Source organism: Pecten maximus, chromosome 5, assembly GCF_902652985.1.
Source record: "Pecten maximus chromosome 5, xPecMax1.1, whole genome shotgun sequence".
NCBI lineage: Eukaryota > Metazoa > Mollusca > Bivalvia > Pectinida > Pectinidae > Pecten > Pecten maximus.
Window position 1 is genome coordinate 8,491,522 of NC_047019.1, and position 72,089 is coordinate 8,563,610.

At 34.9% G+C, this 72,089-nt stretch overlaps 3 protein-coding genes and 1 long non-coding RNA gene across 4 annotated transcripts in view; 2 read left to right on the forward strand and 2 right to left on the reverse strand.

Moving 5' to 3' along the window:
- Positions 1-17,202: 17,202 nt before the first annotated feature.
- On the forward strand, positions 17,203-35,243 carry LOC117326743 (sialate O-acetylesterase-like). The gene is made up of 9 exons (XM_033883465.1): positions 17,203-17,293; positions 17,980-18,314; positions 19,013-19,148; positions 21,280-21,439; positions 22,019-22,101; positions 22,739-22,869; positions 32,893-33,047; positions 33,762-33,975; positions 34,539-35,243. Exons 1-9 carry the CDS (start codon positions 17,239-17,241, stop codon positions 34,767-34,769), a joined length of 1,500 nt encoding a protein of 499 aa, XP_033739356.1. The 5' UTR covers positions 17,203-17,238; the 3' UTR covers positions 34,770-35,243.
- Positions 23,012-24,312, forward strand: LOC117327045. The gene is made up of 2 exons (XR_004532565.1): positions 23,012-23,175; positions 23,744-24,312. It is a non-coding gene; the product is annotated as an uncharacterized LOC117327045 (long non-coding RNA).
- A 474-nt stretch (positions 35,244-35,717) lies between the features above and the next one.
- On the reverse strand, positions 35,718-57,744 carry LOC117327046 (aminopeptidase Ey-like). Its single transcript, XM_033883870.1, has 21 exons — positions 57,386-57,744; positions 52,155-52,671; positions 51,749-51,904; positions 51,216-51,333; positions 50,487-50,607; positions 50,174-50,328; positions 49,392-49,505; positions 48,428-48,562; positions 47,138-47,203; positions 45,970-46,035; positions 44,999-45,165; positions 44,110-44,207; positions 43,048-43,184; positions 42,339-42,394; positions 40,592-40,739; positions 39,697-39,770; positions 38,761-38,865; positions 38,072-38,236; positions 37,766-37,906; positions 37,525-37,606; positions 35,718-37,096 (listed from the first exon to the last, which is right to left on the reverse strand). Exons 1-21 carry the CDS (start codon positions 57,678-57,680, stop codon positions 36,938-36,940), a joined length of 3,075 nt encoding a protein of 1,024 aa, XP_033739761.1. The 5' UTR covers positions 57,681-57,744; the 3' UTR covers positions 35,718-36,937.
- Positions 57,745-68,451: 10,707 nt separating this feature from the next.
- Positions 68,452-72,089, reverse strand: part of LOC117326744 (aminopeptidase Ey-like) — a 24,566-nt gene continuing 20,928 nt past the window's right edge. The window contains exons 18-21 of the mRNA XM_033883466.1: positions 71,334-71,498; positions 70,913-71,053; positions 70,690-70,771; positions 68,452-70,223 (exon numbers count right to left, since the gene is read on the reverse strand). Of these exons, the coding sequence (XP_033739357.1) occupies positions 70,062-70,223; positions 70,690-70,771; positions 70,913-71,053; positions 71,334-71,498 (550 nt within the window). The 3' untranslated portion in view covers positions 68,452-70,061. The remainder of the gene's footprint in view (positions 70,224-70,689; positions 70,772-70,912; positions 71,054-71,333; positions 71,499-72,089) is intronic.

Here is a 72,089-nt window from a genome sequence, read left to right on the forward strand (position 1 = left end):
GATGGCGATATCGTCGAGGGTAATATATAGGGATTCGGGACGTTTGTATTGTTATGAACGTGGCGGATGGCGGTATGCGTGGGTGGCGAACTTAACGAGGGAATTATATAGAAGGGAAATCCGTTCTAGGGGTGTAGTGGGCGGTATGCGAGGGTAGATTTGGGTGGCGAAAGGTCGAGGGTACACTGTACATGTATCTGCTAAAGTACAGATGATGTTTCCGACACCTTGGGAATCCCACGTTTCCTCGTACCATAAGTACGGCAATGTGATGAAATGCTCATTATTTACTAGATAGATACAATACAAACTGGAGTACAGGAGTTAGCCACGATTATATCACTTGCAAAGTGCTTCAAAAATACACATTTTACAGAAAGTTATATAACGTTCACACCATCTTTGATTTAAGTATTCCCCCGGCAGCCAAGGTCATACAAAGACAAATATCTTATTCGGGGCACAAATATTGGTTGTTATTTTATATTGTTCTATCAGTAAGAAAACGCCATTCAAAAACAGCGTTAACATAAATTGGTCACTTTATAGTGCTGTCTTACCAAAATGTCAAGATGTGGGCACTTTTGCACAAAAACAACTCCATAAACCTAACATCAAAACGAGTCGGTTGGTTATGTTTTCTGGACTATTCCTTTTCATTACTGGGTTTTAAGCAATGAACAGCAAGTGTCAATTTTAAGTACTTTGTTGTGCTGCAACGGGGAGAATTTCAGAAGAAGGATTTAGGGAGAAGAAAAAAGACGAGGATTCACATGTTATGTCCCTATTTTGAATCAAGCAATGGACACAGCATGTGTATCTGCCTCAAGAGATGGGGACACCGATAGAGAAAATAAAGAAGGAATCGAAAGTGATAAAGAAAATTAAGATTCTCGTGTTACTCAAATGGAAAGCATATCAACGCTGGTCCCTTCCTCAAAGTCCCTCTAAAAGCGATTTCAATTTATGAAAATATCACGTCAGAATTAAATGCAGCCTATACTATTGTTGTGCATTTATTTGAAACAAAATTTCTTGTGACAAAAACACTGTATGGTCGTTTCCATTTCAATCTCGACTTAGATGCTACAGCTGTTCATGATTCAAATCTTTGTATCAATCTTTATTTGATCATTTCTCGTTTTGTCTAGTTATATTTTTATTTGTTTATTTAGTTTAGTTTAAACAATATTTTATTCATTAATCAAAATAATCAATACATATACAAATATTTTTTATGGGATGGGAAAACAAGCTTAAAACTTATATTAATTCCTTTCCCATTTACATACAAAGGCAAATATAAATCTTCGAACTGGAACACCTTACATCAATATGAAATGAAATAATGATATCTATTGGTTACAATTAAAACCAATATATATATATACGTACATGTGGTGACTAGAATTAATAGTAGAAATTAACAACAGTGACACCTGTAAATAAAATTACCTTATATAGCTACGTTTAAATGTATGTCATTATACATTCGATAGATGACATAATGGGTTCAAAAATATCAGCTAAAACGTTTACTAAGCTTAATATAAGTTTGTACTGTCAAGAATATTTGATCATTTTTCTGTATTGAATAAGTATCATTTCCCCATAGCAAAGTTTTTTCAGTTAATATTATATCTAACTGAAATAAAGTATTTTGTCTGATAATGTTGTACTTGTCACACGATAGTAAAAAATGGTAAGTACTTTCTACTAACCCACAAGAACATAATGGACTTTCCTCTAAATTTCTTATGTATAAATGTTGTTTAAGATTACTACATTTGAGCCTTAATCTTGTATGTAAGATTTTAAAATTTCTATTTCCAATGTTAAAATTACTGGGGATTATTAGTTTGTCCTTTTGTAAAAAGCCTTTGATTATACTGACAGACGGATTTTCTCGAATATCAACTGGTAATGAATTCCATAACTGTATTGAGGCATTTAAGAATGAGGTTTTGTAAAACTGAGTTCTGCAATTAATTGAGAGTAAATTATTTGAATTTCGTGTATTATGCCTATGACTATCTGATACTTTACCTGGAATAAGATCTGATAGATAAAATGGAGTTTTCTTGTGATACATTTTATGAAACTGTACAATTTTGTGATTTTCCCGTCTTTCAGATAATTTTTCCCAGCCCACATCTGTATACAATAGATTTACACTAGACAATTTTGTAGCACCTGTAAACTATTCTTGCTGCTTCTATTTGAATGTTTTCTAAATTTTGATACAAGTAATTTGGTAAATTATCCCAGACAATATCAGAATATTCCAAAATAGGTCTAATAAAAGCAAAATATATTGTTTGGAGATAATTCCTATCAAGGGTGTTTTTTTAAATTTCTTAATACTGCTAGTCTTGGTGACTTTTTTTCAATATATAGTCAACATGTTTATGCCATGTACCATCGTCAGATATCAATACTCCTAAGCGTTTATGAGATTTTACACTAGTTACATTTATATTGTTCATAGTGATAGGATCATATATCCCTGGTATAGTTTTCCTGCTAATTAATAACGATTCTGTCTTATCGGGATTGAATTTTACTAACCACTTATTTGCCCATATATGTATTTTCGAAAGATCATTATTGATAGTATTGATAGCGAGAGTGCGATTTTTAACTATTATATACAAGGCTGTATCATCAGCAAATAATTTTATTTTACAATTTATGTCATTCACAATATCATTTATGTATACGAGGAAGAAAAGAGGTCCTAAGATTGAACCTTGAGGTACATCTGCTTTGATATTTTGAGTTTCCGAAGAAATACCTTTTATTACAACCCTTTGACTTCTGCCAGATAAATAATTTTCACACCAAGCTAGTAATTTCCCAGATATGCCCGATTCTTTCAATTTATGGATAAGACCCCTGTGCCAAACACGATCAAAGGCTTTACTTATATCACAAAATACAACTATTATTTCTTTACCCGCGTCTAAAGCCCTCCCAATATCATTTGTAATGTCTAGCAATTGGTTTGTTGCAGAATTCCCAGGTGATTGACAATTTTTTAAAATAATTGTATCTCTAAAAAAACGTGTTTGAAAATACACCTTTCCATTAATTTGCCAACAATACTTATCAAAGATATGGGTCTATAATTTGAAACAGTAGTTTTATCGCCTTTCTTAAAAACTGGTGTAACATTCGCTATCTTCCATAAAGAGGGATACATACTACAATCGATGGACTTGTTAAATAATTTGGCCAGAATTGAAATAACAGACTGTGTCTTTGCTGCCTTGATTATTCTTGGACTCATTTTATCTGGACCAGAAGCTTTGGAAATATCTAACATATTGATTGCATCTTCAACATCTTGTTCAGTAATATTAATATTTTTAAGTTTTTATCGGGGGTATTTACATTACAGGGTAGTGTTATATTAGAGTCATCAATGGTTGATTGACTAATAAAGTAGTTATTAAAAATATCTGCTTTTTGTTTATTATCTCCATAGTATATATTATTATGCGTCAGCGTTGGTATATGAGATGTTTTGGCTGAAAAATTTGTAAAAGTGTTAATCAATTTCCACCAGTCTCGTGTCGATGTAGACATACATTTTATCTTACCGGTTAACTTTAAAATATGTTAATTTTTTGCTCTCCTAACAGCATCAATACATTTATTTCTTGCCTGTCTAAATTGTAGCCAATGATATGGATTTTGTGTACTTTTAGCTTTCCGATGTAATCGTTTCCGAACCCTTATTAATTTTCTAACTTCATTATGCATCATATTTTGCCTTATTGTTACAGTTTTATTAGGAATACATCCTTTTGCAATGTTCAAAATTGTGGAATTAAAAAACCCAGCGAATTCATCAATTGTTAAATTTTCAAGTGGACTAATCCAGTCTATATCATTCAATCTATCACAAAACATTTTATAATCACCATTCTTATATAACCAAATATACCTTTCGATACTCAAATTAAAAGTATTAAGACCAATATCTAAAAAAGTGTAAATAGGACAGTGATATCTTGTTTCAGCAGGTAAAAAGGATTCGCCCACAACAACTTCCTTTATAACATTTATATCATTTGTCATAAATATATCTTAAAGAGAGGAAGAGTGTTCTGTAAAATGAGTAGGTTCGTCAACAAATTGAATGAAATTATATCGATACATTATGTCACTGATATGATGCGAATTAGTAGCTAACTGATTTTCATTAAAATCTCCTGTAATTAAAATATTGTCAGATTTATAATTAGCTACCATATCAATAGAATAATCTATTAAATTCCAAATTTCATTTCCAGAGTTTGGAGGTCTATAAAAAGTTCCCAGCATAATTATTCTAATGTTAAACTGTAGTTCTATCCAAATGCTTTCAAGATTATTTACTTCAAATTCCGAACGACGGATCGCAGTAATACTTTTATCAACATATACGGCAATACCTCCGCCCACCCTATCTGACCGAGATTTTACAAATCGGTCATGAGATTTAGAATGGGAAAGATCGTGTGATTTTTCTGTATTTGGTGATAACCAAGTTTCAGTAAATGATAAAATATCATATTGATATAGTTCACTAAAAATTATGTCTGTTTTTAGTAATAAACTCTGGGCGTTATAGTGCACTATCGATAAGTAGTTTTGGTTTAGAATGGATAAATCAGAAAGGGATGGACGTTCGGGACCCGAGTTACTTTCAATATCGCCACATTGAAGGAGTAATTTTAGAAAACATATCAGAAAAAATATACCAGTCACAGTAAGAAAACTTTTAATAACACATGCAAAGACAAGGTCAGGGTACGATCCATAACGTAAAAGGGGGAAATAAAGACATGAAAATAATACCAGTATATAGGATACAATATACTTCAAAATAGGAAGTGTATGTACAAGGTGTATAATATCAGAATATTTATCCAACTTCTTAACAGTACACATGTTTAAGGAATGTTTATCATCAATAAGCACATAAAGAATAACTATTATAGGAAGCGCATTGATTTTGTAAACAAAAAATAAATTGGTCGCTAATACAAAAAGTAGGTCTATTTGTTTGCTCAAAGGTAACCGACTTGACCTCGCATGATACAAACCGATACTGACACGGTAGGAAAAATAATCAACAGGCATTATGTAATATGATAGGCATAGTAAGGATATCTCCGTGTCCAAATATATTCAGTTTGCAAAAGACAAGGTTCACGTGATAAAACATAGTGCCACTGAGTAATAACGTAAATAGAGTTTAGTAGTATAAATTACTTCTCAATAGGAATATGAAAGTAGGTTTCATAAGTCACCACACCACAGTACAATAACATAAGTAACAAAACATTAAAATTGAAATGGAAATTGTTATATTACCTCGGGTAGGCATCTAGTATTGAGGGGGGGGGGGGGGGGGGGGGGAGGGGGGGGGGGGGGGTGATTGTAATTTGGCCTGCTGTTTACTTAACAAACAGCCATATGTGTACATTATATCACATTTGGCGGGTGCAAAATAGTAAATGGTAATTCACCATATAAATATACACCAGCACGCACCTTATTGAGTACACACATATATAGCCGCTAAAACGCTTATGCACATGTACCATGCCACTTACACGGCGACGCATGTAGAGGTAACATGCTAGCCATATAGACACACATTCACTCACCTACAATAATCATATACAGACTTCGGCATACATATACACACATGCATTCATTAGCTAACATATACACACATGCATTCTTTAGCTCACATATACACTCATGCATTCATCAGCACACTTATACACTCATGCATCCATCAGAACACTTATATACACATGCATTCATCAGAACACCTATACACATTTGTTTATTTATCGAATCTTAGAATATTTGTTTAATAGTTTACATTACGTATGTTATAACATTGATACATTTTTTAATTTCTGTATAATCGGTAGAAAAAATGCACCTCTATCTTCACTGAAATCCGCACAATTTTCTTTGTGATAGTATCTTCAGTGATAGCGTCTTCCTTACCATCTGTCGGAGATATTTTTTTCATTATCTGCTGTAAAAGAAAGTCAATTCACTGAGAAAATATTGATTAAAAATGCCATGATATCACTGAAGTAATTAAGTTTCAATGTAAGATGTATCTTCAATTTTTTTTTACTGCATCGTGTTTCTAAACCTTCCTTAAAATCTTCAAAGATATATTAACGTTAAAGATTTTATGAGCCAATCGATCATGTCTCTTATAAATGTGTTATTGTATGGACACACTAGATACCGATGACATAACGTTGATGTTTCTTATAACCACCTGTGTATAACTAAACTTCTGCGTAAACAGTTTTGGCTAAATGCTGTGCTTTGAGAATTTGCAATCGATGCAGGCTCTTTTATGGTTCGAATTATGCTTAGATATAATACCTTTTGATACCGGGGAGGTTTTTTATAGGAGAGTAATGGCAGCTTTTCCAGTTCTGAGTAACCGGTGTAACCTACTATCTTCGGTCTGTGAAAATCTGGTGTCCGTTACAAAGTAACTTAGTTGAAAGTTTTCTTCTCTTTTCGCTTCGATACCATGTAGTGCCGCCGTGGAGTCACTGTCCAGTTTTATAAATTCATACCTTGTAAAATACTACAAAATTACATTTTTATCTGGTGCAATGGCAACCGGAAGTTTACAAGCAAACCCGGTGACGAAAAACAAAACCGAAACCGGATTTTTTTTACCACTGTGTAAATCGGCATACAAATATATAAGAATATATTAAAAGAATATATGTTTTCTAAGTTTAAATATCACGAGTGATGGGCGTGACTGGAATTCTGGTAATATTTGTAACTCCATTCATACAAACAACTGCTGATTGGCTAATTTAGTAGAGCATGTCTTTGAAGAATAAGCTTCCAAGTTGAGCATTGAGGTACTGTGACCTTTAATGGTGATGTTGTACCGGAAACATCCAATGTCCCCGCGCCTAATATGAAGAGATGACGAACGGTTATTCCTAGTATACAGAACCAGATGCATACCGGATACATCACGGTCAATGTCGTAGCAGTGTAACGGGGGCTTAATTTGACTTCAGAATTAATTAGTTACTAACAATATTTGAGACTCATATAAAATGCGTTCCCTTTGTCTATGGAAATACAATTTTCCACAAATGGGAGACTCAAAGCATATAAGAATTCTAATGCATTAAATACACGTTATTATATTATTTGCTGTTTAATCAGATATAAATTGATAAATGAATTATTGAGATTGAAAAAAATACATTGAAGGTCGGAACACGTGACGAACACGTGAGTAACACGAGCGATAGTCATGGCAGGAATGCTGGTAATTTTTGTTGTCTTTGTTGTCATTGATTGATCTTGAGGAACACTCAGCGCATCGCTACATGACCCTGGACTATTTTTATTAAATTGATTTTTGCATTATCGTCTGATCCGACATCCTGTTTGGTCCGTGTCCTGTATCGTTTTAGTTAACAAGTTGGTCATAATAAACTGACGTCAGCATATTATAATTATGCCAGAGAAAATGTGTTATATATAATATACAAAAGCCGACGGTAATCACAAGTAGTTTAAATCTTGATAAACATTTTCTTTGAAAACTTTTTTTCTTTTTCTTTTGTAGAACAGCAAACATAAAATTAAAAGAGAACAACACAATGACGTCATGTCGACAATTTAATCACGTCACAAAATAATTCCTTGCATTGTTGTAATGTCCATATTAGATACATAAGAGGGTTGGAAGAGTAAGAGAACAATAATCATTTATCAGGGAAATCTCAGCTCTCGGTTCAGAAGGCCTTTTCAGACCACGGCTAAATGACATGTTATGTTAAAAACTTATCTTACATAATGTTACTTGCCAACTGTGGCAACGTTTATCTACAAAAAAGGAGTGTAGAGATACTTTCTGGTAGATGTTTTTTTAAGCTTGATAGTTTGAATTCATCAATTGAAAAATATATTTTGGTTTAACAGAAATATAGCTGTAGGTCAGAAATCAGTACTTTTTAAGAACTGATATGATAGAATTGTCATAACTTTAAATCACTTGAGTATTTGCTTCTTTGTGGGTCTATCGCCCTATAAACAGCCTAGGTGACTACCTACTTGAGCAACTGACGGGTGACCCGTTGCATGCCATGCATAGCAATAAGGACCAAATGTTTTACCCAAGGGCACAGCCGCGACAGCACAGACCGCCCGTTACTCCGCTTCCTTGGAAACACAAACCAACATGTGTACGGAACGTCGAACCACGCACCGCGTATCTTCACCTGAGATAACATGGCCGACGCCCTAACCGTCTGAGCTATTACGGCCCAAGAAATTACTTTCTAAAAGATAAGAATACAAAAATGGTTCACCGTATCCAGGAAATTACTCGCAAAGATCACAGGTAAAAATAAATTTCCTCCAGTATCATAGCATTTGTCAGCGATGAGAAAATTTTTATCTTCATATGAAATCCCTAATCAAAAGATTACATACCTCTTTTACAAATGAACATTGAACTATTTCTGAAAAATGTCGTTGAATTATTTCATAACATTTTTTTTTATAAAACATAATACTATACTAAAAATATAACTATTGTACACATCCTGTTGAATTGTCAAGAAGTCAAGAATTTACTAGATAGTCTAAGTGTTTTACTAGATGCTCTTTTATTTTCTTTGAATGCATATCTCAAAATGTCTAACTGCAAAGTTGATAATGAAATTCTCCTTGTTATAAACTTGTATAAAATGCGATGCTTTCACAACTGCCATAACATCAATGGTGCATTCAAACTTTTTTGATGATTCATTTTTTTTTTACAAATATCAATGGGGAAGCTGACACATTTAGAATTGAAAAAAGTTTGAGGTAAAAATATTAAAATGTTAAAATCTAGATCCTCTCATGCATATTTCTGTCAAAATTAATCAACCGTTATTTTTTAATGTACGATTCTTGTTATTGAATTGAATTTTTGATATAAAATAGTACCATCTCAAAAATGTACAGAAGAGAGAGAGAGATAATGGTTTAAGGAAACATAGTTATCAATGATATTTAAGCTAATAGAGTGTTATTTGCTATTTAACTAAGCGTGAGCGTTCAGGCATAATTCTGCAATGCCTACCACTCAGAATTGTACTATCTGTTCCCTGCCTGTACATCTTAGGCAGGCGTAATCTTATACTGCTCTGCGCTTTCAGGTGTCGAAGATTTATACATGAGGTACGATATATATGTTATCTCTACATACTAGAAAATAACGCATGTACATATATGCATAATATCATCGTTAGATTAATATAATGGATATGCCATGCAAACAAAGGTTCAAAAGACATTACCAGCAAGAAGCTTCATTTGCGCAGATATAAAATACTGAACAAAACATGCACAATTTTTTCTTTCCAAAATGTCCCTTGTAGCCAAAGAGCATGTCTGAATTACAACAATGTGATATTGCAAATAAATTATCCCATTTGAGTCAACTTGGTAGACCATCTAGATATTTCAGAAGTTCATGTAAAAATTTGACTTCTTCTTCGTCCAACCCAGCACTTCGGCGTTGGGTTTGATTGTCAAACTTGTCATGTTTTTCACTTACTTTAGCAGTTGAAAGCTCCAGGTTGATATCTGTATTCTCCTTAGATCGGAACATTGCCATGCATAATCTGATATGGAGGTCTGCTTCATGAAGCTCCTCGATATTGTCAATGTTTGAACCAATGTTTGATTCTGCATAATTGCCCATATTCTCTTTAGAATAAGTGTCTGATGAGCCAAAATCTGACATGTTGTAGTGTACATTTGTACTTTGATCCCAACTTGAGTATGAAACTGGAACGGTTCCTTCATATTTAGGTAGATTTAGGTCCGGGGTAAAACTGGCATGTTGTAATGAGGAATCCGTAATTTCCTCTGTCTTTAAAACCTTCGGATAATTTGTGCTTCTAAGATCACATGAATAAATGTCCTTCTGTTCATCAATCATATTGTTATTTGAAGAACCGACATCAGCTTGAAGGCGCATCTCTTTTGGAGACTGTGGAAAATCTCTATTTGATTGTTTTCTAATTCTATCGACATCCATTACTTCATCTCGTTCATCACTAACCGAAATAATTTTTTTACGGTATGCTCTTACGGCACTAGAAGCATGTTCCATCGATCTTGAGGGTCTAGTTACTTCCGGTATAATCCTTGCCATGGACAGGTTCTTCTTCACTTCAGCATAGTCAGGGCCATGAAGACTATGTTCGGTCTCCTTCACGACAATATACTCCAGCGTAATAATGCGTCCCCCACAAAGCCTATTGGTGCATTTCCAATACATTCTTTCCTTGTATTCTCTGTCTTTGCAATAGTCATAACCACGAAACGTTGCCTTTCGGGTTCCTCGTCGATTTAGATAAAAAGTTATGTTGTCGTTCATGATCCAATTCGGATAGTCTACTGCGTCATCGGGGGCATACACTTTAAAATGGATATCTGAAAGAAATTAACAATAGTTAATGGCGAGAATTTATAGATTTATGAACAATGGTAATATAATCACACGGATTGTCATAGTATTTCCTAATCCGTGTATTCGTGTTCAATCTACTTTGTTGTACGCGAAACAGTTTGAACTCGTCGATGATCTCAAAAATGCCTGATGACTCCCTCATTCTTTATACCCTTTTACAAGTATATCGAACCAAATTTACATTAAAAGTTTTCGCTGATTTTTATAAAGTCGTGAAGAGAAAAAACAGCTGTATGACGCCCAAAATTCATTTCGCCTCTACTTCATTTTCATTTAACTCCTATTTTGAACGGTGCTAAAATCGTGTCTATCCACTGCACATTCCTTAGAATTTTGGTTTGTTTTGCTCATTGATGACTTTTTGATATCAATACGTTGAAAACATTTTTATATTTAAACGTTTGCCTTCCAACATCGTTTGATGTACCTTTATATTTCATAATGAAAAAAAATGTAGTGTAAAGGGTCATATCCGGTTATATTTTAGATTGCAGAATTTTGCTACTCTAGCAAAATTTTACAGAAAAGAAATATATCTGTCTTTGGTTAGCATCCTGTCTAATCGCACACCTTGTTTTTGTCATGAAATTTTCTAAAATGCATGTTTCGGGAGAGCACAATTAACTTATGTGGATCACATGTTGCACAAAACAACCGTGCTGTTATGCCAACAAATATCTAAACAAGTATCCTAAACACGAATAGAAACTAGTATTATAAACAAGTATATAAATAAGTTTGTAAATAAGAATCTAAGCAAGTATTCCAAACAAGTATATTAACAATTATTTAAACAAGTATTCCAATCAAGAATCTAAGCAAGTATTCCAAACAAGTATCTAAACATGTATCTTAACATTTATTTAAACAAATATTCCGAACGAGTATCTAAAGAAGTATCTAAAACAATATACATGTGTACAAATTTGACGCGATCATGAATGTTAGGCATGTTTGAATTATATTAATAAAATTTCAAAAGCAACTTAAATATTTTTTAAATTCCTATTTATCTATACAGAGCAGAGAACATGGAAGATCTTTCATCATAAAAATAAGGTAATAATAATATAGTATCATATAATCGTTAATAGCAAAACAACACGACAGGGTATTAAATATGATAAAGAAAGCCATATTTAACATCGCATAAATTCACATAATATTTCCTAGTGAGAGCATAATGCTTGTTTAAAGTTTTCACAAATTTTGCTTTTCTCAAAAATATCACTCCTATCAATCGTAATAGCGGAGGCATGCTTTTTTGTTTTTGAAAGCAAGCACGACATGTCGGTAAGGCCGACGGAATGGATAATTCAAGAAGATTTCACATACATCAACCCGCCTATCATAACGGTTCTCATCGCATGTTTTATTGCTACAAATATTTACAGGAATATTTTAAATTTGTTAGAGCAGAATGCAGATAAAGGGAAATTTATTCACTTTAGACCTTTATGTTTTCAATAATATGTGTATGAAGTGATTGTTATTATGAAATATCACAAAAGTTATGATAGTACGAATCAGAATATGGAGAGCACTGTAAAACATAAATCTATTAAAGTGGAATGCAGTAGAAAATAGCCAGTTATGAAATGTAATACGATTATATCTTTATAAGCAGTGATACAGAAAGCAATATTTTGTTGCTGAAAAAAACCCTTTGCAAATCGCATTTATTTATTGGCACAAGTATCAGTTAAAATATGCTTTCTAATAAGACAATGTATGCAACAAAAGATCATTAATGAAACTAATGATAATGGTTAAACTCACCGGATAATGTACATAAGTCCCTGTAATTGTTTGCATCGTGCGCGAATGACAGGTAAAAGTTAAACTGATCAGGGAATAATCCATGGCATTTTTTCGAGTGTATTTTATATATAAATATATATATATATATAATAGATATAACACACACGCACACATTTATATGTATACACAAGGTGACAAGATAATTTGCTACACTGATAACGCATCATCACTTCTATAATTACGTCAACTCCGCTCGTCGACATGATAATGAGGTAAGATGTATTTCTTAATATTATTTTTATTTAAAACAGCTTTTTCATCGTTGTTATTTTTAAACACACACAGCAATAAAAATTTTGTATGAAGTATATTAAAGCCAGGAAATCAACATATCACTATGGCCTATTAAGATGCGCTTTATTTGATTCGCTCAATGTATTGTGTTACCATCATTTGTATCGTCAGAATGAATCTCTCCTCGAAGAACCATACGTTCAAACCTCCAGGATGTGGTCGTGATAACATCTTTAACAAAACTAAAGTTCAAATGTTTGAATGTTGACAACATTTTTAATCTGTGAAGGATTAATGACATGCAAAATTCATCTGACATTGTAATTAGTCACTAATTGAATTATTCTCAAATTATCTGATCTACATCAACAGATATAGCTCGCACTACCTTTAATATCTATGTAATTGAGACTGATAGAAGAGATATATTTCACCTCACGATCGCGCTTATATCAAAGTTAAGAGGATAATTCAGCATAATATGTAGAAATTAGCATTTAATTTCTAACAAAAATATCATTCCTGACATAAAGGGATTGTTAGATTGAGGAGGGGACAAATCACAACACAATTTATTAGTATACTCGCTTGGAAACATCACAGTTATTTATGCAGATAGTATGTGCTTTCCTTATTACAATTTTGTAAATAGGATTTTACTTGTTTTACGTCAACAATCATGGTAATTCAAGGACGCTCTCTTCTCCGGCGAGATGCATGCGTGTAGTATTTGTGGATGTGCTTTGGGAGGCTGCGGTATTTTCATGTTTGTCTCCTTCTGATAGCGCGACGATCATGTCGACTTTCTAGTGTTACCTCACTGAAGCACACTGCGATATACATCCAGTAGAGCACCTCTCCTGGTCACATTATACTGAAAACGGGCAAATCAGTCTTCCTACTCTCTAAAATGTTGAGCAGCAATCAATAGCAGCAAATACATTCTTTATATATTCTGGTAGTAACACTCAGAGAATGTTTCACAGGGGCTAACGCTCAACTGAAGGCAAAAGACGAGGCAATGTCAAGAAAGACCACAGAAGAAGAGAATTGGTTAAAAAAGAAAACGAAAAATTCCGAAATAGTCGCTTCTACTGAGGCTCTCATTTCGGTGCTCTAAGGAACCATTACGTAAGAGCCACAACAGAGCCTCAGCATTATTACTGAATGAAAGACGGGTTCTGCAGGTGGTATGGTTGGTGTGAGCATCAAGTCTAGGAGCCAAGAAGAACCTAACGTGGAAAGCAGAGCATTTGTGTCAAATCTCGTGCTGTTTACAAACTAATATTTCAGTTAAAGTTTCTTAAACTTTCCCCTTAAAGTATCGTTCTTGGTTTGTTCATTGTTTCTGATAAATAACATATTAACCGTGTTAAACTGCATTGAAATGACAATTTCATTGTAATAATTTAACACTCTTATGCTATTTCGTTATCATTATTTCAATTTTATTTAAATGTGTATAATGTCCCTTTAATTCGTCCTTTTGTGCGTGAAGTTTTAGAAAATTCGATTACGAAAGGGACAAATAATGTTTTTCCTTCAGTGTTATAAATTCTGCTTTGACGTCTTTATTTTTTCCTGGATTAGATTACTCCTAAATGTTAGTAATATTTAACCGAACAATTGATGTCGGTGACGGAAGATTCTAATTTTAATCTTTTCGCAGAATTACTGATCAACTGTGACGCTCAATATTTAGACATCATTCTACATACAAATAAGCTGCAGTATCCAAAGAAGCTTTGTCATTATTTCAGGTTACTTGCACTCAATTATACGATTTCTAATTTTATGTTTTAATATACATTCCAGTGGGTCACTATCGTGCTACTTGCCGTTGATATTCCTTTCTCAAACTTATCTGTAAAAGATAGCAAAATATGTTATTATTTTGTTGAACCTGAAATATATTATTCATATTTTGTTTGTGGAAAGGGGAAAACAATACATATAAATATTTCCACTGTAATCGTGTCAGGAGGATCTCGGACCGTCAATCACTGCGCCATTGAAAAACGTAATTTTAAGAACGCCGATGTGGCGCAGCGGTATAAGCTGCGGATATTTCTGGCTAGGCGATTGAGTGCCGTCGATCGTGAGTTGGAGGCCCGTCCTGGCACGAATAATTAAGTTGTCTTCCTTTGTCAGTTGTGTTTGATTTTCTTGTCGTAGTTGCACTGTGATGAATATTGATAATTTGTGCAAAATTCGTATCCATGTATGTAAATACATTGCGATCCAAGTATTCATATAATCTAATAGACGACTTCCACTATACTCCTATCAGGATATCGGACCGTCCATTACTTCGCCATTGAAACGTAATTTTAAGAACGCTGATTTGGCGCAGCGGTATAAGCTGCGGGTATTTCTGACTAAGCGGTTGGGTGCTGTAGATCGTGAGTTCGAGGCCCGGTCAGCGCACGAGTCAAAAAATGTCTTCCTTCGTCCGTTGTGTTTCTATGTGTTAAATATATATACTTTTATTAGAGATGGGCAGAGGAGGATAACATTCCATAGCAGCTGAAATCGAAATAATAAGGTTTTATATGTGCGGAGTTTATAGGATCATATGTAGGATTTTTTTTCATCCTGAATTGGGAGACATCAGAACTTGTGTCATCTATAATTTAGAGAACGCTGTCTATTGCGGAACACTCGGGTTCACGAGATATGCAACTATTTCATTCCTATCTGTTTATACCTTGAGCTATGTTTGTTTGCTTTTTGTGTTGGTGATGATGTGTATACTGGAATACAATTACATACAAAACACTACTGAACAGAAAAGATGTTAATAATAATAACAAGATATATCTCAGAAACTGAACTTTACTATTGTGTCATTTGAGAAAAATACATCTTATTTAGCTTGCATTCAATCTTAACTTTGTTTCGTTTTACCGCTCCATTGACCAATCACATTCTTCATCTTGACCAGTAACGACACATGTCGCGTCATATCCGGGGTCAAACGAATAGTATACAAGATGACGCTAGAAGCCTTAATGATTTAATAGCACGCAGCCATCTTTCTTTCTTTCAGTGGTGCACATAGTCATGTCATTGAAAATGCTGCTGTAGGATAAATGATTATGCACTATGTATACTACATATTATTTTGGTCCCAAATATTTTACTGGATATTATACTCAGTCACATTTACTTCAATACATACATGGAGTAACATATTCCTTACATTGAAAACATGTTGGCACTCGGTGCATATAGGTGAATATTGTTCCCCGCTTTTTGCATGAAAACGTTCTGTTATAAAATTATTCTTAAGTAGGATTTGAAAGCAGGCCCACCCAAATGACATTTATTACACAATGATCTTCATTTCATGATTAAAGTTGCAGTTAATGTACATAACGTTGCAGGTATCAGATTTCTTCAGAAGGCTATGTGTTGCTATGAAAGGCGTTAAACAAGCAAACGACGAATAACTTAGCATAACAGCAAATCACGGTGTTTTTTTAAAGTGATAATGCGCTGAAGCGCAAACGAATTTTTACAGAGAACATTACAATAGCAAAGCAGTTGGTAGTGATGTTTTGTGTAAATTTTCACCTGGCACGCTTTTGCATTGATAGCTTCTGTAAAATAAATAAGTGAATGTTTAAGATGTTAAAGCGTTATTTGAGTTTTGCAGAAACAGCAATACCTCTGCTCCGTGATATCTTTGATAATGCAGTTAGAAAAAATATATTTTAATGTTAAAAGTGCTTTTTTCCATTAAATGTGGATTAAACATTTAGATAAATATGAGATTCAGGGGGGGGGGGGGGGGGGGGGGGTTGTAGGTCACTAACCAATAGCTGACTTTCTTTCTAACACTGACCTCCGCGTTCTAAGAGGACACTACTAATTAAGCAGTCGTATGTTTTTATGGGGGAAGTTGGTGGTGTTGGAGGTCACTAAGCAGTATTAAATTTTCTCTGTGACACTGGTCCGCCATGCGAGGGGATGTTGGTGGTGTCGGTGGACACAAATTAGTCGTAGTTTTTCTCCGCTACACTGGCCCCCGTGTTGGCGGTGTTCATTGTTAGAGTGGTCTACATGTTTGGAGATGTTGACGGACTTGGAGGATACTAAGCAAACGTATATTTTTTCTGATGCATTGGTCCTCTTGGGTTTGTGGGTGGCACAGTTTTGGAATGAGCAATCGTGACTTCTCTCCAGTATACTGGCACCCTGTGTCTAGATATGTTGGCTATATGGGAGATAACTGAATAATGGTGGTTTTTCTTCAGTATACATACTTATTACCTGATTGTATGAGGGGTAGGGAAGGGGGGGGGGGGGGGGGGGGGGGGGTAGGTGCGGAGGGACGATTGGTCACGGCGCGCAGCAATCAATTGTGAATTTGAGGTACACTGCAAACTACCCAAACTCCTCGACATTATATTAATGCGTTTTTGCTATATATTATACTCAACAGTTTACAGTTATAAATCAATGATATAGACTGTCACTAAACCACTCAAAGGCTTTCACATTTCAATTTTCTGATATAAACATATCGCTTGTTGTATAGATAAAAGATTGTCAACGTCTGGATTTGTCTGACCTCGTTTGGTCTCTGAGATAAGCTTATACCAAACATTACACACCATTATTTCCTGACAAACTGCTCGATGGCCGCTATGGCTGTACTTCTGTGTTCCATCATTCTTCTCTCGCTCGGTCATGGTAGGGTTTGTATAATGCTCCCAAGACGTATACCGTCTTTCCTGAACACTCATTGTCGTAAAACATGTGTTCTAAGTGAGAGAGGGTACTATCAAAGAGAATGCAACTGTGCCTTAGAAATATTGTCATTGCAAAATATGGATGGTGACGTTTAGCGTTACTTCGGATTATATATATGACTGATCAGTAAGTTATACAACCTGGTTATATCGAGTTAGATAAAGACATGACTAACGGAGGAGACATTGTGATTATTTAAGATGATGGATAGCATTGATTTCTTGATTTAATACGGTAACATCCTCTAACATGAAAACTTCCGAATGGAATCTTTCTCTGTTCCAATTTTGATCTGTGTTCTTGAAACAATAGTTGTGATATGTGACGCTTTTTGTTCTATATACTGTTAAGTTTTTAATATTCGTGGAGTTTTAATTAAGCTATGTTAGCGGTCATTACATATAACGCGAAAATAAAACCCAGAAAATATCTATAAAGTAATATATACGCTCAAAAGTATAGATGTGTTTAGTTGTTTACTATACTGCTTTTAAAATGATATATATAAGGATGCTATAAGCCCTACAAAATCATAATAAAGTATTTTATTGCACATTTATTTTGCTATTATTGCCTGATAATGAATAACACGTATAATACTAATATCGGCCAGTATCTCTTTCCAGTCTGTGAGTCGACATTTACTTTTGCAACGAGCTACACAGACCACATGGTCCTTCAAAAGGGCCCACGTGGTGCTCTTATTTGGGGAAAATCTTCCAAACTAGGGGACACAGTTCATGTGGCATTGAATGGCGAGGAAGTGGCCCACACTAATGTAACCCATGACAGTTATGGAGGATTCATGTGGATGGCGAAGGTGGTCATGAACACAGACAAGTACGGTCCCTACAATCTCACGGCGTGGTCAAGTCTAGGGTCGCTGACTCTACAAGACGTAATGTTTGGTGACGTGTGGGTGTGCTCTGGTCAGAGTAATATGCAGTTTCCATTAAAGTGGGTACGTTCTATATCGTTTAACAATGAGTAAATACGTAATGTAATTACACATGGTATATGTGTTTGTGTGTATTTTGCGTTAAAAAGATGTACTTAAGATATATTTAATATGACGTTGAAAATTATCTAATATATATACATCTACTTCAGAAATAGTTTCTTAGTAATTGATAATTGACTAGCATACATACTTACGAAACATTTACTATGAAATTGAAAACAGACTAATAAACACACTTAAAAAATGATTACCATAATTACCATGAAATTGAAAATTGACTAATATACATGCATAGTTGGAAATTGATTCATATGCATACTTAGGAAATATTTACTTCGAAATTGAAATTGACTCATATATTTTTATTTAAGAAATATTTTCTTTAAAATTTAGAATTGAATAATATTCCTTCTTAAGTACATGGATTTCACTTGATAAACATAATAATCTATAAAGTTAGACGGGCCACCAGCTCCTAAGGTTTTTTTTTATTACAATCGCTCAACTAAATTATAATACTTGAATATTTCCCCTTGTTTGAAACTTAGAATCAGACATATCCTAGCTAGCTACCAAAATCATAAAGCTCAATTTTATGTATGATTTTCATATTCTAGAGACAGGGAGCTAGTCTATCTATACACTTTACAAATATTAAATGTCTCATCTGATTTTTAAAATGTTGCTCTCCCTTCCAGTTGATCAATGCCACACAGGAATACGCTGACGCATCAAATTACGTCAACGTACGCGTGTTCAGGGAACGTTTGCAAAAATCTAACGTTTCACTGGAGGACTACAGGCCTTATCTCCCTTGGTCTAAGCCAAGTCAAAGTAATTTTTTGATTCATATCTATATTTGTGGAGGTGTATACTTCGGCATTAAAGCGATGGATGGTGATTAATATTTTAAGTAGGTTTGACAGTACAGGGTGGTCGGGTCGGGTCGGGTGGTTGTGCTGCACGGTTGTAATTCAATATCCTTTTAGTTATGCGGCAGGGGTCCGATTCATTCGATCGGACGTGAAAAGTTATGGTGTCGTCTGCCCAAACAAGTGAGTTTCCCCGGGATAGTTCTGTTGCCTTCCACAGTAAGACCCCTCGTGTGCTTCCATCGGGGTCAAGAAGAGTGTTTAATTTAAGTTTATATATCTTGTTTCGCAATTGATGTAAAATGAATAAAATGTACTTTTAGATTTTACAGGAAATAAACATAATGAAAGATATGAATACCCATGGGATTGTAGCTAAATATCATTTAAACAAGCTGGTTACAATTCTTTATCTGCGATACATTGAGCACGCTCCATTTGCATTGATGTCTACAATAGATATCATGTACCCAAATGTATGATCCCCTTTGCCTGGAAAAGACCTATCTTAACAACAATAGCTTATCATATCAATTCATATGTAGATTTTTTTTTAATTGTGACTATCTTTTGAGATCGCTGCGTCGCAAGGTGTATCCATGTTTGTCATTGCCATAGACTTCCTGTAGCCCTACAAAACGACGGTTTATACTTATATATGTTCCTCATTTTTCTTTCCTTAAAAATTACGTCATAATACGCTTATTAGGCAACGACCGCGTTTTTGGTCTGGTTTTTCGTTTCACCTTTGCTTATACTTATGAAATCAAAATGGTTGCGCCAATAATCTAACGTCTAACAAATAGCTCCATTGTCCGGTTGTTTGTTTTTTTAATTGAAAATGCCATTAAAATACAACTATCCTGCATTAAAGCAGGAACATACACATGCACAGACATCTTAGAACATTTACACGATAATGTATGCATAGGTTATACAAAGAGTGATTCGTTGTGTACGGTATTTCTTTCACTCGAGTGAGTTATTTTTATCCAAAATTACAAAAGCACGAGCTTGAGTGAGTTTTTTTTTCTAATTTTGGAAAAATAAATAACAAGAGTTAAAGAAATAATATATACAATAACTACGAGTCTATGTGACCCGTTTCTACCACAATAGAAAAGCTGAGGATGAATTGACCTGTTTTTGTCAACGTGTGTTCTTTTCACAATATCAGGATGTGGTGTAAGGATATGAAAAAAATGAAATGCCGTTAATTAATATACAGAAGTAGCAATTTCTGAATGTATGGAATATCACAATCAGTTAAAGGTTATAACAATTAATAAGTTCATTCTTTTCAAAATATTTAATTGTTATAAATCTATATATGTTTACAATAATAAGACAAAAACAGCCGCGAACTACTTCTTGTGCGTTATCATTTCCGGTACATCGTGATGCAACCTTCAAGTGTTAGCCAACCAAATCGTATGGAACCACGCGTCAAAGGTCAGCGTGTAAACCAATCACAACTGATGTAGAGTTTATTCCACGTTTCGTATAAACTGAATGTATTCAACAGTTGTAATGGCAATTTAATGCTTCGAGAGTTGAATACCATCCGCCTTTTGTGGTAGAAATAGAGGTTACACAACGAGTGGTTGTTGGATATGGAATTTATTTCACACGAGTAAGTTATTTTTTAAAAGTTACAAAAGACACGAGCTTTAGCGAGTGTTTTTTGCAACTTTTAAAAAATAACTTACGAGTGTGAAATAAATTCCATATCCAACAATTTCGAGTCGTGTGACCTGTTTCTGCCACAATAATATCGGCTTGAATCAAAGGGAAACGTGGCCAAGTATAATTTCGCGTGTGCAAATAAAGTGTACCGGTGACGTCCGGGACCCGGTGATGTGACGTCATTAGATTATTGATGACGTCAATAACAATTGCAGCTTGAGTCAAAGTTCACCGTGTTAGCCCATCAAAACGTGTGGTATAAACAGATTGTTAATCAACAGCTGTAATGATTAACTGATGGTTTGAGAGTTGAATAACACATGGTAATGTTGTAGAAACATAGATATTTAATAATTTAGTTATACACTCCCTTCTGCTGAGTATAAATACCAATGTTTATATAACAGGTTCACTGAACTTATTTTCTGCGGTCTGTTGGCTGTTTGGAAAACGCCTTTCGTCGCAGTTCGGATACCCTATTGGCCTGATGGAAACTAACGTTGGAGGAACAAAAATAGAGGCATGGTCCTCTCAGGACGCTTTGAACGCGTGTACGTCTACTAAGAGGTTTGTGAAATTTAAATACAAATATATTGCTAGGTATGTAGCTGAATTTTGTTAGATCATTTCCAGATATATTGTACGTATGTTTCTTCATCGTGCAGGAGCAAACCAAGACTATGCCTGCCTTATTTAACTGCATGCTATTAGAGGTGACTAATTGTAACGGTGTAGTTATTACCAATGCAATATGCTCAGGGGAAGCATCTTATACTCTTACTGCCTGCTACAGACGACTGAAATGTAATCAGTTTATTTATTTATTGATTGACATATTTGTTTATTTAGTTAGTTATTTTAGTCTGTGTTCCCTAAAAAGCCTTTGTTCAAATTGCAGCACTTAGTGACATTACGGAATGAAATAGAAAAGGAAAGTCAAATGTATCAATATTTGATAATTAATAGTTTTTTTTGTTTTTTTTTTTGCTTTGTTTAATTATCAATATTATTAATTTCCATTTAAAAACAGTACAATTATTTTGTTTTGTAATAAGTTTGTTTGATTACAAGTATGTTCATTAAATTATAAAATGGCATTTTATTCCTGTGAGAATTTGCGATTTATTTTCTTCTTGTGGACGTAAGTAAGGCACCGAGTTCGTCACTTTGGAATGGAATGGTGACTCCGATCCTGCGATATACCATATACGGTGCCATCTGGTATCAAGGTAAACTGTTTAATGTATAAATGCCATTATGATGACGTTATAACATGAATACGTCATATGTTATCAAAGTATGCTGTGTTAGTAAATATATAAAATATTAGGACGTCTGGGACCAAGGTAAACTGTCTAAGTGTATAAATTGTAAAGACATTGTGATGACGTGGTAATTGAGAGCTGTCATCTGGCATGAATATAAATAGTGTTAATGTATCAAAATGTAAAGAAATTGTGAAGAAGTGATTACAGCTGTCATCTGGTACCAAGATAATTGTGGTAATGCATAAAATGTTAAGACATTCGGATAATATGGCCCAGAAGTCATATCAATACTTCACAATAAAGTATAGGGGGATACATTTTGTGCTCGCGACAGAGTATCTATGTATCATCACACTCGTAGCTGGACGGTGGCTTTGATTAACTCAAAATATTTGGAAATATGGTTGAAACTTTTGAAAAGCTTATCATAATAAAACAAAGTTAAAATGATAAAAATAATATTAGCAAACACAACATATATAGTCCATTTCCAGGTCATGAAATATTAGTTTATTATATAAACTCCTCGAGTAAACATTTAATGACAAGGACAGTCCATATAGATTATAAGACAAAATGTGTTTAAATCTTCTCAAAGGGGAGTCAAATGCCCATAACCCGGACCTCTACGCCTGTCAGTTCCCCGCCATGATAACTGACTGGAGACACAAGTTCAGTGCCGCTTCTCTCCACACGACTTCAGCAAGTTTCCCATTTGGATTTGTTCAAGTAAGATTACAATTTATTATTTAATAAAATGCTCGTATTAAAGAGTTATTACTTATGTAGAAAATCTTCAAATCCTGGAATAAGTTTAATTACGTCGTCGTAATGGATATACTTTGAGGAAAGTGAAGTTATCGATTGTGCTGGACCAGCAGTAGGAATTACCTCCCTTGGTATAGCCTACGTCAGTACGTGATATTTAGTAGTTGTTTGTCATGAGTTATCCCCCGTAGTGTCGCTCTTCTTATTGCAGAAGAACGCCAGAAATTATAAACACGTTTTACAGCGTTACAAGACCGCAGTGCATTTGTAAGTTTTTTGGTATATTTTGCAATGTCAATACGGTATATATTGTTTGACAAATATCACATAAGTAATGTGGATCGACGTTCGATTGTCAAATTTAGACATTAATTCAGTATTGTTCGGTTAAGCGATATGTTAGTATTTTTCGAAACAGTGCAAGTCATTTCGTCCCATTTTATATGTATGGCAAAACAGTGCCTCGCTGATTACATGGAGCCTTTTACTTGTGTAACTAAAATGTAAAATTAATGTGTAGCATTACCTCCCATTGTTTGATTTACCATTAATTGTCATTTTATCGATAAATGCGTATTTTAAGTCTGTTAAGGAAAGTTACAGTCTCCTAGTCATATGATTACAGATGTCAGTATTTAGTGCTGCTGTGATTTATTTGTATACACTGTGTAGTTGTAGTTATATAATAATATAGTATGCCAGTTTGAGTTTATTACAATCTCCACATACATATATCTTCATATATATCCGAGGGTAATAAGTACTTCCCTATGTTTGTAGATTACTATTGATATTAGTGTTGTAACTGCTCACAATGTATTTTACTTAATTGTAGAGCACATGTGCAAGCCTATTTTTTGAAATGCCTTAAATCAGAAGTCAGGCTAGGTGTCACCACAGCGTAAGTTTATATATGCATGTACAAGTATAGATCTATTATAGTGTGCAGTACAGTACCTATATATTGTAATGATTCAATCTATAATTGTTAATCACATGTGTGAATAGTTAAATACTAAATTGTTATAGTGTTTATAATACTATCTATTAGAATGTTGTCTATGAGTTCAGTTCTCAGACATGATAATATGACCATTAACGATGAGGCTAATTGATATCAGAGTTAATATGTCAATAGTTATAGTAACAACAAAGTCTTTGATTGTACAATGTACCTTTAATTTTCAAGTAATTATATTGTTGATTTGTCAATATTATGATACTAGTATTCAGTATTCTAGTCAACAATGTTAGCTATATAGGAAAAACAGTATGTTTAGTATGAAATAGAATATTTGTCACTATGTTAGGACTCATAAGAGTATTTTGTTTCACATTTCAGTTCTTACGGTGTTAACTATGGTTTTAACTATAGTGTTATGTTGAATAAACAAGTTTGACGTCCGTTATCTGTCTGTCATCATTCAGCAAGAGTGAGTGGCGGATCAGTAAGAAGCTGTGACACTGACTATCCTGAAGCCAGTTGATTTAAGGTAAGAGTTTCAGCATGTCTACCGCTGAGAAAACATTAGATGAGCAGCTTACCACAGCTGATAAAAACCTGGACGAGGTTCCTACCCCAGAGAGAAAGCAGAGAGTTAGGACCCTGACACCTAAAGCTGCAGAAAACTATGGTAAACAGGTAGAGAAGTATCAGACGCTTATCAGATCAACCTGGCAAGATGTATATGAGTACATAAACAAAAGAACTGGTTCTTTTGAGGAAACCTTAGAAGCTCTCAATGAGACTAAGAGGAATTTATGCCTGATATATGGGAAATATAGATTGGCATGTAGAGATTTTACCAGTTACCTTCATGCAAATTACACAGATGAAAGTATCCGTCTCGTTTCGATCCACACTCACGAAGATGGCAAGTGTGATGAATTGGTTCAGAGCATCCTAAAGCAGTTGGACTCTAAACAAGAATTACTTGCAGAGAGGGCATCACAGCATTCAAGCAGTCACAGGTCTCACAGGTCTAAATCTAGTCGTACATCTAGTTCTAACTCCGAAGCATTGCGAGTTAGAGCTAAAGCTGAGAAGGCCAAGGCGGCTAAAGAGTTCATGAAGAAAGAAGCCATGCTGCTTAAACAACAAGCTGTGTTGGCCGAACAGGAGGCAGTTTCCAAAGCTAAGTCACAACGTCATCGACAGGAATTGGAAATAGACTTGAATATTGTGAAGGAGGAGAGAGAATGTGCAGAGGCTGAAGCCGAAGCAGTTGTGTATGAAGAGTTAAGCTCCCAGAGAGATAGCAGTGAGTCTGAGAACTTTACCTTACCTAAACGAGTTGAAAGTGCTTATGAGCGTACTAGGAGTTATGTCAACACACATCAAAGTGCTGAAAGCACTGAAGGCACTGAGAGCACTGAGTTGATAGTGGAACCAACCAACAACCCAGTTACAGTCTCACTGCCTGTACCGGTAACTACGACCAAGGATGAAGTTGTACCTTCATTAGTAAACTTCCTCATGCGCAAGGAACTCGCATCCTCAAGACTTATGAATTTCAACGACAAATCCAATTCATACCTTAGCTGGAAAACTACATTTCAGTCAGTCATGAAAGAAGCCTCCATTACACCAGGTGAAGAACTTGATCTTCTTGTGAAATGGCTGGGTCCTGTGTCATCGACATATGCTTCAAGTATAAGGAGTAGTAATGGCAGCAATCCAGCTCTCGGCAAGAAACTTTTATGGGAACGCCTTGACGAAAGGTATGGCAGTGCTGAAGCAGTAGAGGCAGCTTTACAAACAAAATTAGATAGTTTTCCTAAACTTATTGACAAGACCAAGATGTATGAACTTGCAGATGTTCTCACAGAAATCGAAGTATTGAAGGATGATCCTAAATATCACCAGATCTTGTCGCATTATGACTCTCCATTAGGTGTGAGGCCGGTATTGACAAAACTGCCGACACGTGTACAATCTAAGTGGACCGATCGAGCCTTTTCATACAAAAACACGAGACATGTTGCCTTCCCTCCTTTCGTATTTTTTGTAACCTTTATAAAGGAAATGGCCCGACTGATGAATGATCCAAGTTTCGTGTTACAAAACGAAAAGTCGACCAGAGAAGATTCCAAGAATCCTGCGAGAACCAACGTCTACAGACCAATCACAGTGAAGAAAACGGAAGTTAATTCGGGAGAAAAGGAAGTTAATGTCAAATTCTGTGCAGTTCATAACTCCACGACTCATTCCCTCAATGAGTGCAGAGAATTCAGAAGGAAACCTTTGGCGGAGAGGAAACTTTTGTTGAAAGAACATAAGATCTGTTTCAAATGTGGTGAGACTAACTCACACATGGCTAAAGAATGCAAGGCCATCATTAAATGTAAGCAATGTGGAAGCAAACAACACCCTACTGGTTTACATCAAACTAATGAGAGTGAGCGTAAGGATTTTAGCCATTCAGAAATGATTCCTCATGGCGGGGAGCAAGTTCAAAGTGTAACAACGAAGTGTACTGCAGTATGTGGACAAGGAATCGGTGGCAGATCCTGTGCTAAAACTTTACTGGTAAATGTGTTTCCGGCTGAGCAACCAGAAAAGGCCATTACAGTTTACGCAGTGATAGACGACCAAAGTAATAGGACACTGATTAGTCCAGAGCTTCTTGACCAACTAGGAGTGCAGGGCGAGGATTACTGCTACACTATTTCTTCATGTACCGGAACTGCTCAAGCTTCTGGACGCAAGGCTGACGGATTAGTCGTTAGTTCGATTGATGGATTTTCGAGTCACTTACTACCGAGTACTATAGAATGTGATGATATACCACAAGACAGATCTGAGGCAGCTACTCCAGAGGTTGTTCTACATCATAGCCACTTAAAGGAACTGAAAGACCATATTCCTAAGTTCCGATCGGATTGTCACATAGGGCTTCTGATTGGAAGAGATTTACCCGAGGCACATCAAGTTCAAAGGCAGATAGTAGGACCTAGACGAGCGCCATTTGCACAGAAGTTGAGCTTAGGATGGGTAGTTATAGGGGAAGTTTGCTTAGGCAAAGTGCATCCTCCTAGTACTGTCAAGGTAATGAAAACTGCTATAATCAACAGTAGGGGTTCTATATTCCAACCGTGTGACTTCAACCTGTATACTAAAGAGAGTTCGGAGAACGACCACATCTTTGTTAAAACGAAGGATGATGAGAAGGTCAGTCTGTCTGTTGAAGATCGTCAGTTCCTTGATGTAATGAATGAAGAGTGCCATAAAGATACAGAAGGATTTTGGACAGCACCTTTACCTTTTCGATACCCAAAGTCTAGAATGCCCAACAACAGACCTGTTGCATGGAAGAGAGCTATGATCCTGGATGCGTCTCTTAAGAAGAACCCTACAAAGCGAGAGCATTTTGTATCCTTCATGCAAAAGGTCCTTGACTCTAAAGCAGCAGAGGTAGCCCCACCTACAACTGACGAGGTATGGTACTTGCCCATATTCGGGGTGTATCATCCGAAGAAGCCCGATAAGATCAGGGGAGTATTCGATTCGTCTGCGACTTACGAAGGCATTTCTCTTAATGGAACTCTCCTGTCTGGACCTAACCTTACCAATAGTTTACTGTCAATTCTCCTTCGCTTTAGAAACGATTTGTATGCAGTGACTGCCGATGTGGAACAAATGTTTTACAGGTTTCTCGTGAAGAAAGAACACAGAGATTTCCTGCGTTTCCTATGGTACAGGAACAATGATCCTACTGAGGAACTAATAGAATATCGAATGCGAGCGCATGTATTCGGTAATAGCCCGTCACCAGCTGTTGCCACCTACGCCCTACGTAAAGCGGTTGAGGATGCCGAGAAAGATGTCAAGGATCTAGTTAACCAGGATTTTTATGTCGACGACTGTCTGCTATCTCGTCCTACCGCACAACTAGCAGCTGATGTCGTGAAACGTACCCAGTTGGTGTTGAAGACTAACGGAAACATTCGTTTGCATAAAATAACCTCAAACAACCCTGAGGTGATGAACGCCTTTCATGAAGAAGATCAGTGTCAAACATTGAAATCTTTGAACTTTGACAAGGATGCACTGCCGGTACAGCACAGTTTGGGCATGTCCTGGGACCTAAACACAGACTCTTTCAAGTTCGATATCCAGGTCAATACTAAACCGGAAACCCGTCGGGGCATGCTCTCCACTTTAAACAGCATATTTGACCCGATCGGTTTCCTATCACCAATCACAATCCATGGTCGTATTCTCTTCAGGGAGATTGCTACTGGTACCGGATGGGATGAACCTATAGCTACAGAGCAACTGGAAAAGTGGAATGTTTGGACAAGGTCTCTGGAACAACTGAAGGACATCTCCATTCAACGAATGTTCGTTCCTTTTTCCCTCAGCACATCGGACGGGGTAGAACTACATATCTACTCCGACGCCTCGGAGAAGGCGATTGCGACGGTGGCATATGTGGTTACTTTACACGATGGAATATACCATACTGGTTTTGCGGCAGGAAAGTCAAAGATAGCCCCAGTTAGAGGACACACTATACCTAGACTTGAGCTGTGCGCAGCCGTCATGGCAGTTGAACTTGCTGAATTTCTTTGCGAATCTCTCCATATATCTCTACAATCCGTGAGGTACTACAGTGACAGTAAGGTCGTTTTAGGGTATGTTAATAACAAGACACGCAGGTTCTACACATATGTTGCTAATCGCGTGGAAAGGATTTTGCGCAGCTGTCGAGCAGATCAGTGGTCATACGTCAATACTAGAGAAAATCCAGCTGATCTTGCTACTCGTTCTTCCACCAAGCCAGAGGATTTTGCAAACAGCAACTGGCTGCGAGGTCCTGAACAACTCTATAAAAACTTTGCTATAACACCAAGGGAGTTTCCATTAGTAGAGCCAGATGATGACAAGGAGCTGCGACCGGAAGTCACAGTAGCTTCCCGTAAAACTGTTTTAGAAGAAAGCTTCATTGACCGCTTACAAGATTTGTCTAACTGGCGCAAACTAGTGAATGTCATAGTCCTGATTAAGAGAGCTGCTCGTCGCTTCAAGGGAAAACTTACCCCGGACTCTCCGACTGAGAGCACAACACATCTAATCAAGGAATCTACTGCTGTTATCATTAGACTTATTCAAGAGCATGCTTACCATGAAGAAGTTTTGTGTCTAAGGGAAGGAAAACATGTGCCCATGTCAAGTCACATCAGGAATTTGGACCCTTATCTGGATGGTTCTGGTGTCTTGCGTGTAGGGGGACGTCTAGGAAAGAGCGATCTTCCTATCGAGGAAACTAATCCCATAGTTTTACCTAGTAAACATTGTCTGACAAAGTTTTTAGTCCAGCATCATCATAAAGCAGTATATCATCAAGGACGGCTTATCACGGAAGGTTCATTAAGAAACAATGGTTACTGGATAGTAGGTGCTAAAAGGTTGATCACCAGTATCATTAGTAGCTGTGTTACGTGCCGGAAACTTCGAAGGCCCCTGGAACATCAAAAGATGTCTGATCTCCCTAAGGATCGACTTGTTCCAGGGCCCCCGTTGACCTCCGTAGGTGTTGATGCCTTCGGACCTTGGTCCGTAGTCACTAGGAAGACGCGAGGTGGATCAGCAAACTCGAAGCGGTGGGGAATGCTGTTCACGTGTCTGACGACACGTGCCATACACGTGGAGGTAACAGAAGAAATGTCTAGCTCATCATTCATCAACGCTCTGCGACGGTTTGTTGCTATCAGAGGCAACGTGAAAGAAATACGTTCAGACTGTGGAACAAACTTTGTTGGAGCTGTGAACGAGTTACACATTGACAGCGTTAATGTTGGAGATGGACCTACTGCCTCTTATCTCAATGATTCTGGCATCGTGTGGAAATTCAACGCTCCACATTCCTCCCACATGGGTGGAGTGTGGGAGCGAATGATTGGGGTAGTTAGGAGAATACTTGATTCTATGTTAATGGGTGCTGCAGGCAAAAGTCTAACGCATGAGATTTTGGTGACATTCATGGCTGAGGTGTGCGCCATTGTCAACTCTCGACCAGTTGCCTCCATTTCGCATGATCCAAAATCCCCGGAAATCTTAAGCCCAGCTGTTCTTCTGAATCAGAAAGTGAATTACTATGACCCAGTTACAGCATTGAATTTCTCCGAAAGAGACATCTATAAGGGTCATTGGCGCAGAGTCCAGGCCCTCTCTGAAATGTTCTGGAAGAAATGGCGCGAAGGTTACCTTCAAACCCTACAGCCACGTAGGAAGTGGCAGGATGATCAACGAGACCTCAAGGAAGGAGATATTGTGCTTCTCAGAGATAAATCACTACCGCGCAACGATTGGGCGTTAGGAATCATTCAAACTGTGTTTAAAAGTGAATGTGACAATAGGGTTCGCAAAGCTGAAGTTCGCGTCGCAAAGGACAACAGAGTGACTGTGTTAACGCGTCCGATAACAGAAATGGTTCTTCTTCTTGAAAAGTAGACTATGGACTCTGTAAATGAAGAACTGTGTATTCTGGTTGTTTAACATTTATAATTTGTAGTAGAAAATAGTGATATTACTAATATCAGACGGGGAGTGTGCTGGACCAGCAGTAGGAATTACCTCCCTTGGTATAGCCTACGTCAGTACGTGATATTTAGTAGTTGTTTGTCATGAGTTATCCCCCGTAGTGTCGCTCTTCTTATTGCAGAAGAACGCCAGAAATTATAAACACGTTTTACAGCGTTACAAGACCGCAGTGCATTTGTAAGTTTTTTGGTATATTTTGCAATGTCAATACGGTATATATTGTTTGACAAATATCACATAAGTAATGTGGATCGACGTTCGATTGTCAAATTTAGACATTAATTCAGTATTGTTCGGTTAAGCGATATGTTAGTATTTTTCGAAACAGTGCAAGTCATTTCGTCCCATTTTATATGTATGGCAAAACAGTGCCTCGCTGATTACATGGAGCCTTTTACTTGTGTAACTAAAATGTAAAATTAATGTGTAGCATTACCTCCCATTGTTTGATTTACCATTAATTGTCATTTTATCGATAAATGCGTATTTTAAGTCTGTTAAGGAAAGTTACAGTCTCCTAGTCATATGATTACAGATGTCAGTATTTAGTGCTGCTGTGATTTATTTGTATACACTGTGTAGTTGTAGTTATATAATAATATAGTATGCCAGTTTGAGTTTATTACAATCTCCACATACATATATCTTCATATATATCCGAGGGTAATAAGTACTTCCCTATGTTTGTAGATTACTATTGATATTAGTGTTGTAACTGCTCACAATGTATTTTACTTAATTGTAGAGCACATGTGCAAGCCTATTTTTTGAAATGCCTTAAATCAGAAGTCAGGCTAGGTGTCACCACAGCGTAAGTTTATATATGCATGTACAAGTATAGATCTATTATAGTGTGCAGTACAGTACCTATATATTGTAATGATTCAATCTATAATTGTTAATCACATGTGTGAATAGTTAAATACTAAATTGTTATAGTGTTTATAATACTATCTATTAGAATGTTGTCTATGAGTTCAGTTCTCAGACATGATAATATGACCATTAACGATGAGGCTAATTGATATCAGAGTTAATATGTCAATAGTTATAGTAACAACAAAGTCTTTGATTGTACAATGTACCTTTAATTTTCAAGTAATTATATTGTTGATTTGTCAATATTATGATACTAGTATTCAGTATTCTAGTCAACAATGTTAGCTATATAGGAAAAACAGTATGTTTAGTATGAAATAGAATATTTGTCACTATGTTAGGACTCATAAGAGTATTTTGTTTCACATTTCAGTTCTTACGGTGTTAACTATGGTTTTAACTATAGTGTTATGTTGAATAAACAAGTTTGACGTCCGTTATCTGTCTGTCATCATTCAGCAAGAGTGAGTGGCGGATCATCGATGATGACTACAAAGTTGTCGCGTTCATTAAGCGATGAATTCCCATTGATATGCTATAAAACGAACAGATAGCGATCTAAGACGATTGATCTAAAATCGTTTCTTTTTTCTCTATAGGATAAATCAGTCACACATAGTTTAAATTAACAATTTAACACTGTACATTTAAGTTGATATTTGGCTATCAACAGTCAACAATTCAGCAATATTTATCTTTTCTTTCTCAAAATATTGATCTTATTTGTATGTTCTATTTTTTTACCGTTTATCAGATGTTTTTACGCGTCATATCTACCAAAGTCAAAATAAATAAATGAATGAATAAATGAATTACCTGTGTCGGTTTTCTATACGAGTTATTTCCCTTGCTGTTGTACACGCATGTACAGTAATAGTACATGCACGACTATACTTACGTATTAACTGGTTGAATGACTGTATTTGAACTGCACAAAAATAGTTATAAATTGGTACACGCACATCTTAATTTTTTTTTTAATTTTTTAATTTTTTTTTGGACAAAAAGGTTGGTTTCAGACCAAATGTACAGATAAAAAAAAAAAAGGGGGGGGGGGGGGGGGGGGGGGGGGGGGGGGGGGAAGGGGGCACAATACATAAAAAAACTTAATATCACTGTTCCGCAGGTCGGTTATTTCATTATTTATTAATTTTAAATTTTCGAAATTGATTTGGCAAAGCTTAATTGGTCTGTCATAATACATTTTATTGGAGGCAGCCTCTTTCTCACATACTACATGTATAAACTTTTTTTTTTTGGAATTTATTTTAATTTTACCAGATTTTTTACATAATCAAAAGAACATAATTAGACATATTTCTGCACATTAAATTTAAGTGCATAATCCAATTTTAACATAATTGCTCTTTCATGAAATTGCGCATGGAGTTCAAAGCAATGAAACGAGAATACGACAAGGACAGTCACTATACCTAGGTTAATGTTTTCATGACAAAGGTCGCTGAAACAAGATAAGACCAACACATCATCATTGAGAATATAGCATACTTCCAAAATAATGACGTCGATCTTACGTTAGAATCTGACACTATTTACAGCTTGCGGCTCACAGAAACGTCTCAGCCGCCACTGGTTTCCCGTTCCTGCGATGGTCTCAGACGGCTGGCTACGGCAAGGTTCCAAACGCCAAGATGCCGAATACCTTCATGGCAGTAGCTATGGATCTGCCCGACTTTGAATCTCCACGTGGAAGGTAAACGGACATTTTAAATCTATACACTTTATACGAATGGAGTCTAGATTTATAATTACTGATATCTGTTATAACAAACGCTAAATTATTAACTTTGGTCGATCATATTTCGTGTCGTAAATGTTTAGCAATGAATGTTAGTTTAATATCAATGGCGTACCCCACACTTCTTATTCAGGCAAAATGCCAGCTTTTCCATTCCTTCTATTGATTATATTAGTTATATAAATCAAAATTGAAGTGAAATGATATTAATCTCAAAAGGCATATATTGGGTATGCTCATGTAATTTAGGCAAATAAACTATAAGGTGTGATTATGACGTCATAACTTGACGTGTGCCGATGAAGAGCAAAATGAAAAACTATATTTTTTAAGCAGTTTCATTGATTTCAGTTGACCCTTGTTATTTAGCGATTCCAGAAGTCAGAAGGGACAAACAAATGTCTACATAAACATATCCTTGAAACTACTTACTTCATAACCTATTTTTAAAAGTTCAAAATTCCTTCGGGCTCAGTGAAAGTCACGTGGAATTCATCTAATGCCCCAAGCTTGTAATGTCGCCTTTTCAGAACATTGCTTCAGTAAAAAAAACATTTCTATAAATCAATCTCACGCGGCTTACAATTTATTTTTGATTATATATTTATAATACCCCAGTCGCATGAATTATTTAATATGAATTAAAATGGATGGAATTTACTAATGCAGTATTCATCCCCGATACAAACACGATGTGGCCTCCCGACTCGCACTCGCAGCTCTCGGCGTTGCGTACCATCAACCGGGGCTAGATTACGAGGGTCCATATCCTTCTGCATACCACGTGACCGGTCATTCCTTAAACATAGAGTATGACCATGGGCGATCTCCCATCACACTGACCGCCAATGCTACGCGAACAGGAGTAGGCGCCGAATTTGAGGTAAAAAAGAAAAAAGACAAAATGTAGATGTTGGTTTCTCTACGCCACCTATAACCCGACACTAAAATGTCATCTACATATTGTTTTACTTTTTGGATATGTTGTCTGCTTATCATCATATACTAGTTATAAGTATACCAACCAGAAAATAATCCTTATTTAAAATATATGTATATAAATTTGGTATAATAATAATTACATATCACGCGTATTACATTTTTTTCATTTCCTGAAAATACATCGAAGATTTAATTTTTTTTTTTTCAGAATTCTTGTGGAGAAAACTTATGTAGCTCAAATCCATGTACATACATATTTTCCTTGGTCACTTGTTCATTGTGAATTTGATCTTTGTTTTGAAGTTTGGGAATATATAGGCCGTTCAGATATGAAATACCAAACATTTATACAGCGAAAAATATCGGTTTTGTTGATTTGATATATCCCTTTTTTAAATTGCAATATCAAATCTCAAAATACATTCTTCTGATTTATAAATATTTTCCTTGTGAAACACCCATGTGACGTTTTAGTGCAGCATGTTCATACTTTTGTTATACAAGGTTTGCTGCTTGGCTCGTCAATGTGCCGCCACGCATCGGTACTGGAAATCTGTCCCAATTGTATCACATGGCGTGTCATCCGTCACGCTTGATACAACTAAATGTGGTAACGTGTCCGTGTCTGCAGTCCGGTACGCCTGGAGGGAGAGTCCGTGTGAATTCAAACAGTGTGCTGTGTACGGGAGAGACAACGACCTACCAGCTCCACCATTCTACCACAGCCTCCACTAATCACGTGTAAAATCGTGAAATAATAAAAAAAATGTCCATTACACTCCAACATGTGTAGAATCGTGAAATAATAAAAAATGTCCATTACACTCCAACATGTGTAGAATCGTGAAATAATAAAAAATGTCCATTACACTCCAACATGTGTAGAATCGTGAAATAATAAAAAATGTTCATTACACTCCAACATGTGTAGAATCGTGAAGTAATAAAAAAATGTCCATTACACTCCAACATGTGTAGAATCGTGAAATAATAAAAAATGTTCATTACACTCCAACATGTGTAGAATCGTGAAATAATAAAAAATGTCCATTACACTCCAACATGTGTAGAATCGTGAAATAATAAAAAAAATGTCCATTACACTCCAACATGTGTAGAATCGTGAAATAATAAAAAATGTTCATTACACTCCAACATATGTAAAATCGTGAAATAATAAAAAATGTTCATTACACTGCAACATGTGTAGAATCGTGAAATAATGAAAAAAATGTCCATTACACTCCAACATGTGTAAGTTCGTTAAATTTTGTGTATGTGTTCCTTTGAAAAGACAGGTAGGAAGATATTGACAAATGTAACAGTTTTATAATATAGTGTCAAGTTAGTTTTACCACAAATTATTTTAGTCTGATTTTGATATTGTGTAAAATTGTGATTACCCTAATCACCTCTAGAACAACCGGAATGTTGTTTTGAAATAAGATAAAGACCGCGTTCATACCATTCTCCACTGTAATTACCCTGGTTCTCACCTGAGAACCTGACATTACCTGAATGTGACCTTGATTTATATGGCGGGTGTCGATGAAGTGGAGGTTTGTTTTTATATAAAATTACGGTTATATTTACACATCATTTTTCACTTTAACAATAGTTAAACATATCTTTTATAATCATCATAAGAAATTTTACATTTCTAAAAATAATACAAGAACATACTAATTTATTAATTTATATATTCTTTATTCAGTTTCCTTACATAATAATGATTATTGTGATAGATGTTAAACCGTTTAATACTTCTATAAAGACATACTACAAAATACAATGACTATAGTCAAATTCATACATACATATGTTCCTTTTTACTTACACGAATACTTGCTCATATATAACCGTGAACAAAAACACACATTGAGGTTTTTAAATTTCTTAATATTTATGATGCATTTTTTTTAATAAGATAATTAACAGTTATACTTGATCTTTGAATACTGACGCCATTTGTTGAGGGAGTCATGCATAAGGCTTGCCAATTGGTTCTGTTTTTTACTGCCGAACACATACATTAACGTAAAAACATGCAATCATATTATTTGCCATGGAAGTTTCAAAATAGCAACACAATGAAAAAAAAAATGAAAAAAATGCAATTAGAATAACAACGTAAATTTGTATCTTAATGTTGAACAATGCTACTACTGGAAGTTCATTCTAACTAATTCCTTTCTGAACGTTACACAGGTTCCAAACATTTTTTAATACGACGTTAAACTAAATAAATCATACCAAACTTCTAAGCATTGCATTGCAAACCTAGTGTATTTAAATCAGAGTTATTATATGGAAGTACATGCATACAGGAAACAAATGGCAAATTTTAAATTTTCATATAATATATAATTTGAGACACTGTATTGAAGAAAACCACGATATATGTATGTAGAATTGCTTGTACACCGTTACATATACTTAAGTACATGCGTTCGAACTATATCTACTGCTCCGTATATTACCATTCTTATACTGTATATCATTACAACTGTAAGTCGTATGAGATTAAATCATACTTAAAAATGTTTTTCCGAACCTATAATTCTGTCCTTTCAGTACCATATTGTACCAAATCATGACTGTACACCCTTCATTGAATCAGTTATGCTTTTAAACAGTGTATGTAGTTTCTACGGACATATGGTCTGCGATTCAACGCAAATTCGCCAATTTCACCAGTACCTAGCCAAAACACAAATTAAGCACTAATAGGCAGCAAAAATTAAGTTAAGGCTTTTATCATTTCGTAAAATGTTACCAAAAAACCGCTTGTATTTTGCGATATTGTAATTTTGATGGCAAAAAATACAGTTCATTTCTTTAAGTGTTTTATTTTTCTCGGATGTCAGATATTTTTCTCGAATTTAGTGCTTTAATGAAGAGTCTCAAAGTCCAGACCGTACGAAATTCTCGAGCCAATTATCCACCTTATCATAGTATTTGTCATGCCATTCCATATTGACGGAAATTCTATTAAGAGCAACGGCAAACCCTGCGAATTCAGAGGCATCATCGGGATGTATCTCATCTCTCCAGTTCTTGATCTATAAATAGAAGGACGAAATAAATGCTTACATAGATCTTCGAGTTTGAAATCAAATTTACAACATATGTCATCTTCTTTTCATCGTAAATACAATAAAATACTTATTTGACCGAACTGTAAGCGTAAAACATAGTCCTGTTTTATAAAGTAAGGTAAGAAGTAAGACTTAACAATTCAAATTGAGATATCACTTTCCTCTACGCTTATATATTAAACGGTTTTCAATACACGATTTAGAAAATTCCTAACAAATATCACTAAAACGATGGATACCGCAACGTTACCGCTGAGAAGCGTCCTGATAAAATACATAAAGGAAAATGTTTATCGATGGTAAGGTGTAAAAATAATCAATCTGCAGAATGGGTCAATTAAGGTTGCGTTTTTGGGGTATGATCCTCATCATAATTAAGCGATGTTGCTTACCATGTTCATATCGTACTCTGTATACATCCCTTCCGCTGCGATGGTAATTATTTGATTCAACGAGTTCACATCCAGTCCGTAACTATAAAAAAAAAATACGTAAATTATAACACAGCAAAGTTTTTCGAGTATAATAATTTTTAAAATGTTGGGTGAAAAATCAAATTACGAGACATGAAAACAATAATCGCAATTTTGTGTTGTTACATATTATCTTGGGTCATGAACATTAAATACGTACTCGACAACTATGAATTCCCATTTCTTCAGAAGATAATTGAAAGTCGGATAGAAGGCTACAGTGTTTCTGAGAAGTGTAGCGAGTGCACGAGGGGCATCTTGTTTTCTTATTTTAGACGGATCTAGGATGTATTCCAGGTATCTGAAATAAGAAATACAATTATATATACTGGCATTTACATATACATTTGCTGATTCAAATTGATTAATATAGATAAATATATATCAAATTTATGACGTCCCACTGAATATGACGTCTGAAACACTTCGAGTCTTATACAAAATGTACAATTGTGTTAAAATTTACCTGCTGATGATCCACAGACGGTTTGTACAACCCAGTGAACGGAGAGCCCCAGATTGTTCCGCGACTGGTCCACTGACATAGAGGTTGAACATGTAATCCCACTCCTCTTCACCTCCCTCCTTGATAGCTTTACAGAATACTTCTTCCTTGATGTCAGGGGGAATCCTGTAGCCAAGCAACAGAAAGGTCGTTTAATTCATTCGGCCATTCGATATATGTCAGTTGAATACAATTAAGACTGTTGTTATCGAGGCGCCGGATTTTATTCTGATTTCCTTAATGAGAATAAGATCATGGAAAAGAGATACCATAAAAAGTAATCAATTTTTTTTTTAAATTATTATTATTATTTTCTTTTATTTAACTTAAGGCCTTACAGCCCATCAGTAATCAAACACAGAAATCTATAATTAGTGTTATTATATCGAAAAATATATATCATTTTTTATGTCGTCCTTAATACTGAAACCTGCATATACAGTATATTTTCCTCAAATATCTGCTGATATGACATTATTGGTTCAGATTTATATTTTATTTTTGCCGCAACTATTTATATTTAATCATTTTAATATTAGAAGCTATCGAGAAGTTTGATTAGATGTTTTTCATACTTAAAGCTACAAAGCTACCTACCAAGGGGAGATAATTCCCACACTGTTCGATATGTAACGTTTAGAGATACTTACATTGCCCCTGAATTTTTCCAGTCATTAAATAATTGAATTGCTTGATTGGCACATGCTTGGACACCAAATCTGCACGACAATTCAAACATTAACCTAGAAAGTGATCTGAAAAAAGAACCATAATTTTTTTTACCAAAATGTTCTAACATGTCAAAAAATAATCATAGAGGCGAAATTAAGTATACAAAAAGCATGTGTGCAATTTTTCAAATAACCTTTCAACGTCATGGTATGTTTTATATGATGAATAGCTGAATATGTTATTGTTATAGTGATAGACTTAATACTAGTTGACTCGCGCGCGCACACTCAATTCAATTCATTTCAATTCAAACTTTATTCATAGTCGGTACATATTATAACAAATCAACATTAGCTCTATGGAGCTATTAAAACCGACTTCAACAGTAAAGGACATGCACAAATACAGAAAACGATAAATAAAAAAAAGATAAAACATAAAAGCATGCAAATGTATTTACCTGATTAAAAAAGCCATTAATATTTACCTGATTGTGAGTAAAAAAAAAAAAAAAAAAAACCCAAACAAACAAACAAGAAACCACAATTGTATATGCTAAACGTAAGTCGGATATGAAACGATAAGTATATATATTTAATGTTATAAACGTTTTTGTGTAATATAATTTCACGCACAACTAAACAGTAACATTCATGTAATCCACGTGCTGTATTCTGTACGTGTTCTTGCAATGGTGTATTTGTATGTAAACCAGTTCGCAGATGCTAGGAATTAATTCCCATTATATTAATTAGACAACATATGTCGTATTTTTAACAATATTAAAAGAATTGCATAAACATTTTAGAGCAGATTCGATTGTCATCGTTATGTTTAGTGCTATTTAGCTAAATGACTCTGATTTAAACAACACTAATAATAGTGAAATCCAATTTATCATACTACGAGTCTACCTTTCCTGTGTAGGCCGGTTGTCGTACAGGGAAACATTCAGTGAACGTCCTTCTAGCAAGTTTTGCATGAACCGCTGTGGATGAAAACATTTAGCATTTCAACATTTCCTTATTTTGAAAAAGAAACAGGCAATGATATCGCCCATTGGTTCGTTACTCATTAAGTTCTGTAACTCCATCGTATAATTATGCTAACCTAAATACACTGTGCCTATATGTAGCTTAAAGAGGCTTGCCCGCAGAGAGATCAGAAAAATTGGCTAATAGAAAAAGATTTTTTTACACATGACAGATTGTTGGAATTGTTGAGTTTTTCATTTTATTTTCCTTATAAAACGCTGAAAAGTGATATTAAAACCTCATTTTTAATATTATTTATTTAATCGCAACCCGCAATAAGTCTAATTTGATTGACACACCAAAGAAACAAGCACGTGCACACTGCCGCACAGTGATAACTTCAAAGGCAGCGGCGATTTACAAAGAAGATTTGCCGTTATATTCCATACATTTCCCTCTCAGGTTGAGTTTTAAAACGTCTTTTAAATACATAATATGTAATTGTTTTCAAGAAATAAAGTCGGAAAGCCTCTAATTTTGTCACATAGAAACATGTACTGAAGTTTATTTAGTGATCGGAGATGTGCCGTTTACCGGTCCGTCTTCGGGTAAGCCTCTTTAATATTATCACTGACAATTAAAATCATCGCGTCAAGTGTCTTAGATTGCCATGAATTTGGAAGTTTAAAGAAATATTTTACTTATTTTTGTTAAAATGATATTCTCTTTATAGATATGATATGAATTTTTCATATATTTTTCATAAAAAAAAAAAAAAAAAAAATATGAAAAAATATTAATGTGTTTTAGTTAATTCATTATATGACGATCTTACCTCGAAATTTCCGTAGGCTGGACGACTGACAAGCATGTTTGTCGGATACTCGATTTCATTAGCAGCGTATGCCCAAGGTATGTATTCTGTTTCATGACGTAGGTACGTCAGCATATCCCAGGCTGTCACCAAATCAGCCTGTCCAGCCCTGTCAGGACAAAAGAGCTAGTGTTATCCAATTTCAAATACAGACCCATTTTACTATTTGATATGCAGCTCGTTAAAACATTTACATGTTTCATTAATATCATAGTTGATTCAACCGAGCTCAAATGCTCTTCATTATTTACAAGGATTTGCTTCAAATTTATTGGTATTACGATTCCTGAATTTGACTGAAAATCCATGTCATGTTGATGTTGCCACAAACAAAAAAGTCGTCGGTACCATGTAAGGTACTAAAGTTGTATCAATAGTGTAGCTGTGCCAAATTGTTTGAAAGTTGCCGGTAAGTTGTGATTTTGTGATTATATTTCTAGTGGGTTGAGCCACCTATATACAAATGTATATCCACTCATGTCATTGTGAGTTGTATATCAGTGTGCAATTAATGACGGTTCTACGTATCATGTGCGTAACATGTGTATCTGTTTGTCTATGGATATTGTGACACGTGACCTGATACTGACCAATAGCTTAATTACTGCCACCAACTACGGACATGTGTCACCTGTATACTAGGGGTGCACGAGACAAACGGACCAGGGTCGTTGGCGGGACAGGCGGTACCCGGTCATATCAGGTCAGAAATTCCAAACATTAAAACCTTCGCACCAATGCTATGACGTAGGTCTTTTTCATACTTTTATGATATTAATTGGTCCAAATCATCCTATATCAACTATTTGATATATTGTATTTATGACAGTCTAATATAATCAAATTGCACTGAAAAGTCAGTACAGTTAGTTTTTATAGAAAACTAGTTGATAGTATTTTCTAGTGTATTAGACGATATTTGCCGCTACCTATTGTATGATTCATTTTAAAAAGATAAAGTTAAATTATAATCCTTTATATATCTTATATAATTTACGCTTCATATGTCGTGAGTTAGGGATACTCAATTTATTATAAGGGTTGTTTCCCTTTTCTTGTATACGGGTATAGCCCCCGGTGAGTGTGAAAGCGTGATTCTATTATGTTTATCTATGTATTTTACAAAGTATATTTTTGACGGCTCCGAATAAAATTTGCCAAAGAAACCTACCCATGAGTTCTGGTTTTAATAAAGAGGGGAACACATCGAGAACTGTTACAGATAATACGATTCACGTGTGATGTTAGAGTTAGCAGAATCAATACGTCGGTGACGAGTACTTACTGAAATTGCGTGTTCCTCTATGATAAATCAGAGCTACATACAAAAATTTGCAAAAACATCTGTGATGAGTGTCTCTGTATGGTTCAATTACTCACTAAAAAGAGCTCATAAATATGTGATTAGCGTTCCGTATGTTAACGTTATTTACTCTAAAATAGCCCATACATCTGTGGTGAGCACCCCTGTATGGTAGATTTACTTAAAATTAGCCCATATATCTGTGGTGAGCATCCCTGTATGGTAGAGTTAGTTACTTAAAAGGAGCCCATACGTCTGTGCTGAGTGGTCCTCTATGGTGGAGTTACTTACTTAATAAAGGCCCATACATCTGTGATGAGCGTTCTTCTGTGATAAATCAAAACTACATACATAAATATCGCAAAACATCATTGATAAGTGTCTCTGTAAGGTAGGGTTACTTACTTAAAAAGAGCCCATACATCTGTGATAAGTGTTCCTCTGTTTACCAATTGTATTTTCTGCAAGAATCAAAATCAAATCATTCTTATTACAAACATCTACAGTTTCATTTTTAATAAGGGCCAAAGCTCACCACAATCATCGCTCTGTTCGACCTCTGAAGTGATTGTTGATTTATCACAATCCATTTAGTACATTATTTAGGAAGCTTAGCTTACATCATGTAAGAGCCGAAAGAAGGACACAGGGTAGATATGGAATTTTTTGATAAAATATGAAATATTTTGCTTCATATTTTTTCTCCTGTGTCCTTAAATTAATTGAGTTTTTTTCTTCTGGTGTAGGGATTTTGAAACAGACACTTAATACATATCTGAGTCAGTAGATATTAACATTTCTTCTTGTGCACAAATTAGCATCAGTACATATTGATTGTGTATTTGGCGGCTGGCTGACAGTTAAACAAAGTAGAACTTGTCGAATATGTCATTAAAATACCCAAACATATTCTTCTTAACTACATCAAGTTTTATTCATTCAAAATATGTATTGGATAAAAACCAATTTTTTTTGTCTATTTAAGATCCAGGTTCCTATGCTGATAAAAACGAGTAGGGGAAAATAGAAGGAAAAACGGAAACAGATACTAAAGTTAAAATCTTTTGATGAATTTGACAAATGTCATTTAGAAAGGGAATACATTTTAAATTACCGTGTAATCTGTTTTCAGCTGGGTGATCAGAGCATTCCAATTCTCAGGTTCGTAATTCACACGGAAGTAGCCGTAATGTTGAATGTTTCCAATGACCCATCCGCTCGTCTTACTGATGCTGGCGTCGGTAGCATATACTGAAACGAAATCATATTTGTACATTTATAATGTCGTCATATTAATAACATGCATGTAAAATGGTAAACGGATTAACTTAAATCTTTTGAAAGGATTTTACTCAGTGTATGATTGTATCATGTATATTTTATTATTACGAAAGGAAGTTCAATTATTTTACTATCGTATATACACCGTGTTTAATACATGATTACAACTAGTATCCATGCATTGTAGTTATGAATATTTATATATATACATTAAAAAAACCTTTTTTTAAGCTGCGGGTAAGGCACGAGTCATAAAGTTGCCTCCCTTCGTCAATTGTGTTACAATGAAATATACATATATACATTATATATACATATATACCCGCAAAAAAAACCACATGGTCACAGATGACTCCGAACCTTTTCCTGTCCGATCGGGATGTTTTTGGTAAGGAAACAAATAGTACATATGCGCGTTATTTACGAAAATTAAAGTGATAAAGTGACTGCGATCCAAGTAGATAATCAATATAGGTTTTAGAGAAATATTCGCAAAAATATCGTACTCTATAACATGAAGTGTTCGTGTGTACTTTCTCTCGTGGTTAATGAGCTTTCAAATCACTTCGCGGATACAAATGTTCGTGGTTAGCCAATGAAATAATGATTTAACAATAATACACACAACATCATCCGTTGTTACTATATTCGTGGTTCCAAAGCATCGACGAAAACAACGAACGTTTATACACAATGAACTTTTCATCTTATAGAGTATAGGTTTTATCTTCAATGCTCGAAAAAAGAATGAATGATAATTTGTAACTTGTCATCGAGCACTTCGGTTAGGCAATGGAGCCAGTTTGTGCCATTTGGTATTGTGTTCTTTCAAAGTCATTGTTCCTGTACTTTTCGAGAATCTATAGTTCATTTTCATATTTGAAAGAAAATAAACCTTGTGTGTTGGGCGCCATCCATACGACGTCATTCGCTGTTTGGTTGAAATTCAGTTCTTGATCTGTCGTGTAGGTAAATGGAATATTCCAGCTGTATCTGTAATTTATATAAACCATTAAAATACACGTCAAATCAGCTTGGTATGTGTGATTTTGTTGTTATTTTTTATATTGTAACTTTGTTCATTTACATATTGATACACGCTGAATACCCAAGAATTGTTATTTAAGCCCATAAGAATACCTTAGTTAGAAAAGAAACTTAAACAGGAATAGACTATACCGTATACACATAGTTGGTTATTTTCACGGGTCAATATTTTTGCGATTTTCATCTGAAACAAAAGATATGGTTATATGATGATCAATGTAATTTTTCGCGATTGTGCTCCCGAAGTCGAATTACAAATTGATCAACACCTGATTGATGATGCAGTATATCATAACATGTAACAGAAAATATAATTGTCTCCAAAATTTTGGCTGAGTCGGCTAAGAACGGTAAAAGATAACGACCTTCTCACCTGGAGTATATTTCGCGGATAATATTTACCCGACCATTTGATCATTTCGTACCATAATTTGCACACAGTTTTAAGTATGAATGAAACGACCTACATACCTTTTTTTGTAGGAAAACGTCATTTCCTGAGATTTTTTTCAATAATTTTCAGGTAGAATGAAAATTGCTAAAGCATTAACAGGAGAAAACTATAGTGTAATCGATAATTACTCCGACATATACATTCCTCTTTTGCATCAAATGTTTAAGGATCTCGAAATTTGCAACTAAAAAAGACTACAACCTTAAATAATTGTGATTGATATATTTACTAAAGCATACATTGGGAAGACATGCTATCCGTCAAGTTGTCTCGATTATCTTACCCTGCAAAATCTGTTGTATTATCGGACTGTAGAAGGAATCTTCTCTGGTTCAGGTACAGACCTCCATTTACTCTCCTCACTGTCACAACCGGGTAGTTCGTTTGTAATATCCACGAATCCATTACAGCCTTTATGTTGAAATCGGTTTTGCCATCCTCGATCGCTTGCTATGAATGTATTCATGTTAGTTTAAAAACAAGCACGGAATTGTAGGAATAAAATATCATACGGCTTTTTAGAAAAAAAACGGTTCCTGTTTTCCAAAATGAGAATTATAATGTTCCGAAAGGCTTCGTTAGTGAAATATATCATCTGAGAAGCAAATATGTATATAATCAACAGTATCTTCGATAAAGAGAAAGACAATATCATTTAAAAGATTTGATAATGCAACTATCTTTAGATATATTCATGATTAGCGTCTCCACCGCAAGGGCAGAGGAAGGACTAAAGTATCACTACAGTTGAGAAATTTGTTGGGGATCAAAATATATGTTAGTAACCGACAAAAAGGAAACTGAAATTTAAAAGAAAATGAACTTGTACTGATCAATAGAATCCTACTTTGACCTGTTCCGTTGACAGGAATATCTCAACCTGAGTGTAAATAAACTCTTACACGAGAGGTGAGATGTCTTTGTCCACGGTAAAGGCCCATTTTTGATTACGTGTATTTTGCTCATATACTGTGCTTAAGAGGTAACAAATTGTAAGGTGTATTTCCATCATGTCACCATAAAAACTTTGTTGTTATGACGTTATCAACTTGTGATGTGGTTATGCTACATTAAATGATGACGTTAGGCTATTGTGAGCTATATATGTAGGCTATTTCATTTGTCTGCTATCCATAAAAACACAAAGACAATACTTATTTTGGCCAGCAAGATTGCAAGAAAAAATTCTGACGAAATATGAAATTTCTATTTAAAGGGGGTACCTTTTGAATGGTATAATAAAAAAATAAATACCGCCTGCAGGGCTGCCCACAAGTCATCATGAGCAACATTTCCATAAGCCTTCTCTCTTAGATATCCCTGAAACATTTTAAAACAATCCTTTACGTTCATTAATATCAAGGGAAAGGCTTATAATGATTTTGTTGTTTCAAATGATCGCGTAGAAAGAATGGATTATTGCTAATAAGTAATAATTAAACGAACCAACAAGTACAGTTCTTGGGGAAGCCTTATCTATAGCGGATATGAAACGTATCGGACATGGGATAATTCATTATTGAAGCATATTGCTACAGTTTATAAAGCATTGCAAGACATTATTTTCTGAAACTTCCTCGTTATGCGAAACAAAAACAGTGAATGTGTGTTATATATATATCACTGTCAAGTTGCATATGGTTAAAGACATACTTCTATTTTATTAATTATAAATTTATTTCTTCAATAATGAATTCTCCCGTGTCCCATACAATTCCGATACGGCTACGGCCACGTGTAAGGTTTCACACAAAAGGTTAAGTTAAGTATACTGTATATGTCTTCTAAAATTAAGAATCTGTTCTATCTTTGAAACCAGTAGAAGGCACAGTTAGAATTACACGAAATTGCCAACTTACTTTTTAGAATTTCATGATATACACTGCTAAAACAACAATTAACGGAAAATGACCTAAAATAATCTTGTATGGTAGAATAGTATATTGTGCATTATTCAATGATCAACTTGTTTTTTTGTTGCTATGAAACAGTTTCCTCCTGAATCATTATCGATCACCATTGTTTTAACAAATTTTAATTGCATGATAAACAAAAATATAAGGTTGTGGAATTATTGTGTGTGCTCTAGCCAAAAGAATGTTTTGATTGAATAGACTAAAAAACATTATCGCATTTGAATAATGGAATATCGCAGAATGTCCAAATCAAATGTTCAATTGGTCATTAGCAATTACAACAAATATGTCAGATCTATGGCCAGGCAAGCTTTCCTTTAGGCATATGAAAACATGAATGCGACGTAGATAATGGTAAATTTAACTAAGTGCTTACGCGCTTTATGGTGCACTATGTTAGTTCTGTTTGGCTTTTATATCGTAGATAAGTGATATGGTCCGAATTCGTTAAGATAATATACTAGTATTACAATAAAATAAGAAAATAATTAAATACTCTAACATACCTGTAAACCTTTTCTGAAGGTTTCTGGTCCAAGGAAGAACCACATCATTCTAATAACAGCGCAACCCTTGAAATAACAAAAGATTCGAACTCTTGAATTTTCCATAGATTACAACTATAGAGATAAATACAATGTACGTAGTGTACGTAAAACAAAACCTATCGTTTTGCTTGTGGATGAAATACTTCGCGGTTTTTGTTGTTTTAAAAACAGTGCGCTATTCAAAATGTTGGTTATCTTGAGAAAGTGATATTTATTATCGATACCCAGTGAACCATTTTTTTCAACGGAAAATTAAGTTATTTGTAAATTTTAGCAAAAAAACTTTCTTCATATTCCAAACAATATCGATTGGAAATTGATTGGTAAAAATGATTTAACAATATCAGAGAGCCTTTTCGCTGAAAACCATTCAGGATTCATGAACTCGTGAATGCGTCCGTTTTTGCATATTCACAACATTGGTTATTTGTTTGAAGAGTGTTTTTATTGTAGTTAATATTAATGAGGGAATTTCCATGATCTTCTAAATATGAAATTATGCAATGATTCGTGCCCGGCAGCGTGTTTGAAATGTCAGAACTATTTACGCTTGAAACATTCCCGTTTAGTAATTCATGTTACTTAAGCTACCGGAATCAATAGGCAATCAATATATCTTAATGTAATATATGTTTTTACATACTTGTTAAACCGAGCAGTGATATCATTAGATTCAATCTAGGAAAGTACAGTAAAACTGGTTATTTCAGGGGTCTGAATATTCACGTTTGTAGATTCAGCACTGTGGTAAAACCACCGTCCTCGTCGTGCCAGCCGATCCAAGCTTCGTTCGCGAATGCACAAAGTTGAATTCTTATACGCAACATGCAGTTTTTTTTTCGTAAAACTACATTCATACCTCGCATCGACTGATGTTGATTTATCATACCTGGTCAATTTAAACATAAAAAAACCTAACAAATCACCAAAAAACACAGAATGAAGCATTCGTGTCAGTCAGTGCAGACTCAACGCGGGACCTGCGATTAAGGTGACGTCATCGGAATGTTTATTTTACATGAATAAATTAATGAGGTGGAACATTAACAAACATGCGATGTCAAATAATAAAGTGTTTAAAACAATTATTTTAGTTGTTTGTATACATTTATCCACCTGTGGACTGATTCACAGATTAATTTCAGGGACCAAACTTTCGCGACAAAGTCAATTGCGCGCGAAATAGTGAAAAACATCATCCCCGCGAAAATAACCAGTTATAGGCATTCCAGTATACAATTAGCACACCTTGTAGTAAGTGATGATCTCAAACAGAGCTAGTATCTCGTCAGGCGTGTATGCCTCTCTGTAGACTGGTGTGACACTTTCCACGCTGTCCACGTCCATCACAGGCTGTATCACGTACAGGTTAATCAGATCCATCTACAACTCATCAATATTCATAGTTTTTACCTGTAGGGCAAATAAGGTACACTCAGGCATACTATACGTTGTACATTTTGTCTATTCATCCTTCAAGAGCATATTATGTACAAATATTTGTTAGATATTGGAGTTATCGGTGTCCGGTTATCTTTTCTACCTCGGAGACATCTTCAAAATCTTATTTTCAGTGTCTCATTGAAAATCCAGAACGCTTCAGATCTGTTTGTTTTCTTCCTTTTATACTCTTTTCATTCAGGACGTTTCCATATATACCCTTCTTGTGCAATGAAGATAGGAGCAATGTTACATATAGAAGCAATCACAGACACGCATTTCTTTAATCTACCATTGGTTGAATGGAGCTAATCTACATAAGAATTGTGGTTTCCCTATACCGGTACTGTAATAAACGGTAAGGTATAGACTAAGGTGTATACCCACCATCTTTGACTGGTATTGAATTTTGATATTGTAAGTGTGATGAAAATGAATGCGAGTTTTCTGTATATCGATTTCGGTCCCTGGGTTACAATGTAACACTATACATTGACGGATGTTGTTAAGTAAAATCCTTTCAATTTGTAATTACATTGCTAGATTTATGCACACCCAACTTTTTAATATGGGGTTAAATCACTATATCCTCTATATATACTTGCTGGAGTTGTACCTGTTTATTTGGTTTGAAATGTCAGGCTCAAACTTACCAGTGGAAGGACCAGAATCGGAGTTCAATTGGGCAACTTGTAATAACAGCTAAATGAGTATCACATTTCAAGACTTTGTTAATACAGCGCTTACTCAGCCAAGGTAGTTATATATTCACCATATCCCATTCAGGATCCACAAGATCCACTCCGAGGAAGGAGAGAAAAGTAGCAAAACCTTCATTCAGCCAAATGTCGTCCCACCATGCCGGGGAAACAAGATTACCAAACCACTGTAGAAAACAAGTGAATCATGAGTGTCTGGTAACATTATTTTGACAACCGACTATAGGATAATACGAACATACTAGTTTAATAGCAATAAAGCTCTCTCTTTATTTTACTTTACCAAAGGATAAAACATACAGGTAATAAAAGAAAAAAAACATTTACAGCACGTTAATTCGTCATTTGTTATTTAATGAGGTGCCTTAGAGACATCTACAATGGAGTCTTTTTCCCTGCAAATTGTTGATTTGGTTAAATTTTAAGAGCTTTGTTTATACAAGGTTTGAGGCCCTTGATACAGACAGTGTTATGTAAGGACGTGTTAAGACGACGCCAAAAGAGGAAAAAAGCCGATCGAAAATTAATCTTAATCAGAACCAAGACAAATTGAAAAAGACAGGGCGAAAAAAGAATTTGATAAAATGCAAAAAATAAAATAAAATAAAATAAATAAATAAAAAAAAACTAAAAACTAAAATAAAATCCAATTTATAGACCGATAACAAAAGTGTAGGCTTCTTTTTACTGTCTTTAGGTTCTTCGTGTACATTATTATAATGAAAGTCAATCTATTTAATGGAGCCCATGAAAAACGATTAGCCCGTGTTTGTATTTAAAGCCACGACACCGCGTGTCGAGGCCGTTAAAGTGCTATGCTCTTCAGACTACTTACAGAATGGACGATCTCGTGTGCTAAGACCTCGGCTGTTAATTCTTTGTCGTATGTGGTAGTTACACCTTCAGTGTATATTAGATAAGTTTCTCGGTAGGTCATAAGTCCCCAATTTTCCATGGCACCGTATACAAAGTCAGGTAGGCCCACATTGTCTATAAAAAGATAATACGGTGTTACATCTGGATGCAAATTTTCTGTATGTTATAATTATATAGCATAACATCAACATACGATATCAGACAATTTGACGTTATCCTGGGCGTTGAACAATACGGTATATACTATAAAAATACGTGTGAAAATGATTTACCGAGTTTGGGAAGAGAGAATGAAATATTGAAATACTCCTCGAAGCTGTCAAGAAGTGAACTTCCAAGCTGCAGAGCTAATCCCGTCTGGTTGATATTTGCCGGCGTGGTATATACTCCGAACTGAAATACAGGTATATAATGTAGATAAGACCAGTATATCCATTCAAAATATACAGTAGTTCCTAGTAAATATAAATTTCAGTTACAAATACAAATCTTGATAAGATATTGTATTACTTATGATGTTGATAGGACTCAATAGGATTTCAAAAACAAAGTTTGTTTGTGATACGATCTGCTAATGTGCATCTTAGCTCAATGGTCACCTCGTGGATTCTTATTTATTTTTTTTTTATTTTTATTGAATTTTTTTTGTTTGAATTTTTTGTTTTTAATTTTTTTTTTTGTGTGTTTTTTTTTTAAATTTTTTTAAATTTGTTTGTTTGTTTTTTGTTTGTTTTTGTTTTGGTTTAAAACAAATTAATAACAACAAATTCTATGGCGTCATATATGTAATAATCGTTATGACCTCACAACACATAGTACATGTATAACTTGTTCAAAAATATCACATGACGACATTTCAATGTTTTCATAATGCAAATTATAAATCAAAGTCGCTCTGTTTCAAACATCTTCCTTGCAGAAACAAATCATTTTAGCATTCACTCTATTGTTTCATATATCAATGACATTGTGCTGTCAACCCTGTTATTCACAAAACTCACCAAAACATTATTTGTTGATTGTTTTTTCACACTTTCCAGTTCTCCGAAGACAAAGGCAACTAAATATGTAGGCATTGTGACCGACACATCGAAATGGTCCGCAATATAGCCATCTCCTCTGTAATAGTAGTATTAGAATATGTAATAGTCTTGTATACTATATATTGGTGGTTTGCTCTAATAATGTTGCGAATTAAATGTATCATTTTCCGGGCTATTAGTACGAGAGATACATGTTGCTGATAATGACGTATGGCACGGCCATTATACAATAAAAATTAAGAATACACACGTAGGAATGTCAAAAATATAAACAAAATATAGATAACGCGGATATTCTCAGATATGTACGGGGAATATGTTCACATGTTCCGGCAGGGTAGGCGTCTTTTGCTTCAATGATGGCAGCAGTCATGTGACTAAGACGAATGTAGAAACTATAGTTGATTTTCTTATAAATGATATCCAGGCTGGATAAATAAAGACTACATAAATTTGCAGGTTCCTTTGGTGAACAGTATTCAAATACTTACAAGTCCGCTGAATATTTAAGTGGCATGTTCGAGAGACTGATAATCTGAGGCTGTCTTTCTAGTGTAATGTCGAACTTTGCCTTCATTGCCGGCTCGTCGAAACAAGGAAACGCATGTCTTGCAAATGTAGGCTCAAACTGGGTGACAGCCATATACCTAAGAGAAAATATCAGTAGATATTAATTGCCTAACACGAAACGACGAAAATACTTTTATTCAAGTTGAATAAATTGTGTTTGTAAAACATATAGTTACTAAATATTTACAATTCGAAAATTTATTTAGAAAAGAAAAAATGTGCTTTGTGCATTTCATTCGACAAATATACCTACACTGGAATCATTCAGAATAATTGTCCATTGCATCATTTACATTTTATTTCATGAAACGGTAAATTTGTACTTACTTAGTCATATTGGCTGCTTCGTCTTTGTATGTGCTGACGTACATGCCCAAAAGAACTGTGTTCGAGAGTTTATCTTCAAATGCGAGACGAATGATATACTGAGCCCCAACAACTAAAGGTTTATCTAACGCGATGATCAGGAACTGTCTAGACGTGTCTTTAGTAGTGCTGAGGACGACAGGAGATATCTCACCGACAGTGACCGCCTCAACTGTTGGTGTAGCAGTAAGGTTTTGCTGGGCAATGTGGAGAGTGATGTTGTTCGTCGCACTATTGCATTCTATAGTTATCGCAACGGTACCGTTGAAAGTAAATGTCTCTGGCCTGTTGTTGTACATCTCCGGCCTCAAATGTAGGTTATAGTGGAGCGGTTTTACTGAGGTGGGCAGCCGAGTATCTCTGACCGGTCCAGGAGGAGGACTTGGTGGGGTTGTTGTATTCACCATGGTTGATGTTGTACCAAGTTGCATAGTTGTGGTCATTGGCTGTGCAGTGGTCGCTGCTGGACACAGTCCGCCTGCATATAGAAAATAAATGAAATTATGACATCTATATACTATAAATGTATACATATTGCCAATGGTCTTATTCTAGTGATTTCCGCGCTGAAAGTTTATCGGTTAAATATTTTTGCATAGCCGTATAATATTCTTTTGGCCTCGGATATGACGCGACAGGTGTCGTTACTGGTCAAGATGAAGTATGTGATTAGCCAATGTAGCGATAAATGCAAAATACAGGTATGCAGTTAAAAACAAAACAAACTTGAGATTGAAAGTAAGCTAAATAAGTGAATGTATCTTTTCAAATGACACATAAATAAAGTAATATTCCTGATTCAAATACAGTCTTATTAGCACCAAAAATGATTCAAACTGATATAATTTTGTAATCCGTGCTGAAACGCATTAGTTCGTTAATTTATTTTACCAGCAGTTTTACATTACAACCACTAGCATTAAAACTATGCCGTTTATCTTTTTAAAAGATATTTCTTGTTATTATTTATTAGTTTCTGTATGCTACCCCACAATGAGGTAGCATCTACTCATCATCGTGTTAATTTGTTTGGATTCAGTTACAAACTTGATAAGAATGTGCCGAAATGTATTCCTTTCAGTTATGAGGACAATTGCTTTTTTCTTAACTCTCCATTTTGGATTCAAAAATTTGCTGCCTAAAGTTACAAAAAGCCGTACGATGGAGCTTAGATTCATTGGCTGGAATATATCTTTATATTAAGATATTTGTTAAATTCACGTTTCAAGGTGATTTTCCCTTTGATGCTTTTGTTAAATTCGTAAAGCTGTCTCTTGTGCCTTTATTGATTACAATTGAAAATCAGCACAGTTAGAATGAAATTATTTGTTGGAATGCCCCTACTACTTCATGCCTAAAACACGCATTATTTATCTTTTTAATCAACATTTGTCTTGCCTCACATATCCATTTACACTAACGCTAGTTCCTAGCTGTATCAAAAAGTCTTAGTATGATGACGTTTCACACATTACGTTTGTAGTTTATTAGCAATATGGTGGCTGATTACGGCTTATTCGTGTTGGCGTATTGGCGCTGTGGCGGTTTAAGAGACAAATATCGTCTTGTCGCGTTTTAAACCACAACAAGGCGCCAAAACGCCATGGCGGCAACACGACATTTCATCACGCCAACACGCTAACACGAGGTGGCCGTAATCAGCCACCATACTTAATGTGTTGATACTTTAATGTAGCTTTCCCCTATGTTGCTATTTTGTATTTCTTCCGGAATTACTTAAGCACTAATTTAACAAAGTACTCAATATATAATAACCGAATGACATCCCAAAGAAAGCAATTGCTTTAAGAATAGTTAAATAGCTAGGACAAAAATATAACACATTTGATTTTCACATCTAGTATCCCATTCAGCTGTTGAACAACCCAGTCAGTTTGTCGTTATACCGTCATGGATAAAAGCACAGGAAAACTGTCTTATAATTCAGCGGTGTCAATATATGAAGCACCCGGATATTCATTGCAAATGCCTATCCCAAACTTGTTGGCGTCGAGCTAAGGCACATAACGACCTTTATTTTGATGATAGTTATGATAATTTTATCATAAATGAAACGAAATGGAAATGCTCAGATGCGAAATGATTATAGAGTGGCTAAATATCGAAAATTAAAGCTGTATCGAAAAGGAAGAAATTTGTTATAATTATAAGCCAGGGACCAAATCGTCTCCAGTAGATAACATTGTATTGATACTGTATACATACTGTATTCCAAACAGCACTTAAAGTTATTCAAATGTAGATGACACAGGATGCAGAAGATCAAATCAAGATAAATGTCTGCAGTCTTGTCAACACAGCATATCCCCAGGCATCCATAATCCATTTAGATATTTAGAATGAAATGTTTTCACAGAGTATTAGCGTGCTTAAGAGATAATAAAATAATCTGAAAGCAACGTTCTGAATACCCGTGATACTTATGTTGATGAGATAAAATCTATATCATGGACTAGTGAGTGCATCGGGTCATTTGTTTGATGTCTCTCCGACGTATCCCGGGGTTTATAGTGACGACGTCTCCCCGACGTATCCCACAGGTTATAATGACATGCTATATTTTATTTTGCACTCACGTTTTCACTCAATTAGCTCTTCGGGTGCATATACCGTGAAAATAGTGGTTCATTTATAAACTATATATATTTGTTTATATATTGCCCAGCAGCAATAACATTTTAAGTTGACTATGCCGTTTTCCGTTTCATAATACCTTCATGTGCAGCAAAAGTCTGAAGAATCGCCAAATCGCGACGAAAGTGCTAAAGACATGTTGTCAAGGTTTTCGTTTTATACGTGTATATGAATACAAGCTGCGGGTATTTCTGGCTATGCGACGAGGTGTTAAGTGCCTTTGTAGTTAATCTACAATGAATCTGAATTTAATCTATATTTATAGTTTATGTATATTTAATCTATGGTTAATCTATAATTAATTGATAGTTTTTCTATATCTTATCTATAGTTTATGCAGAGTTTATCTATAGGTAAAATATAGTTATTATATAGTTGATATATAATTGACATAAATTTCATTATATTAAATCGATGATTAACCGATAGCCTATCTATATTTCATAAACAAAATTATCTGTAGTTAATCAAAAGTTGTTCTATAGTTAATGGATATTTTATTTATAGTAAGATAATAGTTTCCATATTATTAAACTATATTTTATGCATACTTAATATATAGTTTATCTATCGTTTGTCTGTAGCTTAGTTATAGTTCATATACCCACTGAACTTTTACTAGTGCTTTAAAATGTTCATTCTAAATCAAAAAACAAATACTGTGATCGTACGTATAATATTGAAAGTTATTTCTTCGTATTAAAAATCTTTACTTTTTTAATGAATATCTTAAGCCGAGATATCGAACAGTTCAGAGTTTATATAGGTCATAGTCTATACACATCTCAGCTCACTTTTTATAGCTCTATTTGGGTAGGATGTTAGTACTAGTCTGACCTATTACAAGCTTGACATAATGTTTACAAACTCATTCCAACATCATTATTTCACAATCAATTTAACTCAGATTGTGTATATCCAACGAATGAAAAAAAATATAACAAAAAAAGATACGCATGTTTATATTACTGTTATAGAGATAATCTATGTCTATATATTTTCTCATTTAAATCATTAAGCTAACAATTCGTTACTAGTTCATGTATTCCATTTCAGATAGATTGTGTGTATGCATGTGAGGCGAATGTAGACTGATAGAGGGGGGACGTGTAGAATCATCGGGTATCAACATGGCCGGCAGGGTTACATTATAAATTGTTAACCTGATTTACATTTAATATCCTAAAAAGCAATGAAAAGTATTTTCCGGGATCGTGATGACTCAGGGGAATAAGTTGTGAAGGTATAAGAAATATTGATCACTTTCCACTCGAAGCATTTAACGTTTCTGAGGAAGTTGTAATTACGAAGTGTCTATACTGTCATGGTTGTTGGCATTGCTAGGATACTTTCTTACTTTGGTAAGAAATTTCGTAATGAATTTTTACTATTTTCTCAATGTTATGATGTGACATTGATAAGCTCTGCTCCGTCAGGACTCGGATAATGTGTCATTGCTACAATACACGGAAATACTTTCTTTTGCAACAACTTTTAGCATTGGACAAATATAGAGCAAATAAGGAATAAAGCTACGTGTTCAAGCTTATCATAGTGTCCACTTATGTATATTTACATATTCTTGAACGCTGGGTCAATCTTTATACGAACTATTTTCGTAAATAGCAGTTTAATTGTAAACTGTTTTCTCATCTAAATTCTCAATACACCCATGTTGCATGGCTATTGAAGTGTGCCTAAGGTAACAAAGTGTGAACCGGTGGGCTATGGTCATTTGGTAGATAAATCTACAGATCTGTGATTTTAAACGACCCCTGAAGAACAGTTGTCAAATACGTGAACACAAGAATTATGTTATGTCCTTGATTTACCCTGAGGCAGTCAACTTTTATCACCTCTCTCACACCAAGGCGAATAGTTCCTATTCAAATACTCACCCACTGAGCCGTGTAATATATACAAAGCTAACTCCGGTATTGAGGGTAGCCACATTAAGACTGAGATATTTGTAAATACACAATAGTGAATGGGTGATCTTAGTCAGTAAAACTACAATGGCTTACCACAATGTGTCGATTTTCACCCGAATTTTTCAGCCATTTACCAACAGATACATATGACTGTCGATGTAATACCATGCCAGATTATATCACACATACCGATATTGAGATATTTCTACAGCACATATTATCATATTAAATATATTGTATTATATATCACTTATACATCATTTTCCTTAAAATACCCTTGTAATGCCAAAAGCGACCTTGATAATTATGCTCAAAGGAAATACGACAAATAATCCTATAGACATTAAGAAATGCAATTAAAATTTATATTTTTACCTTTATTTATGTAACAAAAGGGTAACAATGTATAAGAACTAGCTATTAACAGTATCGAAGACATAAATAAATATTTTATGTTCAGCAATATACAACAATTACAAATAAATTATGTAATTAAATGAATATAAAATGTTAAACAAAATACGTATATATGCGTGTTACCGAACAAATAAGGATAAACTAACATCACATACCATAATATTACTTTTTATTAAAAAAAATACCTACATAACTGCTGGTTTCCAAGAACAGCTGACGCCTTGCAGGTTTCCGTCAAAAATCCTGGGGCCATTGTCACGGCACCATCTACTGGCCCACACGAGCAGTTACAATTTAATTCCTTCTGATTTCCAGCAAAGTGCACGATTAATCCAACGCCTACAGCGATACCTATAGCCAACAAAACCATGAGGAACCCCGAAGCACTGGACATTCGGCACCCTGCATCCTCATCGTTGCGCCCCATCTTTTTTCTACCCTCAATGTCAGAAAAATCGAATTTGTCTGTAGAGCCCTCAAACATCTCCTCTGAAGCTACCCACCTGTGTTAAGGTCCTTCCGAGGCAGATGAATGCCGGGTATATTTAAAAGGCAGTAAACTGGAACCTGTCAAATATGTTTACTTTCCGCTGTAAGTGCGTTAAGTCAGCCTTGTCGATACCAAGGACACTGTACGAAAATTGTTTTGAGACATCGAAGAGAACATATTGCGCAATAGATCACTACAAAATAAAAGGTGTGGTCTAAGTGTAAACCAGCTCTTCATTTAAGCTGCCATATTCACGTTTAATATCCTGTACTTGGTTGTGCCATGGTGTCATTATGCTGGGTCATGTTTGGCAAACTGTTTTTGTATATACGATACATATGGTATACGAGTAGTCCGTTGTTGTATTCAAGTCTTCTATAGGTCAATCAAAGTCGCCCTGAGTGATCCTACCTTAGTGATCAAATGCAGTTCGCGATTATTACCTAAAATATCACATTAATAATATTCCTTTTAGTCAGCTGTTTGATCATCAGGAATAACCAGCCAGCAAAGTTGCTTATTTTTATAAGTAATTCAGTCATGGATATATCTTTGCATTCATACCAGGATGAACACAATTCTTTAATCATATCAATATTGCAGGCAAACCGTTTCCTGCACAACAAGCATTAGCTCTGTAGAGCTATTGTTGAGACAAATTAACTACAAGGTAAACGTAATACTTTAACAAAAAATGGTCGATTATCCTATAACAAAAGTAATGTTTAACTATATGTAAGTATGATGTTTTAGATGTCTTGAAAATATTTGAAGATAAATTTACAACATGAATTAAACAAACAAATATTACGTCAAAATCAAATAAAGATAAAAAGAATTACAGGATAGATATACAAGATAAAGAACAAAATACAACATAAGCAGTTAAATAAACTAGGATGTAGAGAAGGCATGTTACTCTCTATAAATGGGCAAAATAGATAAAACGGGAATTAAAATCATCAAGCTTATCATATAGCTTACCTTTCCTGCTGTAACGTTGTTAATGAAGATCGAGACAAGCTGGTTATTATTGGTAATCGGGGTATATAACAAGCTATTGAAATTCAGATTGTAAGAGGGTTATATTTTGTTTCCATAGTCATGCATCTAGCCTGTTTATCTCACCAACAAATTTAATTTGATGACGTCAGCTCATCCAGTCTCTTGCTTCCTCATTGGTATATGTTATGTGTATATTAGCCTATGTCAGTCAGAGGTAGCTAGGCTAATTTGCGGTATAGACTGGCTATTCCATTGTCAGTCAGGCGTAACTACGTTGAGTTTGTGGTATCGACTAACTATTCCATTGTCAGTCAGACGTAACTATGTTGAGTTTGTGGTATCGACTGACTATTCCATTTTCAGTCAGACGTAACTACGTTGAGTTTGTTGTATCGACTAACTATTCCAGTGTCAGTCAGACGTAACTACGTTGAGTTTAGGGTATATGCTAGTTATTCCATTGTCAGTCAGGCGTAACTAGGTTGAGTTTGTGGTATCGACTAACTATTCAATTTTCAGTCAGACGTAACTACGTTGAGTTTGTTGTATCGACTAGCTATTCCAGTGTCAGTCAGACGTAACTAGGTTGAGTTTGTGGTATAAGCTGACTAGTCTGTTGTCAGTTAGAGATAGCTAGATTGCGTTAGGGGTATAGACTAGCTATTTCACTGACATAGGTAACTATATTGAGTTTGTGGTATAGACTGGTTGATCCATTGGCAGTCAGAGGTAAATACGTTGAGTTTTTGGGTAACCATTCATCTAGGTTTTGACATTTCAGTGCTTTGCTTCACCATCAGGGAATACGCTTCATACATACGACTTTAGCTATTGGAAGTACATAAAAACCTAGACTGACACACAAACAAACAATGCCGGATTTATTGCATCTTCGGCGTCTGAGTTACACATAGGTATTTTGATTAGTCGTCAATCACACCTGCTAAAAATTCAACTGTCTACTTACCCACACAATATATCAAATGAGCCGTACGATAAATACGCAAATGACACAGAAACAGCACAGCAGCAATACAGATAAAAATAGGCACTTCATTGTCATTCAGACAAAAGTACATTGTAAGTGTTTATACTCGCCAGTATGCCAGTATGCCCTCAATCTCTCGTTCCAGATTTGGCGTAATCATATCTTCTTTTTAAACAATATATTTTACCCTGATGTCTCCTTTAATACTGCCTCATCTGGGGCTTCAGTTGAAGTTCGCCCCCGCGATATCTGTATTGTCACGTTTGAGCCCCTTGATTAAGTAAGTTTCATGATTTTCAATAATAGATTTCAAAAGAACGGTATTCAAATCCACGTCACTATTCAAATGAAATAATAAAGCGTCATGTCGTCCTCCGTCAAACACTTAAAACATATCTATATTTGTGTATGTATTTACCTTCTATCTTCTATTTCTTTATTTTGTTTTTTTCTCTTATTGTCTTCACAAACACTTTTATCATATTATTCTGGATGTTGCAACAGCTTTAACAAAAACACAGACAGGACTATTATATATATATATGTATCTGTGTATTATCAGCTGCTCCAAAGGTCAATGTCAATTACGTGAGTTAAGTTGGACGATTGGAAACCGTAAAACATAGTATAGTTCACAGGCATCAGTGTCTACAGGTAAATGCTGGCCCAATATCAAAACCTCACTGTCCGTAGAACTTATTATGTTGCTCTCGACAAGAACGCGACCAATTGTACATTGGATTCGTCTGTCGGAAAAGATACATGTAGATTATAAATTAATACACATAAAACGTATTAAAGAATTTCAAAAGACACACAATATTTTAACATGTTTTTTCCCCAAATCAAATTAAGATTGAGATACAGTAGAGCAAAACTGTCCTCCGGATTCGTGAATGAAAGGGGGGCGACCAAAAAAACTCCAAACAGACCGGAAATAATGCCATAATCTGGATGGGGAGTCGACAAAGACCTAAAATTCAATAAATTGTGCATTTTACAAAATAGGATTTCAAAAGAACGTTAAGTTCATGAGTAAATTCTGAACCGTGTCGGTATTCAAATGGATTCAAACAAAACGTGACAAGCATATCAAAATCCACCAACAGTGTCTACCACCCGCAACCCCAAAGGATTGTACAAAAGGCACACAATATATTAGCAACTTTCAAAAGAATTTGAGAGTTAGATACAGAGGTGCCAAACTTAATTAAGTATCAATACATTTGTAACCTTATTGACGAAACTAAAGAAAAGGAAAGTGTAGGATAGGAAGTTAAAACACACACACACACACACACCCACCCACCCACCCACACACACACACACAATCGCACACACACCCTTATATGTATATATAAAGTGTTTCAATGAGGACAACATGACGTTTTATTTCATTTGAACATTGACATGGATCTGACTATCGTTATATTGATGGCTTTTACTTGACGTCGGCAAAGCAAATAAGATTAAGGTAAGGATAAGTGTATGTAAATGTAAAAAAAAACTTAACAATTGTCAGACAAGTTAAATCAACATTTATTAATCACGCTTGCCTTTTGGCCCGGATGGAAGCGGTTGAGGGGTCTTATTGTGGGAGAAAACTGGAGTACCCGGAGAAAAGTCACGTGGTTGGGCAGGTGAACCCGTAACTTTTCACATCCGAGAGGTGAATCGAACCCGTCCGCATAGGTGAAAGGTAAGGTTGTTACCACTGTGCCGCCCGACCACTTGTGTCTTTATCAAACTGTTTATGGTATTTAACTTTTGTGCTTATGCATGCATGGCCGCCTAACCTTAACATTACAGCGACAAAGATCGTGTCACAACATTACTCACGAAACCATTACCCCCCCCCCCCCCCCCCCAAAAAAAATAAAATAAAAAAATAAACAGGTTTTACACCTTTACATCTTTCCCTGATCACCTGTCAAGAAGGCCTTTAAAACGTTAATAATATTGTAGAAATCTTTTGGCGGACGATGTTGACCTCATCAGAAGGCGTAGCTGTAGGTCAACTTATAATATTACAATTTGAACTGCAAGAGAAACAGAACGATATCAAGAGAAACAGAACGATATCAAGAGAAACAGAACGATATCAAGAGAAACAGAACGATATCAAGAGAAACAGAACGATATCGTCATACACAATCAGATGCAATCATCCAAGGCAGTAAGTAAGTAAAATACATTTTTAATCAAATCATTTTCACTACTGTTTAGTCACTTATCGTTGACACGGAAGAACGGACTGAATTACCAGTAATATTTTCTTTAACAAGCCAGCATTATATTTTACTATGTATCGTCTGGCGAGACAACTGAAAGACAAATGTCAAGCTTCATAAATATTGTGTGAAATGAAAAGCGATTGTGAGAATATGTTAATCAAATGATGCTACGAAGATGTGTATGTGCAAATATTATAATTCTAATAACTATGAAATTGCGATCAACTTTTTCATAAGTGACGTGGGACGAAGTTGAAATAGGACCAATGAGGATCTAGCACAAACCAAAAACTCTGCCTTAATTGCTATTTAGCATATGTTGTTAAAACAATATTTACATGTGCTTGTAGTGTAAACCTAGTAAACTCAGTTTCGGTCTTTGACTGTGAACTGAAACAAAACAATGGAAGTCACACTTAACTCTTGTCGAAACAAGAAAAAAAAATCACTTTCCGCCATTTAGATGCACTGTTGTTTGTTGGAATGTGCAATATCGTTTCATGATCAGTAGCCCTATTGTCTGAAATATGCACCTAGCGGACACAACATACATGTATCTGGGGAATGATAATTCGTACGCCACAGTTTAGTCGATCAACAATAATAGCATTGCCACCGCTCAATTTGTAATAACGACGCAATTTGTAATACCCTTTCAAATGTCATTATAAGTAATAAATAAATATTTTTCCAATATGATTAGGTCGAAACATGTACCAATTGAAGATTATCTTTTCATCTGGTGGCAATTTATCCGGTAAAAAAGACTTTGATATTTTTATTACAAATTGCGTCGTTATTACAAATTGCGTGGTGACATAGCATGTATGTTTCGGGTTTTGAATTTAAGCACAATATATAGCTGTCGTTCCTCCTATAACAGAAAGGAGGACGATGGTGACATAAATATTCATGCAAATTCATTACTCGCTTTTCAATTTCGGCAGATATGCCTTTGCAGTGTGACGTAATAAACAAAAGATGTAATTTATATAACGGAAATTATTCTAATTTTGTTCCACAGAACATTTAGACAAGAACAGTGAAAAAAAAGAAGAAAAAAAATTTCCATGGACGATATTTCTTAGTTTCCGTTCATGCCTGAAATGTGTCCGTGGCGGGAAAGGGATCACGTGCCACAGGCTGTTTCGCTGCTTTCTATGGGCTGTCGGAGATGTTTAATTACATTTCTGGTCTTATTTTTTTTATGGTAAGGAATGTACATATACATGTCAATCTGCATTTCGTTTCGGAATATGAACGCAAAAAGCATAACAGCAAATTAAAATAAGCTATGATAAGATGTTTAAAGTGGATGACATTAGTGTGTATGAAGCACTTTCCCCTCGGCCGTTCGAGGCAGTGTTATGATGTTCTTAAAACACCTTTGAATATGTATCATTCATTTTCTTTTCATTTTAGAGGCTCATTAGTAGTTCAGTTCTAAGGAGACACCAGCATCTGAAATAATGAATTAAAAAAACCTTTTAAAGGGTTGAATCTGAAGTTTAATCGTACGGTTGGTAAAGGCAATTCGATGGCCATGTTTGAATATGAAGTTGGTTAATACAAATGCATGGCTTCGCTAATATTCCTTGTATATATTTTTTCTTTACAAAACACATTTTGTAAATCACAAAAAAAAAATATGAAGTATTCATATGTTTATCTAATTACTTTGTTTTGCCGAAAACATCAATAGACTTTTCCTGATGGCGACATGAAGGATACATTGCTATTTTTACTGTAATATAACGTTGCCTATTTGCATTAAAATGATAGCTGGTTCCAACAACAGAGCAACTTTAAATATTGTTCCGGTCAAATATCTTTTGCCTCTCAGTTGGAAATGAGTGAATGCATCACGACAATTATTTCCGTTGTCCGCCATTTCTGGAATGTTTACAGTGTTTTAATTGGTTTCATGAAACATCGATGATCACAAGAACAAAAGAATCAACCCTTCAGGCCTTTTGGCCATGGTTATCACCACTTTACTCCAACATGTATTTGTCCGATACCTATACTCTATCTCGGGGTGTTTTGGTGACAACCACAACCGATATTTATCAACCTGGTAATTTCGATTTTCACCCACGATATGCAATGAAGCAGGTAAGGCGTATCGAGAACGTGCATGTATATCTTGATTATTGAATTTGGGATAGATACACCTCTACAACTACATTTACCTGCAAAGCTGGCAGAACTCATATTGACTATAAATTAAACAGTTAAAAAGTTAAACACGGTATTCAATAAACTCACATTATTCTGCCTCTATCAATAAAAGACATTTATCCCGAAAACGACGGGTATATACATGAAGTGTTTTCATAATTCAAGAAAATACCCATATATCTCCACATCTGATGGCCTGTCACATTCCAGACTAATGCCTGGCTAGGAAATAAGCTCATTGTTTTCAATTTCTTGGTTTTAGCATTCTGGACAAAATGCTTGGGGAGTCATGTTACCAGCAAGATAGAGGCTCGAATTACTAAAGGCGGAAAATAATTGTGGCGGAAAGCAAGAGACAAACCCCTTTGATTGGACTCGTAGCTTGTCCGGTATAATTATTGCGTAATGAGTTTGAATCATGTTTACAACAATCAATATTATTTACTTACGAGGGATTTCAAGTAACATGCATGGTATACTAATTCCTTTGTTTAAAGATCATAAAGACTCAATCGTATCAATTTGAAGCATCGTCTATTATCATTTACGCTAGAAATTACTATTTCCGCACCCTATGACTGCATGATGTACGGCCTTCGTTAATCAGTAATAACAAAGCATTGTATTTGTAAGCACAGCGCTGTTTGCATGGTCAAGAAGCTGAAGGCGTATGAATGCAAAGCGCATATTAACTGACAGCAAGGGTTTCTGCACGTGCTTCTATTCCAAACACTATAAAAACCCAGAAAATCTGACACATAATGTCATTCGTTTTATTGAAACGCCAGAGGTATTGACAATTTAACCCACTTGACACTATGAAATCCCTGGTAAGCTTCACAGCAAAGTAAAGAGGGACGGCTGACTAAGTGACCACTGAATTGATGGTAAAATATTTTCATACAAAACCACCGGAGAAAACTGTCTCCAGGGCAGGAACGCTTGAAATTATCCAGGGAGACTTAACAGCAGAGAGATATTGGGATCTCGGGAAAAGTAACTTTTATATCCGGGAACAGGGACATTTTCCCTATATCTGGGAACAGAAGGTGTTTTCCCACATCGGGGAACAAGTAGCGAATTCTTACACATGTATCTATAGTAAGCTATCAGACTCATTTCTTGTAATTAACTAAAATGTTTTGAGTTGTAACATGAACTGATGGTTTTATTAAAAGTGTAAATGAAATACTGAATTTGACCATGACTGTTGCTGGTCTTGCTTTTGGTGATGAGTGCAAAGCTGGGAACGAACTTGAATGATAACTTATCTCACTCGCAGGATCAGTTTCGTAGAAGAACCGTTACGGGTGGAACTGTTTTTTGTTCGGTTGCCGTCACAATGTCGTCTGCTACAGAAGCGCCATATTATTTCTGTATATATCAAAACATGCATCCCCTCAATCTTCGATCACTTATTTGGTCCTTTTATTACAAATATCTATTATGTTAATCCTCTCTTTCCGTTTCAACTTTGGATCATTATTGATACTTTTGACTCGCATAACTACTTCAACAAGTCAGCTGATGTTTTATCCGAGCAAAATTCCTAGGGAAAAATATTTTCTGGCATTTATTGCTAGTTTCTTGAGTAATTATCATACCATAACATTACATGTGACCTTTGACCTCTGAAATTTCTATGAGGCCAGAGGCCAGTAGTGAATAACATACCATATGCAACTGACCTTAAAGTATATTTCTACGAAATATTATCATTATCACTGAGGGCACACAAAATGGATAGATACGCATCCCTCCTTTGCATGTGTTAATGTTTTATATATAGCCAGTGGGCAATACACAGGAAATCACGATACTTGTAATTTGTATAACAATAAAACAATCAGTTTAAAAAAAATCATAATTATATATCTTGTTAAATACTATTTTCGTTTCCTGAAAATTTAATAATGGACTTCATTTTACACTAACATAATTGAAATCCATGGAAATTAGTTCCAACACTGACATAATCTTTGAAAATCTGTGTAATCTCATTATTACCATTCAATAAATTGAAGTTATATTGAGAAAAATAAAGAGAATGACGACATGATAACTAAATTGTAATTATTACTCAAACTCCATTAAACGAGGGCAATAAATAAACAAAAATATGGAGCTGCATGATGACCCTTAAATGCGATTTTCTCCATTTTGTAGTTACTTGAAATCAATCTAAATACCTCGCTAGTGTGAATACATTCAATTGGTTATATCTTAATAAAATATATATTTTGAAAATAATTAAAAAAAAATCTCATTAATATTAATTTTCCCATTCTTTATTCAGTTACTTTACATAATTACGTTTATTAGTACTTACGTAAAATAATACTTTTGTCACAATACAATTAACTATTATGATGATCTTCAATCACAAGCATATATTATCCAGTCGTTCATTACACTGAAATACCAACTCCATTGTTTCTGATATGAATCTGGAGACCTGATAATAAGATAAATTTAATTAAACTTCTGTATTCAAATTTTTAAGTGTGTTTCTTAAAATTGATTATCATAAGACATCCAAGAAACTTTGCCACGCTGTTCATGTGATATCGTTATCAACAGGCATTCCACGATAATTTACATTTTTTTTGCATATAGAAAACCGGAGTTATGTCTACTGAATGTAGTGATAGTATGTCTAGGTTAATACAACGTCGGTTTCATCCAAGAGATCTGTCAACAACTCTATTTAGTCCAACAAATAATATTACTATTAAAATAAAAGATATCAATTATCAAATAAATATATATAACATATAAAAACAAAAGTATCCTTACCAATGAAATGTACGCTAGGCCACTATCTCCATATATACTAGTGTAGCGGGGGATGTTATCGTATATGTACTGACAGGTTAAGCTGACAGGGTTAAGCTTAACGATAACTATATGTCATGTCTATATGTTGTGTCTGTACTATGTGTACCTGTGTCATTTTGACCTTTGCTAGTCCTCTGTTCACGTGAGCTGTCTCTGGTCGATGTTTTTGTCGTGCATTGTTCGTAGTCGCTTGCTTTTTCGTCAGTGTCTGTCGTGCCTGTGTATCCTCTGTCGTGATTGGTCCTTATAGTTTTGTATTGTTAAAAAGTGGGATAAATTCAGGGTGGTGTATCGTATACTGGGCAGTCTGATGGATTAGTTTCCTGTGTGCTGTGACGTCTTCCTCGCCAGTACTTATGTAGCGTTAGGGTATTTCGGGTCTTGGGTGGGTAGTATTAGTCGGGATGTTTGGGTTTAGTTAGGCCGTACAGGTATGGGGGTTGGTTTTAGGTTAGGATGTTAGATATAGCTAGGCCTATGTTGTTGTGTGTTTATATGTAATCTTATGTTGTAAATGTTTATATCGTCATTAATAAATGGTTAATTGTAGTTCAAGACGTTTGTTCTCTCTCTATACGACAGATACAAGTTACCCATCGAACCTGGGTTGTTGATCCACAAGGGCGAGTCGGGTGCAGTTTGACGTACGTAAACTGGCCCCGACACGCTCCTGTTACACTAGTATGGGCTTATATTCCAGACTCCTTTCCTTATAACAAATTATTTCATGAACTCGATTTAAAACTTGTTACTCTCTCTGAATATGCAAGATTAATAAATCTATTTATATTTATCAATAAAGAACAAAAACACAAGCTTTGCTTGTAAATACATATGACCATATTCATATATATGCATTATTTTTTTCAAAACAAACATACTGATTTTTTAAAAAGTTTGTTGATTTAAAGATGCTACGTAACCAACAAAAATAGGCTGTTTAACATTTTATGCAAACCATCCGTTATATATTTTACAAAATTACCATACTCCAACAGTTTGTGCTTCTCTTTATAAATTTTAAATTCAAAGTTAATAAATAATTCATTTTTTCCCACAGAAATTATCTCCTTTCTATCTCTTTATTTTTATATGGTCGGTAACTTTCGATCTAGCAAGCACTTTCATGACGCAGTCATTTCTATATTAAGTTATTTGTTGTTAATTATATATATCTGTATAACGTTGTAAACATTGAAAAATTAATAGTGTCAGAAAGTGCGAAAATAAGTAACATAATTCATGACGTAATCCTTTTGTGACGTTACTCCACGTCAACTTGACGGCGACATTTTGAAAGGACTGATCAACGCAATTTAAGTGTTTTCTGTTGTTACCAGAGAATCTGTGCATGAATAGATAATGTCAGGTGAGTATTTTGTCCGAAACAAGTCTGAATATTTCAGAAATACAGCAAAATAACCAATGTATCGATCTTCGCTTCGATTGGAGAAATCGGCAAGTTTCAATGAGGTGAATACAAAGGTTCTCTCTGATTGGTCAAAGACAAACACTTGTATTTTCACTGAAAAGAACAACTTTATTTTCGCTGTTAAATCTTATAGTTTAACTGCTCATCGGTGTAGTGAAAATATTGTTGTATTAGTTTGATAAATTTCTTTATTTCACTGACAAAAAATGATATTTTGATAGTGCTCACAACAATGACACCTGCATCATATGACTGTAACAGCTCATTACATCCCAATTAAACAGATTATTATTAACTAAAATATCCGTGATCCTTTTCACGGTATTTTTTTTTCACTCATTTAAACTCAATCAGAAAAAAACGAAAATAAACAAGAAAAAGGCGCGAAGACATATGTTGCAGTTATATAGTCACAGAAAGTGTGCAAATCAATTGAGAAGCACCATTGCATTTTCGTATATATTCTGGTAAAGGACAAAGATAAATATATATGTAATATATCTTTTGAGTTTGTAAAACAAATGGAAATGACACAACACGAAGCCATAAATTACCGTCAGTTCTATAGGCGGCAAGGGCTCGTATTCCTATTTTTAGAATATAAAGATTTGATATTGATAAGAAAAAATAATGCTGATTGAAAGTTAAGGCCTGTCCCTAAAATTAAAAAAAAAAACAAGCAAACAATGGATAAATAAAATAATGTCTTCAGCGTGAACCTAACCCCAAACATCACAAGATTGAGCTTTAATGCCAAAAATGTTACCACCAGAATGGCTCGAATGAAATGTAACAGACAAAATATTATATTCCTTGGCAGACAAAACAGTTTAGTTGCATGTTTAGACTTTTTCTGATCTAAAAAGTGTTACGATATCTTGAATTTACTAGATTTACAAAAACAATATCGTTAACAGTTGTTTCTTGCATGCATGGAATTATTTGACCAAAAACAAAAACAAAAGCAATACAAAACAAAACAAAACAGAATGGGAGGGGTAACAATGCCAACATTTGCATATACTCTACAAATGTTATGTCATTAGCGTATGAACTGGGCGCTAAAAACGTGCAATTTAAATAACAACATAAGATGTGATTTTGATGATGATTGTGGACCATACTATCATTGAAAGTAATCCACTGTAATTCCATGCTGAGCGTAACCCAGGTTGCAAACATTCCATTGCAAAACTACTAAGGAATCATACGGCGGAAATGGCAATTTTTTTATACTTTGTTTTAATAGATATCGCGATTTTCTACAAAGAGTTGTCTCAAATTTTATCTTTATGAAAATGCTTTAAAGAAAACCTCGATATCTATGTGAAGAACAGCACGTGCCTGGTGACTTACCTATACATGTACGCGAATTCATGCCGTATGTCTAACTCTCCGTATATAATTGCATATCTTTTAATCTGTCGTGTCTTTAGTATTTTCGTATCAGATTAAAAATGATAAAGGATTTTTCCCCAACATAATTTATAATCACATTCACTATAGGGATTCTCGGTGGACAAAAGATGATTTGATTCAATGCCAATTCACCATTTTCCAAGTACCTAGTCACAATCAAATAAGCCATTAGTTCAGTGGAATCATGTTAAATTGTTTAGTAAAATGTTACCAAACTTATTGCTTATAGTTTAATTCAGGATGGCGGGAAATATTGCCAATTTCATAAAGTGTTATTATTATTTTGGCGGTTGTCCTATAAAATCCTCGAGCCAATTTGCCACCTTTTCATAGTACTTGTTGTGCCATTCCATATTGACAGAAATTCTATTAATTGCCGTGGAAAACCCAGCGAGATCAGGGGCATCAGCGGGATGTATAGCATCTCTCCAGCTCTTGATCTATAAATAGAAATAAGGGGGAAATCATTTGGATAATCGCTTAAAGAATGTAACAACATGTGTCATCTACTTTTTCATCCTCTTTGTGGTCATGGATACAAATAAAATACTTTTTGATTAACCTGCTTTTTTCTTTAAAGGAAATACATATCCCCGTTTTATAAAGTTTCGAAAGTAGTAAGACTTTCTAAAGAATTCCGTGGTCTAAGTTTCATTGATTTTATTTATCTCGATGCTTGAATATTGAACTGTTTTCCAATACACAATTTGGAATATTCCTCACAAATATCACCAAAAACCATTATTATCGCGCATTTAACGCTGACAGGATGTCGGGGGAAATATGAAAAAGAAAATGTTTAATGTAAGTAAGGTGTGAATGTAACAATTGAATAGCTTGCTTAAGGTGGCGTTTTTGAGGTAAGATCTTCATCATAATATGACATTTCAAGCTGGTGATACTTACCCTGTTCATATCATACTCTGTATACATTCCTTTAGCTGAGGCGGCAATGATTCCATTCAATAAAATCACATCCACCCCATAACTGAAAAACAAATAATACGGCACAGGGATATACAGCACGTTTTGAAAATGCAGGCTGACGTATCAAATCACGGCTCGTAAAAAAATAATGTTATTACGTATTTAAAGATGTTATTTCTGATCATGAATGCTAAATATTTACTCGACAACCAGGAATTCCCATTTCTTCAGAAGATAATCGAAAGTCGGGTAGAAGGCTATCGTGTTTCCAAGAAGTGTATTGAAGGCACGAGGAGCGTCTTGTTGTCGAATTTTTGACGGATCTAGTGTGTATTCCAGGTATCTGAAATAAGAAATACAGTTATATAAATGATTCAATACCGGAAGTACATAACGCTCTATATCATGCAACATTTGCTGATTCAAATTGATTTATATACTTGAATCACAATGTCAATATCTTATAAAAGATAACCACTTTTTAATTAGTTTTATATGTTTATACATATATACATAATATACATATATGATGTCACAATGAAAATCACGCCAGAAGCACGTCAAGTCTAACACTGTATGAATATCGCTATGAACTTCGGTTGTGTCATGGAACTGAAATTTACCTGCTGATGATCCACAAACGGTTTGTACAAGCCAGCGATTGGAGAGCCGCGGCCTGTTCCGAGCCTGGTCCACTAACGTAAACATTAAACATGTAATCCCACTCTTCTTCACCTCCTTCCTGGATAGCTTTACAGAAAACTTCTTCCTTGATGTCAGGGGGAATCCTGCAACCAAGCAACAGAAAAGCCGTTTATATACAGTCGTTCTATTTATTAGTGTTACGGCTGTTGTGATCAAAACACAGAAACTCTTGACCATTGTTAATATCTCCGCGAAAGAAATGTTCATTTTTCGGGTCATAAAATTTTAACCATATTTTAAAAGCATGTTATCCTCAATTTCTGTTATATATGACTTAAAATAAATAAATAAATAAATAGATAATGAAGAAATGAATAAATGAATAAATAATGTTTTAAATTATATTTTATTGTTGTCACAATTATTAAGATGTAAATTAGAATTAGTTCTTACAAGCGCTGTATTTCATACTTGATGATATATATTATCCTAAGTATAGTAGGGGAGATGATTCAAAGAGCTGTATTTCATATTTAAAACAAGAGAGCATCCTTAGTATAGTAGGGGAGATAATTCAAAGAGCAGTATTTCATAGAGTATCTTAGCATAATAGGAGAGATAATTCAAAGAGTAGTATTTTATATTAAAAGATATCAAACAAGTAATTCAGCCAATCAGCTGGTGTTTCACCTGAACCCAGTCCCTGAAGAAAATGAGTTTCTTAGGTTTGTAGC

What these genes read in the sequence shown, in the direction of transcription:
- LOC117326743 (XM_033883465.1), top strand. Translation starts at nt 17,239, where the DNA reads ATGGCCGCTATGGCTGTACTTCTGTGTTCCATCATTCTTCTCTCGCTC. An exon ending in GCGTGTACGTCTACTAAGAG is followed by an intron (nt 21,440 to 22,018) that starts GTTTGTGAAATT and finishes TGTGGACGTAAG; the next exon opens with TAAGGCACCGAGTTCGTCAC. An exon ending in GAGTAGGCGCCGAATTTGAG is followed by an intron (nt 33,976 to 34,538) that starts GTAAAAAAGAAA and finishes TTGTTATACAAG; the next exon opens with GTTTGCTGCTTGGCTCGTCA.
- LOC117327046 (XM_033883870.1), bottom strand. Translation starts at nt 57,680, where the DNA reads ATGTTTGAGGGCTCTACAGACAAATTCGATTTTTCTGACATTGAGGGT. An exon ending in AATACAACAGATTTTGCAGG is followed by an intron (nt 44,208 to 44,998) that starts GTAAGATAATCG and finishes TATAAATTACAG; the next exon opens with ATACAGCTGGAATATTCCAT. An exon ending in GATGTATGGGCTCTTTTTAA is followed by an intron (nt 40,740 to 42,338) that starts GTAAGTAACCCT and finishes TTGTCCTGACAG; the next exon opens with GGCTGGACAGGCTGATTTGG.